This window comes from Catharus ustulatus, chromosome 1 (assembly GCF_009819885.2).
Source record: "Catharus ustulatus isolate bCatUst1 chromosome 1, bCatUst1.pri.v2, whole genome shotgun sequence".
NCBI classification, from domain to species: domain Eukaryota; kingdom Metazoa; phylum Chordata; class Aves; order Passeriformes; family Turdidae; genus Catharus; species Catharus ustulatus.
In genome coordinates, this window is record NC_046221.1 from 163,819,944 (window position 1) to 163,882,693 (window position 62,750).

At 50.7% G+C, this 62,750-nt stretch overlaps 3 protein-coding genes across 10 annotated transcripts in view; all 3 read right to left on the reverse strand.

Annotated features, from left to right (window-relative positions):
* Nucleotides 1-5,577, reverse strand: part of LOC117001500 (alanine aminotransferase 1-like) — a 14,128-nt gene extending 8,551 nt beyond the window's left edge. For all 5 annotated transcript variants that reach the window (XM_033069940.1, XM_033069923.1, XM_033069906.1 and 2 more), the window contains exons 1-5: nt 5,362-5,577; nt 4,357-4,465; nt 3,348-3,478; nt 2,096-2,339; nt 1,110-1,189 (exon numbers count right to left, since the gene is read on the reverse strand). In XM_033069940.1, the coding sequence (XP_032925831.1) occupies nt 1,110-1,189; nt 2,096-2,339; nt 3,348-3,478; nt 4,357-4,465; nt 5,362-5,535 (738 nt within the window). In that variant the 5' untranslated portion in view covers nt 5,536-5,577. The remainder of the gene's footprint in view (nt 1-1,109; nt 1,190-2,095; nt 2,340-3,347; nt 3,479-4,356; nt 4,466-5,361) is intronic.
* Nucleotides 5,578-11,352: 5,775 nt separating this feature from the next.
* Nucleotides 11,353-27,306, reverse strand: LOC117000399 (alanine aminotransferase 2-like). The gene is made up of 11 exons (XM_033067988.1): nt 26,958-27,306; nt 22,388-22,477; nt 22,189-22,297; nt 21,978-22,108; nt 20,310-20,553; nt 18,031-18,110; nt 17,806-17,942; nt 16,382-16,556; nt 14,741-14,896; nt 12,712-12,824; nt 11,353-11,600 (listed from the first exon to the last, which is right to left on the reverse strand). Exons 1-11 carry the CDS (start codon nt 27,138-27,140, stop codon nt 11,510-11,512), a joined length of 1,509 nt encoding a protein of 502 aa, XP_032923879.1. The 5' UTR covers nt 27,141-27,306; the 3' UTR covers nt 11,353-11,509.
* Nucleotides 27,307-34,794: 7,488 nt separating this feature from the next.
* PPP1R16A (protein phosphatase 1 regulatory subunit 16A) lies at nt 34,795-56,154 on the reverse strand. 4 transcript variants are annotated; one of them, XM_033067952.1, is made up of 12 exons: nt 56,050-56,154; nt 54,092-54,600; nt 51,529-51,599; nt 51,327-51,341; nt 46,725-46,870; nt 46,542-46,645; nt 45,030-45,154; nt 43,194-43,319; nt 42,032-42,107; nt 40,415-40,544; nt 36,797-36,947; nt 34,795-35,252 (listed from the first exon to the last, which is right to left on the reverse strand). In XM_033067952.1, the coding sequence occupies exons 2-12, from the start codon at nt 54,351-54,353 to the stop codon at nt 34,869-34,871; spliced, it is 1,590 nt and encodes a 529-aa protein (XP_032923843.1). In that variant the 5' UTR covers nt 54,354-54,600; nt 56,050-56,154; the 3' UTR covers nt 34,795-34,868. The 4 variants fall into 4 exon arrangements, with proteins under 4 accessions (XP_032923843.1, XP_032923851.1, XP_032923860.1 ...); XM_033067960.1 differs by lacking the exon at nt 51,327-51,341; XM_033067969.1 differs by lacking the exon at nt 43,194-43,319.
* Between the last annotated feature and the right edge of the window lie 6,596 nt (nt 56,155-62,750).

Here is a 62,750-nt window from a genome sequence, read left to right on the forward strand (position 1 = left end):
CAAAAATTAAAAAAAAATTAAAAAAATTCTTAAAAAATTACCCAAAATACAAAAAAAAATTCCCCCAAAAATTTCCAAAAAATCCCCACAGAATTCCCAGAAATTTCCCCAAAAATTAAAAAAAATTTTTAAAAATTTCCAAAAAATCCCCCCCAAAAAATTCCCAAAAAATTAAAAAAAATTCAAAAATATCCAAAAAAAACCTCAAGAAAAATTCCCTGAAAATTAAAAAAAATCCCCCCAAAATCCCCCAAAAAATCCACAAAGATCCCCAAAAATTCCCAAAAATTCCAAAAAGATCCCCCCAAAATTCCCATAAAATTCTCCAAAAATAAAAAAAAAGTTCCTAAAATATTCCCAAAAAATTCCCAAAAAATTTCCAAAAAATACCCCAAAAATTCCCAGAAAATTCCCCCAAAATTAAAAAAAATTCCCAAAAAATTTCCTAATAATCCCCAAAAATTCCCAGAAAAATAAAAAAAACCAAAAAAATTTCCCAGAAAATTCCCCAAAATTAAAAAAAAATCCCAAAAAAATTCCAAATAATCCCCAAAAATTCCCAGAAAATTCCAAAAAAATACCAAAAAATTTCCCAGAAAATTCCCCCAAAATAAAAATAATTTTAAAAAAAATTTCCAAAACATCCCCCAAAATTTCCAGAAAATTCCCCAAAAATCTCCAAAAAATCCCCCAAAAATTCAAAAAAATATTCCAAAAACATTCCCCGGAAATCCCCCAAAATTAAAAAAAAAAAAACCCAAAGAATTCTCAATAAAATTCCCAAAATTTCCAAGAATTTTTTTTTAAATTCAAAACAAAATCCAAAAATATTTTTAAAAATTCCCCCAAAATCGCCAAAAATTACAAAAAATTACAAAAAAAGTCTGGAAAAAATCCTGTAATGATTCCCAAAAAATTCCTCAAAATTAAAAAAAATTCCCCCCGAAAATTTCCAAAAAATTTTTAAAAATTCCAAAGACATTTCAAATAAAATCCCCCCCAAAAATCCCCAGAAAATCAAAAAGATTTTCCAAAAAATTGCAAAAAAATCTCCCGAAAAAATCTGAAAATATTCCCAAAAAATTCCCGAAATTCCCGAATCCTCCGACCTCGTCCGCGAGCAGCAGCAGCGACTCCTCGAACGCGACCTCGAGCAGCTCCTGCATCTGAGCCTGGCTTAAAACATGACCTAAAGGGGTTAGGTCGGGCTTAAAGTTAAACTGAGGCATGGGATGGGGTTAAGCTGAGCCTAAATGGAAACTGAGGATTTGTTTGAGGATCCCAAAGGGAAACTGAGGCATGGGGTGGGTTTAGGCTCAGGCTACAGTTAAACTGAGGCCCAGGGTGGGTTTAGGCTCAGGCTAAAGTTAAACTGAGGCATGGGGTCGGGTTAAGCTGAGCCTAAAGGGGAAACTGAGGATTTGTTTGAGGATCCCAAAGGGAAATTGAGGCACGGGATGGGTTTAGGCTCAGCCTATATTTAAGCCGAGCCCTGGGGTGGGTTTAGGATCAGGCTAAAGTTAAACTGAGGCACGGGGTGGGTTTAGGCTCATGCTAAAGTTAAACTGAAGCATGGGGTGGGGTTAAACTGAGCCTAAAGGGGAAACTGAGGCACAGGGTGGGTTTAGGTTCATGCTAAAGTTAAGCTGAGCCCTGGAGTGGGTTTAGGCTCAGGCTATTTAAACCAAGGCATGGGGTCGGGTTAAACTGAGCCTAAAGGGGAAACTGAGGCACGGGATGGGTTTGAGGATCCTAAAGGGGAAACTGAGGCACGGGGTGGGTTTAGGCTCAGGCTAAAGTTAAACTGAGGCATGGAGTGCGATTAAGATGAGCCTAAAGGGGAAACGGAGGCACGGGGTGGGTTTAGGCTCAGGCTAAAGTTAAGCTGAGCCCCGGGGTGAGTTTAGGCTCAGGCTATTTAAACCGAGGCATGGGGTGGGGTTAAGCTGAGCCTAAAGGGGAAACTGAGGCACGGGATGGGTTTGAGGATCCTAAAGGGAAACTGAGGCAAGCGGTGGGTTTAGGCTCAGCCTATATTTAAGCCGAGCCCCGGGGCGGGTTTAGGCTCGGCCCGTTAAGCCCAGCCCAGGCTCACCCGTGGGGTCGCCGGGGTTCAGCACCCACAGCACGCGGGGCTCGCAGCGGCTCCGGCTCTCCCGGATCCTCCGGCGCAGCTCCGGAACGTTCCAGGCCCAGCCCCGGGACTCGTCCAGCGGCACCGGCACCGGAACCGCCCCGGCCAGAACCGAGAGCTCCGAACAGCGAGCGGGGCCCGGAACCGGGACCAGAACCCCGGGGGGGAGAGACCGGGACGGGGACACGAACAGGGAGAGCAGGAACTGGGAACGGGATTGGGATTGGGAGTGGGAGTAGGGTTGGGAGTGGGAGTGGGATTGGGATATGGGATTGGGATTGGGATTGGGGTTGGATTGGGAATGGGATTGGGATTGGGAGTGGGATTGGGAGTGGGAATGGGAGTGGGGATGGGAGTGGGAGTGGGATTGGGAATGGGATTGGAAGTGGGATTAGGATTGGGAATGGGAATGGGATTGGGATTGGGATTGGGATTGGGATTGGGATTGGGATTGGGAATGGGATTGGGATTGGGAGTGGGATTGGGATTGGGATTGGGATTGGGAGTGGGAGTGGGATTGGGAATGGGATGGGAATGGGAATGGGAATGGGATGGGGATTGGGATGGGAATAGGATTGGGAATGAGATTGGAATGGGATTGGAAATGGGAGTGGGATTGGGAGTGGGATTGGGATTGGGTTGGGAATGGGATTGGGATTGGGATTGGGAGTGGGAGTGGGAGTGGGATTGGGATTGGGATTGGGAGTGGGATTGGGATTGGGATTGGGATTGGGATTGGGAATGGGATTGGGAGTGGGATTGGAATTGGGATTGGGAGTGGGATTGGGGAAATTCCCAGTTTGGTGTCAGAGATCACAAATCCTTTATCCCATATCCATATCCCATATTCCATTCCCAATCCCATATCCCATTCCCATATTCCATATCCCATTCCCATATCCCAATCCCAATCCCATATCCCATTCCCATATCCCAATCCCAATCCCATATCACATATTCCATTCCCAATCCCATATCACATATTCCATTCCCAATCCCATATCCCATTCCCATATTCCATATCCCATTCCCACATCCCATTCCCATATCCCATATCCCATATCCATATCCCATTCCCATACCCCACATCCCACATCCCATATCCCATTCCCATACCCCATATCCCACATCCCACATCCCATATCCCATATCCCAATCCCAATCCCATATCCCAATCCCAATCCCAATCCCAATCCCAAATCCCGTTCCTCACTGGGATCACCGTTGAGGTCCCGCTGCACAGGACGATGTTTTTGGGGTCGCAGGGGATCCCATCCCGGAATTCCAGGAAGCGGGAAATCTTGGTGGGGACCCCGTGGGATCGATGCTCGTGGTTGTATCCACCTGTGGGAACGGGATCGGCCCTGAATCCAATGGGATCAGCCCCAAATCCAGCAAGATCCCAAATCCAGCAGGATCCCAAATCCAGCACGATCCCAAATCCAAAGTTATCAATACCAAGTCCAATGGGATCGGCCCCAAACCCATCTGGATTGGCCCTAAATCCAATGGGATTGACCCCAAATCCCAAGGAATTGGTCCTGAATACAATGGGATCATCTCTGAATCCAACAGGACCCCAAATCCAGTGGGATCAGCCCCAAACCCAATGGGATCGATATTCCCACTGATATTCCTTGAATCTCCTTCCCTCCCCCAAAACCCCAAAATCTTTTGGGATCAATCCCACCAATATTCCCAGAATGCATTTCCTCCTCAGTGACCCCAAAGTTTTTTGGATTTTTTGGGGGATTTTTTGGGATTTTCCCACCGATATTCCCAGAATCCATTTCCCATCTCAATGACCCCAAAGATTTTGGGATTTTTTTTACGATTTTTTGTGGGATTTTTTTTATTTCCCCCCCCCAATATTCCCGGAATCCGTTTCCCTCTCCAGTGACCCCAAAGATTTTGGGATTTTTTGGGATTTTTTGGGGATTTTCCCACCGATATTTCGGAATCCATTTCCCTCCCCAGTGACCCCAGTGACCCCAAATCTTTTGGGATTTTTTTTGGATTTTTTTTTTATTTTCCCACCAATATTTCAGAATCCATTTCCCATTCCAATGACCCCAAAGTTTTGGGGATTTTTTTTGGGATTTTTTTTGGGGATTTGTTGTGGGATTTTTTTTGATTTTCCCACCAATATTTTGGAATCCATTTCCCTCCCCAGTGACCCCAAAACCCCCAAATCTTTTGGGATTTTTTTTTTATTTTCCCACCGATATTCCCGGCATCCATTTCCCGCAGGATCCTCCGGGCTCGGTCCCGCGCGGCCTCGGGCAGGGCCGGAGATTCCAAAAGTTCGGGAAAAGCGCAGGCGGCCAAAATCTGGGATTGGGGACACGGGTTGGGAATGGGGACAGGAGGGGACATTCCTGGTGTGACCTGGGTGGCACGAGGGGACAGAAGGTGACACGAGGGAACACGGGAGGACATTCCCGGTGATCCCCGGGTGACACGAAGGGACAGGAGGGGACAGGAGGGGACACAGTGGGGACAGGAGGGGACATTCCTGGTGATCCCTGCGGGACAGGAGGGGACAGGAGGGGACACAGTGGGGACAGGAGGGGACATTCCTGGTGATCCCTGCGGGACAGGAGGGGACAGGAGGGGACACAGTGGGGACAGGAGGGGACATTCCTGGTGATCCCTGCGGGACAGGAGGGGACAGGAGGGGACTTGGGGGGACATTCCCGGTGATCCCTGGGTGACACGAAGGGACAGGAGGGGACAGGAGGCGACATTGCCGGTGGGACCTGGGTGACAAGAGCGGACAGGAGGGGACACGGGGGGACAGGAGGGGACATTCCCGGTGATCCCGGAGAACACGAAGGGACAGGATGGGGACATTCCTGGTGGGACCTGGGTGACAGGAGCGGACAGGAGGGGACACAAAGTGACATTCCCAGTGATCCTTGAGGGACAGGAGGGGACAGGAGGGGACAGGAGGGGACACCAGGGGACATTCCCGGTGATCCCTGGGTGACACGAAGGGATAGGAGGGGACAGGAGGGGACATTCCCAGTGATCCCTGGGTGACACGAGGGGACAGGAGGGGACACAGGGGGACAATTCCGGAGGGACATGGGGGTCAGGAGGAGACAGCAGGTGACACGAGGGAACAGCAGGGGACAGCAGCGACATTCCCGGTGATCCCAGGGAGCACGAAGGGACAGCAGGTGACAGCAGGTGACAGCAGGTGACAGCAGCGACATTGCCGGTACCTGGCGCAGGAGGGGCAGCGGCTCCCGGCCCATGGCCTGAGCGTCGTCACCGCCGCACTCCAGGGGTGGCACGAACGGCGACACCGGCGGGGACACCGCGGGTGGCCCGGGTGACACCGGGGGTGGCACCGGGGGTGGCTCTGTCGCGGTCCCCGCTGTCCCTTGGGCCGCCATGGCGGTGACGGCGGCGGTGGCGCAGAGCCAGGGGGAGGTGACACGGAGGGGACAGGGACAGGACGGGAGGAACGGGGCGGGAATTTGGGGTCGGAAAAGGGAAAAAGGGGAATTGGGAATTGGGGTTGGGATTTGGGAAGCGGGAATGGGGACCCCAAACCCGATCCCGCTCTTTCCATCCCGCAGGTTCCCTTTAGGCTCGGTTTAAACACCTCCCGTGCCTCAGTTTCCCTGAGGAAATTCAATCCCAATCCCATTAATCCCAATAATCGAATTAATCCCATTAATCCAAATAATCCCAATCCCATTAATCCCAAATTCACTTTAATCCCATTAATCCCATTCCTATAATCCCATTAATCCCAATAATGGGATATTGGGATTTGGGGATTTTGGGATGTTGGGATTTTGGGATGTTGTATATTGGAGTTGGGTGCTGGATTTGGAATTGGTTGTTGGGATTTTGGGATTTGGGGATTTTGGGGTGTTGGATTTGGAGATATTGGGGTTTTGGGGTGTTGGGGCATTGGGGTTTTGGACTGCTGAGATTTTGGGATTTTGGGATGTTGGGTTGTTGGGATTTTTAGTGTTGATTCTTGGATTTTGGGATGTTAGTTGTTGGGATGTTGGGATTTGGGATGTTGGGATTTGGGGATGTTGAGTGCTGGAATTTTAGGGTGTTGGATTTTGGAATTGTGGGATGTTGGAATTTGGAGATTTTGGGATTTTGGGGTGTTGGGATTTAGGGATGTTGTGATGTTGTATATTGGAGTTGGGATGGGTTGTTGAGATTTTTCGATTTTGGAACATTTGGATTTTGGGGTGTTGAAATTGTTGGGGTTTTTGGTGTTGGGTCTTGGATTTTGTGATGTTAAATGTCAGGATGCTGGGATGTGGGAATTTTGGGATGTTGGGATTTAGGGATTTGGGGATGCTGTGTATCATAGTTGGGTGCTGGATTTGGGGTGGGGTTGTGGAGATTTCGGGTTATTGGGATTGTGGGATTTTGGGATGTTGAGTGCTGGAATTTTGGGGTGTTGGATTTGGGGATTTTGGTATATTGGGATTTTGGGAAGTTGTATATTGGAGTTGGGTTCTGGATTTGGAATGAGTTGTTGGGATTTTGGGGATTTTGGGGTGTTGAATTTTGGGACTTTGGGATATTGGATTTGGAGATATTGGGGTTTTGGGGTGTTGGGGTTTTGGGTGTTGAGTCTTGCATTTCAGGTTGTTAAATGTTGGGATGTTGGGATTTGGGATGTTGGGATTTGGGGATGTTGAGTGCTGGAATTTTGTGGTCTTGGATTTTGGAATTGTGGGATTTTGGAATTTGGAGATATTGGGATTTTGGGGTTTGAGTGTTGCAATTTTGGGATGTTGCGACGTTGTATAATGGAGTTGGGATAGGCTGTTGGGATTTTTTGGTTTTGGAACACTGGGATTTTGGGGTGTTGGGATTGTTGGGGTTTTTGGTGTTGGGTCTTGGATTTTGTGATGTTAAATGTCAGGATTTTGGGATGTCAGGATTTTGGGATGTTGGGATGTGGGATTTTGGGATTTAGGGATTTGGGGATGCTGTATATCAGCGTTGGGTGCTGGATTTGGGATGGGTTGTTGGGATTTGGGGATATTGGGATTCTGGGATTTGGGGATATTGAGTGCTGGAATTTTGGGGTGTTGGATTTTGGGATTTGGAGATATTGGGATTTGGGGATTTTGGAATTTAGGGATTTGGGGATGCTGTGTATCAGAGTTGGGTGCTGGATTTGGGATGGGTTGTTGGGATTTTGGGATTTTGGGATTCTGGGATTTTGAGATTTTGAGTGCTGGAATTTTGGGGTGTTGGGTTTTGGGATTTGGGGATTTTAGGATTTGGAGATATTGGGGTTTTGGGATATTGAGATTCTGGGATTTTAGGGTGTTGGGTTTTTGGGATTTAGGTATGCTGGGATTTTGGAATGTTGTGTTTTGGAGTTGGGTGCTGGATTTGGAATGGGTTGTTGGGATTTGGGATTCGGGGATTTTGGGGTGTTGAATTTTGGGATTTTGGAATTTGGAGATATTGGGGTTTTGGGGTGTTGGGATATTGGGGTTTTGGACTGCTGAGATTTTGGGATTTTGGAATGTTGGGTTGTTGGGATTTTTAGTGTTGATTCTTGGATTTCGGGATGTTAAATGTCGGGATGTTGGGATTTCAGGATGTTGGGATTTTGGGATGTTGAGTGCTGGAATTTTGGGGTGTTGGATTTTGGAATTGTGGGATGTTGGGATTTGGAGATATTGGGATTTTGGGGTGTTGGGATTTAGGGATGTTGTGATGTTGTATATTGGAGCTGGGATGGGTTGTTGGGATTTTTCGATTTTGGAACATTGGGATTTTGGGGTATTGGGATTGTTGGGGTTTTTGGTGTTGGGTCTTGGATTTTGTGATGTTAAATGTCAGGATTTTGGGATGTCAGGATTTCAGGATGTTGGGATGTGGGATTTTGGGATTTAGGGATTTGGGGATGCTGTGTATCAGCATTGGGTACTGGATTTGGGATGGGTTGTTAGGATATTTGGATTCTGGGATTTTGGGATGTTGAATGCTGGAATTTTGGGGTGTTGGATTTTGGGATTTGGGGATTTTGGGATTTGGAGATATTGGGATTTTGGGATGTTGGATTGTTGGGATTTGGGGATGTTGTACATTGAAGTTGGGTTCTGGATTTGGAATGGGTTGTTGGGATTTTGGGATTTGGGGATTTTGGGGTGTCAGATTTTGGGATTTTGGGATTTGGAGATATTGGGGTTTTGGGGTGTTGGGGTATTGAGATTTTGGACTGCTGAGATTTTGGGATTTTGGAATGTTGGGTTGTTGGGATTTCGGCTGTTGAGTCTTGCATTTTGGGATGTTAAATGTTGGGATGTTGGGATTTGGGATGTTGGGATTTGGGAATGTTGGGATGTTGTATATTGGAGTTGGGTTGGGTTGTTGGGATTTTTCAATTTTGGAACATTGGGATTTTGGGATTTTGGGGTGTTGGGATTGTTGGGATTTTTGGTGTTGGGTCTTGGATTTTGTGATGTTAAATGTCAGGATTTTGGGATACTGGGATTTTGGGATGTTGGGATGTGGGATGTTGGGATTTAGGGATTTGGGGATGCTGTGTGTCAGAGTTGGGTGTAAGGATTTGGGGTGGGATGTTGGGATTTTGGAGTATTGAGATTCTGGGATTTTGGGATGTTGAGTGCTGGAATTTTGGGGTGTTGGATTTTGGGATTTGGGGATTTTGGATTTGGATATATTGGGATTTTGGGGTGTTGGGTGTTGGGGTTTTGAACTGCTGAGATTTTGGGATTTTGGAATGTTGGGTTGTTGGGATTTTGGCTGTTGAGTCTTGCATTTTGGGATGCTAAATGTCGGGATGTTGGGATTTGGAGATATTGGGATTTTGGGATGTTGGGATTTTGGTATGTTGGGATGTTGTATGTTGGAGTTGGGATGGGTTGTTGGGATTTTTCAATTTTGGACCATGGGGATTTTGGGATTTTGGGATTGTTGGGATTTTTGGTGTTGGGTCTTGGATTTTGTGATGTTAAATGTCAGGATGTTGGGATATTGGGATTTTGGGATGTTGGGGTATTGGGATTCTGGGATTTGGGGATGCTGAGTGCTGGAATTTTGGGGTATTGGATTTTGGGATTTTAGGATGTTGGGATTTGGAGATATTGGGATTTTGGGGTGTTGGGATTTGGGGATTTTGGGATGTTGCGATGCTGTATATTGGAGCTGGGATGGGTTGTTGGGATTTTTCAATTTTGGAGCATTGGGATTTTGGGGCGTTGAGTGCTGGAATTTTGGGGTGTTGGATTTTTGGATTTTGGGATGTTGGGATTTGGAGATATTGGGTTTTTGGGGTGTTGGATGTTGGGGTATTGGGGTTTTGGATTGCTGAGATTTTGGGATTTTGGGATGTTGGGATGTTGGAATTTGGAGGTATTGGGATTTGGGATTTGGGGATTTGGGGATTTTGTGATGTTGTATATTGGAGTTGGGTTCTGGATTTGAAATGGGTTGTTGGGATTTTGGGATCTGGGGTTTTTGGGGTGTTGGATTGGGGGATTTTGGGATATTGGGATTTGTAGATATTTGGGTTTTGGGGTGTTGAGGTATTGGGGTGTTGGGGTTTTGACTGCTGAGATTTTGGGATGTTGGGTTGTTGAGTCTTGCATTTCGGGATGTTAAATGTTGGGATTTAGGGATTTCAGGATGTTGGGATTTGGGGATGTTGAGTGCTGGAATTTTGGGATGTTGGGTTTTGGAATTGTGGGTTGTTGGAATTTGGAGATATTGGGATTTTGGAGTGTTGGGTGTTGGGGGGTTGGGGTATTGGGATTTTGGACTGCTGAGATTTTGGGATTTGGGGATGCTGTATATCAGAGTTGAGAGCTGGATTTGGGATGGATTGTGGGGCTTTTGGGATTGTGGGATTTGAAGATTTGGGGATTTTGGGATGTTGAGTGGTGGAATTTTGGCGTGTTGGATGTTGGGATTTGGGGATTGTGGGATGTTGAAGATATTGGGATTTGGTTTTAGGATGTTGTATGTTGGAGTTGGGTGCTGGATTTGGAATGGGTTGTTGGGATTTGGGGATTTGGGGATTTGGGGGTGTTGGATTTTGGGATATTGGGATTTGGAGATATTGGGGTTTTGGTGTGTTGGGGTATTGGGATTTTGGATTGTTGAGATTTTGGGATTTTGGAATGTTGGGTTGTTGGGATTTTGGGTGTTGAGTTTGCATTTCAGGATGTTAAATGTTGGGATGTTGGGATATGGGATGTTGGGATTTTGGGATGTTTGATTTTGGATTTGTGGGATGTTGGAATCTGGAGATATTGGGATTTTGGGTTGTTGGGATTTTGGGATGTTGGGATTTTGGGATGTTGCGATGTTGTATGTTGGAGTTGGGATGGGTTGTTGGGATTTTTCAATTTTGGAACATTGGGATTTTGGGATTTTGGGGTGTTGGGATTGTTGGGATTTTTGGTGTTGGGTCTTGGATTTTGTGATGTTAAATGTCAGGATTTGGAGATATTGGGATTTTGGGACGTTGGGATGTGGGATGTTGGGATTTAGGGATTTGGGAATGCTGTGTATCAGAGTTGGGTGTAAGGATTTGGGGTGGGATGTTGGGATTTTGGGATATTGGGATTTTGGGATGTTGAGTGCTGGAATTTTGGGGTGTTGGATTTTGGGATTTTGGGATGTTGGGATTTGGAGATATTGGGATTTGGGAATTTTGGTATGTTGGGATTTTGGGATGTTGTATATTGGAGTTGGGTGCTGGATTTGGAATGGCTTGTTGGGATTTTGGGATATGGGCATTTTGGTGTGCTGGATTTTGGGATTTTGGACTGCTGAGATTTTGAGATGTTTGGATTTGGGATTTTTGGTGTTGATTCTTGGATTTTGGGGTGTTAAATGTTGGGATGTTGTGATGTGGGATTTTGGGATTGTGGGATTTTGGGATGTTGTATATTGGAGGTGGGTGCTGGATTTGGGATAGATTGTTAGGATTTTGGGATATTGGGATATTGGGATTTTGGGGATTTGGGGATTTTGGATTTTTGTTTGTGGGATGTTGGAATTTTGGGGTGCTGGGATGTCGGGATTTTGAGATTTTCCCGATGTTATGTATCGGAGTTGGGTGCTGGTTTTGGGATGTTGGGATCCCAAAATTCCTGAGGGTTGGAGGATCTGGAATTCCCAAAATCCCCCTCCAGATTCCCTCCAATCCCATAAAATTCCCAAAAAAACAAAAACCCGACCCCATCCACCGCTGGTCACTGTCCTTTATTTGGGGACACCTCCCTGAGGATGGGGGGACCTGCCCCAGAATTCCCAAAAAAAAAAAAGTCCTGGATACCCTGGAATGGGGAGGTGACACTGGGGGAGGGGGGGGTGGTGACATTAATTAGCGCCGCGCCCTCGTTAAGAGAATTCCTTGACGAACTTGGTGTAGAAGGTGCTGAGCTTTTCCAGAAGGATCTTCAGCTTCTCCGTGGGTGGCAGGATCGTCATCCTGGGGCGGGGAAAAATTCCCAAATATTCCCAAATATTCACGGGATTTAAAAAAAAATAACAAATTTGCCCCATTGGGAGGAGAAAGGGCCTTGCAGGAAATCCCAAATTTATGGCAAAGAAAGATCGTGGGGATTTGGGAATTTGGGAATTTGGGAATTGGGGATTTGGGGATTTGGGAATTTGGGAATTTGGGGATTTGGGGATCCCAGGAATTTGGGGATTAGGGAATTTGAGGATTTGGGGATTTGGGCATTTGGGGATTTGGGGATTTGGGGTTTTGGGGATCTGGGAATTTGGGTTTTGGAGATTTGGGGATTTGGGGACAGGAAATTTGGGATGGGATCTCCCAAGAACAGAGAATTTGAGGTGGGGGATCCCAAACCCAGGGAATTTGGGAATTTGCAAATTTGGGAATTTGGGAATTTGGGGGTTTGGGAATTGGGGGATTTTGGAATTTGGGGTTTCGGGATTTGGGGATTTGGGAGTTTGGGAATTTGGGGATCCCAGGAATTTGGGAATTTGGGGATTAGGGGATTTGGGGATTTGGGAATCTGGGGATTTGGGAATTTGGGAATCTGGGGATCCCAGGAATTTGGGGATTTGGGGATTTGGGAGTTTGGGAATTTGGGAATTTGGGGATTTGGGAATCTGAGGATTTGGGAATTTGGGGATTTGGAGATTTGGGAATTCGGGGATTTGGGAATTTGGGAGTTTGGGGATTTGGGAATTTGAGAATTTGGGAATTTGGGGATTTGGGAGTTTGGGAATTTGGGGGTTTGGGGTTGGAGATCCCAGGAATTTGGGGATTCGGGAGTTTGGGAATTTGGGGATTTGGGAATCTGGGAATTTGGGAGTCTGGGAATTCGGGTATTTCGGAATTTGGGTATTTGGGAATTTGAGAATTTGGGAATTTGGGGATCCCAGGAATTTGGGGATTGTGGGATTTGGGAGTTTGGGAATCTGGGAATCTGGGAATTTGGGGATTTGGGAATTTGGGACTTTGGGGATCCCAGGAATTTGGGGATTAGGGGATTTGGTAATTTGGGGATTTGGGAGTTTGGGAGTTTGGGAATCTGGGACTTTGTGGATGTGGGTTTTTGGGAGCCCACCGGAAGTGGAAGGTTCCCTCCTTCTGGCCGAAGCCGCTGCCCGGCACCACGCAGATCCCGGTCTCCTCCAGCAGCCGCATGCAGAAGAACATGTCCGGGGCCTGCTTCTTCTCCTGGGGTGGGAACAGGGTCGGGAAATGGGAACGGGATCCCAGGGGGGACAGGGATCGGCCCTCACAGCCCAGCCTGGCTCCAGTCCAAACCAGTCCGGCTCCAGTCCAAACCAGTCTGGGTTTCCAGTTTGGATCCGGCCCAAAACAGTTTGGATTCTGTGCATTCCCAGTTTGAATCCCCCCATTCCCAGTTTAGATCCCATCCAATCCCAGTTTGGATGCAGTCCAAACCAGTTTGGATCCAGTGCATTCCCAATTTGGATCCGGTCCAAACCAGTTTGGTCCCATCCATTCCAGTTTGAATCTCATCCATCCCAGTTTGGATCCCGCCATTCCCAGTTTGGATCCCAGTATTCCCAGTTTGAATCCCAGTGTTCCCAGTACCTTGGCCACCGCCAGGGCCCGCACTGGGAGGTCAATGCTCCCTGTTTGGATCCCATCCATCTCAGTTTGGATTCCCCTATTCCCAGTTCAGACCCCTGTGTTCCCAGTTTGACTCCCAGTGTTCCCAGTACCTTTGCAGCTGCCAGGACCCACACCAGGGGGTCGATGCTCCCAGTTCAGATCCCATCCATCCCAGTTTGGATCCCCCATTCCCAGTTTGGATCCCCCCATTCCCAGTTTGGCTCCCAGTGTTCCCAGTTCAGATCCCAGTGTTTCCAGTTCAGACCCCAGTGTTCCCAGTACCTTGGTGGCTGCCAGGGCCCACACCAGGATGTTGATGATTCCAGTTTGGATCCCATCCATCCCAGTTTGGATCCCCCCATTCCCAGTTCAGATCTCATCCATTCCCAGTTTGGATCCCCCCATTGCCAGTTTGGATCCCCCCATTCCCAGTTCAGATCCCAGTGTTTCCAGTTCAGACCCCGGTGTTCCCAGTTTGGATTCCCCCATTCCCAGTTTGGCTCCCAGTGTTCCCAGTTCAGACCCCAGTGTTCCCAGTTTGGCTCCCAGTGTTCCCAGTACCTTGACTGTGGCCAGGGTCCACACCGGGATGTTGATGATCCCAGTTTGGATCCCCTCATTCCCATTTTGGGTCCCCCCATTCCCAGTTTGGCTCCCAGTGCTCCCAGTTCATGTCCCAGTGTTCCCAGTTTGGCTCCCAGTGTTCCCAGTTTGGCTCCCAGTGTTCCCAGTAACTTGGCTGTGGCCAGGGCGTGTGCCAGGACATCGATGCTTCCAGTTCAGATCCCCCCATTCCCAGTTTGGATCCCCCCATTCCCAGTATGGTTCCCAGTGTTCCCTGTTTGGCTCCCAGTGTTCCCAGTTCATATCCCAGTGTTCCCAGTTTGGCTCCCAGTGTTCCCAGTACCTTGACTGTGGCCAGGGTCCACGCCGGGATATTGATGATCCCAGTTTGGATCCCCTCATTCCCATTTTGGGTCCCCCCATTCCCAGTTTGGCTCCCAGTGCTCCCAGTTCATATCCCAGTGTTCCCAGTTTGGCTCCCAGTGTTCCCAGTTCAGATCCCAGTGTTCCCAGTAACTTGGCTGTGGCCAGGGCGTGTGCCAGGACATCGATGCTTCCAGTTCAGATCCCCCCATTCCCAGTTTGGATCCCCCCATTCCCAGTATGGTTCCCAGTGTTCCCTGTTTGGCTCCCAGTGTTCCCAGTTCATATCCCAGTGTTTCCAGTTCAGACCCCAGTGTTCCCAGTTCAGATCCCAGTGTTCCCAGTACCTTGGCCGCGGCCAGGGCCCACACCAGGATGTTGATGATCCCAGTTCAGATCCCATCCATCCCAGTTCAGATCCCATCCATTCCCAGTTTGGCTCCAAGTGCTCCCAGTTCATATCCCAGTGCTCCCAGTTCAGACCCCAGTGTTCCCAGTTTGGCTCCCAGTGTTCCCAGTTCATATCCCAGTGCTCCCAGTTTGGCTCCCAGTGCTCCCAGTTTGGCTCCCAGTGCTCCCAGTACCTTGGCGGCCGCCAGGGCCTTTGGCGGGAGCTCGATGCGGGGGAAGGAGTACATGGCGCCCTGCACGGGGTTGCAGTGGATCCCGGGCGTCTGGTTGAAAATCTCCTGCGTCAGCCGCGCCTTCTCCGCCAGCGCGCCCAGCACGGCCTCCTTCTCCTGAGGGATGGGTGGGGATTGTGATCCAGGGCATCCCAGTTCATCCCAGTCCATCCCAGTCCATCCCAGTTCATCTCATCCCATCCCATTCCATTCCACCAGGGCACCCAGCACGGCCTCCTTCTCCTGAGGGATGGGTGGGGATTGTGATCCGGGGCATCCCAGCTCATCCCAGTCCATCCCAGTCCATCCCAGTTCATCCCAGTCCATCCCAGTCCATCCCAGTCCATCCCAGTCCATCCCAGTCCATCCCAGTCCATCCCAGTCCATCCCAGTTCATCCCAGCTCATCCCAGTCCATCCCAGTTCATCCCAGTTCATCTCGTCCCATCCCATTCCGCCAGGGCACCCAGCACGGCCTCCTTCTCCTGAGGGATGGGTGGGGATTGTGATCCGGGGCATCCCAGCTCATCCCAGCTCATCCCAGTCCATCCCAGTCCATCCCAGTCCATCCCAGTTCATCCCAGTCCATCCCAGTCCATCCCAGTTCATCCCAGTCCATCCCAGCTCATCCCAATCCATCCCAGTCCATCCCAGTCAATTCCAGTTCATCCCAGCTCATCCCAGTTCATCCCAGTTCATCTCATCCCATCCCATTCCATTCCACCAGGGCACCCAGCACAGCTTCCTTCTCCTGAGGGATGGGATGGGATGGAGATTGTGATGCAGGGCATCCCAGCTCATCCCAATCCATCCCAGTTCATCCCAGTTCATCCCAGTCCATCCCAGTTCATCCCAGTTCATCCCAGCTCATCCCATCCCCAATCCCATCCCACCAGCGCGCCCATCCCCAGTGGGATGGGGATTGTGTTCCAGGGCATCCCAGTTCATCCCAGTTCATCCCATTTTCCCATTATCCCATCATCCCATTATCCCGTTATCCCATTATCCCATTATCCCAATGATCCCATTGATCCCAATCATACAGCCTGGAATCTCTCATAGGACGGCTCTCCGGGCTTGGGCGGGTCCATGACCATGGATCCCATTATCCCATTGATCCCACCCCAATCCCATTGATCCCAATTCCCTTATTCCAATCCCAATCACATGGATCCTATCCCCATCCCATTGATCCCAATCCCATTGATCCCAAACCAAATCCCATTGATCCCAATGATTCTAATCCCGTTATCCCACTGATCCCAATGATCCCATTGATCCCAATCCTACAGCCTGGAATCTCTCATAGGACGGCTCTCCGGGCTTGGGCGGGTCCATGACCATTGATCCCAATGATCCCAATCCTATCGATCCCCATCCCAATGATCCCAATCCCATTGATCCCAATGATCCTGATCCCAATCCCAATCTCATTTATCCTCATCCCATTGATCCCAATCCTACAACCTGGAATCTATCATAGGAAAGCTCTCTGGGCTTGGGTGGGTCCATGGCCATGGATCCCGTTGTCTCATTGATCCAAATCCCATTGATCCCAAACTCAATGATCCCAATCCCATTATCCCATTGATCCCAATCCTACAGCCTGGAATCTCTCGTAGGACGGCTCTCCGGGCTTGGGCGGGTCCATGACGGTGTCCAGGATGAGCTGTCCGAGCACGGGCGGGCACAGGCGCACGGACACGAGCTTGGCCAGCTGGGCCTTCACCTCGGGGTTCATGTTCACCACCTCCACGTAGCCGCCCCGCAGGCCGCACCTGCCCAGCAACCCCAGCGTCGGCACCCGCGGGATCCAGGGTGGGACCCCGGGGAGGGATACAGGGATGGGATCCACGGGTGGGACCCCGGGGAGGGATACAGGGATGGGATCCCGGGATGGGATCCAGGGATGGGAACTCATGGATGGAGGTTTGGGATGGGATCCATGGATGGGATTTGTGGATGGAACTCATGGATGGGATCCATGGATGGGAAGGAACCCAGGGATGGAGGTTTGAGATAGGATCCACGGATGGGATCCTGGGGTGGGATCCAGGGATGGGATCCGTGGGTGGCAACCATGGATGGGATCCATGGATGGAACTCATGGATGGAGGTTTGGGATGGGACCCATGGATGGGATCCTAGGGTGGGATCCAGGGATGGGATCCGTGGGTGGGAACTCAAGGATGGGATCCATGGATGGGAACTCATGGGTAGATGTTTGGGATGGGATCCATGGATGGGAACTCATGGATAGATGTTTGGGATGGGATCCATGGATGGGAACTCATGGATAGATGTTTGGGATGGGAATCCATGGATGGGATTTGTGGATGGAACTCATGGATGGGATCCATGGATGAGAGTTTGGGATGGGAATCCATGGATGGGAATCTATGGATGGGATCCATGGATGGGGGTTTGGGATGGGATCCATGAATGGGGGTTTGGGATGGGATCCATGGATGAATTCATGGATGGGATCCATGGATGGGAGTTTGGGATGGGAATCCATGGATGGGAATCTATGGAGAAGGATCCATGGATGGATTCATGGATGGGAACCCACAGATGGGAGTTTGGGATGGGAATCCATGGATGGGAACCTATGGAGAACGACCAATGGGTGGGATACATGGATGGGAGATGTAGATGGGATCCATGGATGGATTCATGGATTGGGATTTGGGATGCGATCCAAGGATGGGGATTTGGGATGGGATCCATGGATGGGGCTCTGGGATGCGAATCCATGGATAGGACATGGCAATCATGGAATCTCAACATCCCAGTCCAGGAGATCCATGGGGTGGTGCCACCTCCATCCCCAACCCATGACATCCATGGCATCCATGACGCCAATCCATGACATCCATGACAATCCACCACCCCAATCCCACCCCAAGAACATCCATGGGCTGGTGACATCTCCATCCCACACCCTCCCCATCCCATCCCATCCCATCCCATCCCGAGACCCCACGGCACCCGGGCGGCCCCGATTCCGCAATTCCCAGGACTCACTCTCCCATGAATCCCTTGGAGATGGAGTGGAACGAGGCCAACTCCACCTCGGCCGAGTAGGGCGGCCCCATCTCCATCAGCACCTTCTTGAAGGAGTGGAAGGCCGAGCCCTCGGCGTAGATGTTGTCCTGGTACACCTGGGGAGGACATCCCAGGATGTCACCCGGAATTCCGGACTTTTCCCGGGAATGGGGACCCCCCCAGGTCACCTCTGACCCCACCCACCTCGTCGGCCATGAGGAAAAGCCGCTCCTCGTAGGCGAACTTGATGACGTCCTCGATGCACTCGCGGCTCTGCACCTGGCCTGGGGACACCGACGGGGGACGTGGGGACACCAACGGGCACCCAGCTGGGATCCCAGCCCAGTTTTGGGGTCCCAGTTCAGTCTTGGGGTCCAAATCCAGTCATGGGGTCCAGTCCTGAGTTTCCATTCCAGGGTTCATTTCCCAGTTGGTTTCCCAGAGTTCCCCGTTGAGTCTTGGGGTCCCAAACTCAGTCTATGGATCCCAGACCAGTTTTGGGGTCCCAGTCCAGTTTTGGGGTCCCAGCCCAGTTTTGGAGTCCCAGTCCAGCCCCAGGATCCCAATCCTGAGTTCCCAGTCCAGTCTTGGAGTCTCAGCCCAGCCCAGAGGTCCCAGTTCAATCTTGGGGTCCCCATCCCAGTCTATGGATCCCAGTCCAGTTTTGGGGTCCCAGTCCAGTCTTAGGGTCCCAATTCAGTCTTGGGGTCCCAGTCCTGAGTTTCCAGTCCAATGTTGGTTTCCCAATCCAGCCCAAAGTTCCCAGTTCAGTCATGGGGTCCCAGACCAGTCTTAGGGTCCCAACCCTCAAGTCCCAGTCCAGCCCAGGAGTCCAAGTCCAGTCTTGGGGTCCCAGAGTTCCCAGTCCAGTTTTAGGGTCTCAGTCCAGCCCAGAGCTCCCAGTCCAGTTTTGGGGTCCCAGAGTCCCCAGTCCAGTTTTGGAGTCCCAGTTCAGTCTTGGGGTCCCCATCCCAGTCTATGGGTTCCAGCGCAGTTTTGGGTTCCCAGTCCACCCTGTGATCTCACCCCATGGATCTCATCCCACAGATCCCATCCCAGAGATCCCACCCCACAGACCCCACCCCATGATCCCATCTCACCTCATGGATCCCATCCCACTCCACAGATCCCCCCGATAGATCTCATCCCATGGATCCCATCCTCATGGATCCCACCCCATAGATCCCATCCCATGGATCCCATCCCACCCCATGGATCTCATCCTATCCAATGGATCCCACCCCATAGATCCCATCCCATGGATCCCATCCTCATGGATCCCACGCCATAGATCCCATCCTCATGGATCCCATCCCACCTCATGGATCCCATCCCACTCCACAGATCCCCCCTGATAGATCTCATCCCATGGATCCCATCCTCCTGGATCCCATTCCACCCCATGGATCCCATCCCACCCCATGGATCCCATCCCATGGATCCCATCCCACCCCATGGATTCCATCCCATCCCATAGATCCCATCCTCATGGATCCCACCCCATCCTCATGGATCCCACCCCACCCCATAGATCCCATCCTCATGGATCCCATCCCCATAGATCCCATCCCATGACTCCCATCCCACAGATCCCCACAGACCCCATCCCATGGATCCCACCCCACCCCATGGATCTCATCCCACCCCATGGATCCTACCCCACCCCATGGATCCCATCCCACTCCATAGATCCCATCCCATGGATTCCATCCCATAGATCCCACCCCATGGATCCCATCCTCATGGATCCCATCCCATCCCATAGATCTCATCCTATCAAATTAATCCCATCCCATGGATCCCATCCCACCCCCTGGATCCCACCCCACCCCACGGATCCCCCCATGGATCCCATCCTCATGGACCCCATCCCACCTCATGGATCCCATCCCACCCCATGGATCCCCTGGCCATGGATCCCATAGATCCCATCCCACGGATCCCATCCCACGGATCCCATCCCACTCCATGGATCTCATCCCACTCCATGGATCCCATCCCATCCTCATGGCTGCCATCCTCATGGATCCCATCCCACGGATCCTATCCCACCCCCTGGATCCCACCCCACCCCATGGATCCCACCCCATGGAACCCATCCCATGGACCCCACCTCATGGATCCCATCTCATGGATCCCATCCCACTCCATGGATCCCATCCCACTCCATGGATCCCATCCCACCCCATGGATCTCATCCTATCCAATGGATCCCATCCCATGGATTCCATCCCACTCCATGGATCCCATCCCATGGATCCCATCCCATGGATCCCACCCCATAGATCCCATCCTCATGGATCCCATCCCATGGATCCCACCCCATAGATCCCATCCTCATGGATCCCATCCCATGGATCCCACCCCATAGATCCCATCCTCATGGATCCCATCCTCATGGCTCCCATCCCATGGATCCCACCCCATCCCATAGATCCCACCCCACGGATCCCACCCCAGGGACCGGTGCCCGTGCCCATTACCGGTGGGGTTGCCGGGGTTGATGATGCAGAGCACGCGGGGGCAGCAGCGCTGGCGGCCCTCGGCCAGCGCCCGCCGCAGCTCGGCCACGTCCAGCGCCCAGCAGCGCTCCTCGGCCAGGTAATAATTGACCTGCACGGCCTCCAGCTCGGCCAGCGCCGCCGAGTACAGCGGGTACTGCGGGATCGGGATCAGCACCCCCGTGCGCTGAGAGCCCTCCCCGGACACCAGCAGCTTCAGGATGTTCTGGGGACACGGAGGGCACGGTCAGGGGACAGCATGGGGGGACAGCGAGGGGGATAATCAGGGGACAGCATGTGGACATCATGGGGACAGTGTGCGGACAGTGCGGGGACAGTCAGAGGACAGTATGGGGACAGTCAGGGGATAATCAGGGGACAGTCAGGGGACAGCGAGGGGGATAATCAGGGGACAGAGTGGGGACAGTATGGTGAGAGTCAGGGGACAGTCAGGGGACAGTCAGGGGACAATCAGTGGACAGCGAGGCGACAGTGTGGGGACAGCGTGGGGACAGCGAGGGGACAGCGAGGGGACAGAGTGGGGACAGTCAGGGGACAGCGTGGGGACAGTCAGGGGACAGTGTGGGGATAATCAGGGGACAGTCAGGGGATAATTGGGGGGACAGTCAGGGGACAACATGGGGACAGTCAGGGGATAATCAGGAGACAGAGAGGGCACAGTCAGGGGACAGCGTGGGGACAGTCAGAGGATAACCAGGGGACAGTTCAAGGGACAATCAGGGGACAGAGTGGGAACAGTCAGGGGACAATATGGGGACAGCCAGGGGACAGTCAGGGGATAATCAGGGGACAGAGTGGGGACAGTCAGAGGACAATCGGGACAGTTCATGGGACAATCAGAGGACAGCGTGGGGACAGGGGACAATCGGGATAATCGGGGGACAATCAGGGGACAGCGAGGGGTGGGGATTGGGAGATGGTGGGGACATGGTGGGGACAGTGAGGGGACAGCGAGGGGACAGCAAGGGGACAGTGAGTGGCAGGGGATTGTGGGGACAATGAGGGGACAGGTTGTGTGGGCATCAGGACACCATGGGGACATCATGGGGACATCATGGGACAGTGAGGACAATGTGGGGACAGTGAGGACAACGAGGGGACAGTGAGGGGACAACACAGTGCCACCATCACCACGGCAACCCCCTGGCCTTGGTGACAACGTGGGAGTTGGCACTGTCCCCAAACCGAGAGCTGGCATTGTCCCCAAAGTAGAGCTGGCACTGTCCCTAAGGAGGGACTGGCATTGTCCCCAAAGCAGAGCTGGCATTGTCCCCAAGGAAGGAGTTGGCATTGTCCCCAAGGAGGGAGATGGCACTGTCCACAAAACGGAGCTGGCATTGTCCCCAAAGTAGAGTTGGCACTGTCCCCAAGGAGGGATTGGCATTGTCCCCAAGGAAGGACCTGGCACTGTCCCCAAGGAAGGACCTGGCACTGTCCCCAACGAGGCGTGGGGACACCAAGGCCGCGCCACCTCCCCCCCAGGAGCGGCGCCAGCAGCGTCACAAAGGTCCCTTTGTCCCCGGCCACCGTGGGAACGGCCGGGGGGTGGCACCGCGCCCGGGCTGGGGGTGGCGGCGGCCGATGCCACCCGTGTCACCGATGCCACCGGTGTCACCGATGTCGCCGTACCACGATGGCATCGCTGGCGCCCGTGGACAGGAAGATGTCATCGGCGGTGGCGGGGACGCCGTCGCGGCGCTCGATGTAACGCGCCACGTTCTCCCGAACCATCTGCACGCCCGGGCTGGCGCTGTACGCCCCTGCCAGGGTGGGGACAGCACCGGTGTCAGTGCCACCACCCCCCCAGGTGACAGCGAGGCTCGGGGGGGGTGACACCGACCCACGCTGTGGCCGCCACAAGCGCTCAGCAGGCGCTGCGCTCGCTCCTTGGCGTCGCTGGGGATGGACTCGTCCTTCATCAGCTCCGGGCACAGGCAGAGCGCTGTCACCTGCGGGGACACGAGGGGACAGCGAGGTGACAGCGCCGGGGAGGGTGGCGGGGGGGTGGGGACAGCCCCGCCGTGTCCCCAGGGCCGTACCTGGCGCAGGAAGGTGATGGGCTGCTGGCCCATGGCGTGCGCGTCACCGATGTTGGCCTTGATCACCTCGGTGAAGGGTTTGGGGAGGCCCTGAGGGGACACGGGGACAGCGTGGGGACAGGGACAGGGACACGGGGACAGCGTGGGGACAGGGACAGGGACACAGGGGACAGCGTGGGGACAGGGACAGCCACAGTGACAGGGACAGTGATGGGGACACAGGGGACAGCGTGGGGACAGGGACAGGGACAGGGATGGGGACAGAGGGGACAGTGTGGGGACAGGGACACGGACAGGGATGGGGACAGGGATGGGGACAGGGATGGGGATGGGGACAAGGGACATCGAAGGGACAGGGCAGAAACTGGGACAAGGGCAGGGACAGGGAGGGACAGGGACACGGACAAGGGACAGGGATGGGGACAAGGGACAAGGGATAAGGGATAAGGGACAGGGACAGGGACGGGGACAGGGAGGGGACAGGGATGGGGACAGGGGACAAGAATGGGGACAAGGGACAGGAAAAAGGACAAGGGGACAGGAATGGGGACAGGGATGGGGACGAGGGGACAGGGAGAGGACAAGGGCAGGGACAGGGACAAGGATAGGGGACAGGGACAAGGGACAGGGATGGGGACAGGGGACAAGAATGGGGACAAGGAACAGGAATAGGGACAAGGGGACAGGAATGGGGACAGGGATGGAGACAGGGAGAGGGACGGGGACAGGGACAATAAAGAGACAGGGACAGAGATGGGGACAGGGATAAGGGACAGGACAGGGACAGGGACTGGGATGGGGACAAGGGACAGCAATAGGAACAAGGGACAGGAATGGGGACAGGGACAGGGCAGAAATTGGGACAAGAGCAGGGATGGGGACAGGGACAAGGGACAGGGATGGAAACAGGAGGACAAGAATAGGGACAAGGAACAGGAATAGGGACAAGGGGACAGGAATGGGGACAAGGGACAGGGATGAGGACACGGACAAGGGACAGGGATGGGGACAAGGGACAAGGGACAAGGGATAAGGGACAGGGGACATTGAAGGGACAGGGACAGGGGACAGGGGACAAGAATGGAGACAAGGAACAGGAATAGGGACAAGGGGACAGGAATGGGGACAGGGATGGGGACGAGGGACAGGGAGAGGACAAGGGCAGGGACAGGGACAAGGATAGGGGACAGGGACAAGGGACAGGGATGGGGACAAGCGACATTGGAGGGATGGGGACAGGGACAGGGCAGAAATTGGGACAAGAGCAGGAATGGGGACAGGGACAATAAAGAGACAGGGACAGAGATGGGCACAGGGATAGGGGACAGGGACAGGGATAGGGGACAGGGACAGGGATAAGGGACAGGGACAAGGACAGGGGACAGGGACGGGGGACAGAGACGGGGAAAAGGGACTGGGATGGGGGCAGGGATAGGGATAGGGATAGGGAGGGGACAGGGATGGGGACAGGGACACGGACAAGGATAGGGGACAGGGAACAGGAACAGGGACAAGGGACAGGGATGGGGACAAGGGACAAGGGATAAGGGACAAGGACAGGCACAGGGACGGGGACAGGAATAGCGGACAGGGATGGGGACAAGGAACAGGAATAGGGACAAGGGGACAGGGATAGGGGACAGTGACAGGGACAGGGGACAATAAAGAGACAGGGAAAGAGATGGGGACAGGGATAAGGGACAGGGACAGGGACAGGGACAAGGGCAGAGACAGGGATGGGGACAGGGACAGGGATAAGGGACAGGGATGGAGACAAGGGACAAGAATGGGGACAAGGAACAGGAATAGGGACAAAGGACAGTGAAGGGACAGGGACACGGACAGGGACAGGGATAGGGGACAGGGGACAAGAATGGGACAAGGAACAGGGACAGGGACAAGAGGACAGGGATAGGGGACAGGGATGGGGACAGCGACAGGGATGGGGACAAAGGGAAAACAAGGACAGGGACAGGGGACAGGAATGGGGACAGGGACAGGGCAGAAATTGGGACAAGAGCAGGGATGGGGACAGGGACAGGGACAAGGGACAGGAATAGGGACAAGGGGACAGGATGGGGACAAGGGACAAGGACAGGCACAGGGATGGCAGGGGCAGGAATAGGGGACAGGGACAAGGGGACAGGAACGGGGACAGAAATGGGGACGGGGGACAGGGACAAGGGGACAGGGATAAGGGACAGGAATAAGGACAAGGGGATGGGGACAGGGACAGGGACAGCTCAGGGATCTTTGGGTGACTGTGGGGACCTTGGGGACATTGGGGACATTGGGGACATCGGTGACACGGCCCCCGCCAGCCAGGGCGGCCCCGCTGTCCCCTCCCCCCGCTCGGGCCGCGCTTTGGCCACCTCGGGCGGACTTTGGTCACCTGGGGTGGCACCGCCCCGCCGTGTCACCTGCGTCACCCGGCCTCACCCCTGTCACCTCCTGTCACCTCCTGTCACCGCTGTCCCCAAAAACAGGAGCGGGGACAGAGGGGACCCGGATTTTGGGACCATTTTTGGGGTGTCCTGAGGGGTAAAATCCCTTTTTTTTGGGAAAAAAATTTCATTTTTGGGGTAATAAAATCCCTTTTTTGGAAAAAAATTTCATTTTTGGGGTAATAAAATCCCTTTTTTGGAAAAAAATTTCATTTTTGGGGTAATAAAATTCCTTTTTTGGGAAATAAAATCCCTTTTTTGGGGTAATAAAATCCCTTTTGGGGGTAAAATCCTTTTTTGGGGGAGGTAAAATTTTTTTTTGGTAAAAAAAATCCTTTTTCGGGTAAAAAATTCCCTTTATGGGGTAAAAAATCCCTTTTTTGGGGGGTAAAAATCCATTTTTGGGGGGTAAAAAAATTTCCTTTTTGGGGTAAAATTCTTTTTTTTTAAGGGAGATAAAATCTATTTTTTGGGGAGCAAAATATATTTTTTCGGGGGAAAAATCTCTTTTTGGGATAAACCACTTTTTTGGGGAAAAAAAATAATTTTTGGGGGGGAAAAATCTATTTTTGGGGAATAATCTCCTTTTTTTGGGATTAAAAATCATTTTTTGGGGAATAAAATCCCATTTTTGAGGGAGCAAAAAAACATTTTTGGGGGTTTTTTCCCGGTTTTTGGGGGGGTTTATCCCGATTTTAGTGGGGTTATCCCGGTTTTGGGGGGGTTATCCCGGTTTTAATGGGGTTATCCCGGTTTTTGTGGGGTTATCCCGGTTTTAATGGGGTTATCCCGGTTTTAATGGGGTTATCCCGGTTTTTGTGGGGTTATCCCGGTTTTAGTGGGGTTATCCCGGTTTAAATGGGATTATCCCGGTTTAAATGGGATTATCCCGGTTTTAGTGGGGTTATCCCGGTTTTAGTGGGGTTATCCCGGTTTTAATGGGGTTATCCCGGTTTTAGTGGGGTTATCCCGGTTTTGAGGGGGTTTATCCTGGTTCCAGGTGGGTTATCCCGGTTCAGGACCGGGTTTTCCCGGTTCCCGTGGGCTATTCCCGGTTCGGGATCGCATTTCCCGGTTCAGGGTCGGATTATCCCAGACCGGGCCAGAATGTCCCGGTTCGGGGGAAGCTGTTCCTCGCCCGGGACAGAATGTCCCGGTTCGGGATCACAATCCCCCCATCCGGGACAGAATGTCCCGGCTCCCGCGGGCTGTTCCCGGTTCAGGGTCAGGTTATCCCGCTCCGGGACAACTTGTCCCGGTTCCCAGGTGCTATTGCCACTTCAGGGCCGAGTTTTCCTGGTCCGGGACAAGTTGTCCCGGTTCCCAGGTGCCATTCCCGGTTCGGGATCGCTTTTCCCGGTTCAGGACCGAGTTTTCCCGGTCCAGCACTGACTGTCCCGGTTCCGGGGGGCTTTTCCCGGTTCAGAACCGAGTTTTCCCGGTCCGATCCGTGCTGTCCCCGCTTCCCTGCCCTTTTCCCACTTCCACCCGGTTTCTCCCGGTCCAGGACAAGTTGTCCCGGTTCCCAGCTCCCATTCCCGGTCCGAAATCCCTTTTCCCGGTTCAGAACCGAGTTTTCCCAGCTCCCAGCTGCCACTCCCGGTTCGGGATTTCTTTTCCTGGTTCACGACCGAGTTTTCCCGGTCCGGGACAAGTTGTCCCGGTTCCCGAGGGCTGTTCCCGATTCGGGTTTTCCCGGTTCACGATCGAGTTTTCCCGGTCCAGGACAACTTGTCCCGGTTCCCAGCTCCTTTTCCCGATTCCCAGCTGCCATTCCCGATCCGAAATCCCTTTTCCCGGTCCAGGACAACTTGTCCCGGTTCCCAGCTGCCATTCCCGGTTCAGGACCGAATTTTCCCGGTCCAGCACTGACTGTCCCGGTTCCGGGAGGTCTGGCACTGACTGTCCCGGTTCCGGGAGGTCTGGCACTGAATGTCCCGGTTCCGGGGGGCTTTTCCCGGTCCAGGACAACTTGTCCCGGTTCCCAGCTGCCATTCCCGGTTCAGAACCGAGTTGTCCCGGTTCCCAGCTCCCATTCCCATCCAAAATCCCACCCCACCCCCCTCTCCGTTTCTCCCGTTCCCACCCGGGATACACACAATCATTTTTCCCCTTTCCCCCGTTACCTTCTTCAACTCCTGCTCGATCTCCAGCGCCCGGGTGACGATGGGGCCGCGCACCGCGTACTCCACGCGGCGGATCGCGGGGTTCATGGATTCGGGAGTCAACACCCGAGCCCTCCGAGCCCCCCCGGCCGCCGCCGCCGCCGCCGCCGCCGCCGCCATCGCCAGGAGCCTGCGGGGCCACATCCCCGGCGCGGGGGCACCGCGATTATCGCGACAGCGCCGACCCCGCCCCGCCGGGTTAAAGGAGGGTCGGTTCTGTCCCCACGTACCGCCCCGAGTCCCCGCTCGCACGTTCGGGTACCGGAGGGGAACGGGGGAGTAACGGGTGAGGGGGGAACGGTAACGGGCGGGGGGGAACGGGTAACGGGGGGGGAGGGCGCGTGGGGACAGCGGGGACAGCGGGGACAGCGGGGACAGAGGGGGCGGGGTGGCACCACGGGGGCAAAAGGCAGCGGGGATAGAGAGGGGGGTGACACCGAGACAGGGAAAGGGGTGACACTGGGGGTAAAACGCACCGAGGACAGCGAGGACAGAGACGGGGGTGGCACCGGGACGCGGGAAAGGGGTGGCACCGGGGGCAAAAGGCAGCGGGGATGGGACGGCAGGGACAGCGGGGACAGCGGGGACAGGGGTGGCACAGGGACACTGGGAAAGGGGTGGCACCGGGGACAGAGACGGGGGTGGCACCGGGGACAGGGAAAGGGGTGGTACCGGGGACAGGGGTGGCACCGGGGGCAAAAGGCAGAGGGGACAGCGGGGATAGAGAGGGGGGTGGCACTGGGGGCAAAAGGCACCGGGGATGGGATACTGGGGACAGCAGGGATAGGGGTGACACCGGGACACTGGGAAAGGGGTGGCACCGGGGACAGAGGTGGCACCGGGGACAGGGGTGGTACCGGGGGCAAAAGGCAGCGGGGACAGCGAGGACAGAGACGGGGGTGGCACCGGGACACGGGAAAGGGGTGGCACTGGGGGTAAAAGGCACCGAGGATGGGACGGCAGGGACAGCGGGGACAGCGGGGACAGGGGTGGCACCGGGACACTGGGAAAGGGGTGGCACCGGGGACAGGGACAGTGGTGGCACTGGGGGCAAAAAGCACCGAGGATGGGACGGCAGGGACAGGGGTGGCACAGGGACACTGGGAAAGGGGTGGCACCGGGGGCAGGGACAGGGGTGGCACTGGGGATGAGACAGCGGGGACAGCGGGGACAGAGGGGACAGGGGTGACACCGGGACACCGGGAAGGGTGGCACCGGGGACAGGGGTGGCACCGGGGGCAAAAGGCACCCGGGGCAGCGGGGATAGAGAGGGGAGTGGCACCGGGACACCGGGAAAGGGGTGGCACCGGGGACAGCGGGAAAGGGGGGGACACTGGGAAGGGGGTGGCACCGGGGACAGGGGTGGTACCGGGGGCAAAAGGCAGTGGGGACAGCGAGGACAGAGACGGGGGTGGCACCGGGACACCGGGAAAGGGGTGGCACCGGGGGCAGGGACAGGGGTGGCACCGGGGGCAAAAGGCACCGAGGATGGGACGGCAGGGACAGGAGTGGCACCGGGGACAGGGAAAGGGGTGGCACTTGGGGCAAAAAGCACCGGGGGCGAAAGGCACCGGGGATGAGACAGCGGGGACAGCGGGGACAGAGGGGACAGAGGGGACAGGGGTGACACCGGGACACCGGGAAAGGGGTGGCACCGGGGGCAAAAGGCACCGGGGACAGCGGGGACAGGGAAAGGAGTGGCACAGGCACACCGGGAAAGGGGTGGCACTAGGGACAGGGGGGACAGGGGTGGCACTGCGGGCAAAAAGCACAGGGGACAGCGGGAAAAGGGGGGACAAATGACACCGGGGGGACACAGGGAATGGGACAGCGGAGATAGGGACAGGAGTGGCACCGGGAAAGGAGGGGACAAACAACACCGGGAATGGGACACTGGGAAAGGGGGGGACAAACGACACCGGGAATGGGACACTGGGAAAGGGGGGGACAAACGACACCGGGAATGGGACACGGGGGACGGAACAGCGAGGACAGGGGTGACATCGGGACACGGGAAAGAGGTGGCACCGGGGATGGGACACCAGGAAAGGGGGGGACAAATCACACCGGGAATGGGACACCGGGAATGGGACACTGGGGACAGCGGGATCAGCGACAGGGGTGGCACCGGGACACCGGGAAAGGGGATGACACCGGGACAGGGGACACTGGGACAGGGGACACCGGGAAAGGGGGTGACACTGGCACTGGGACAAACCGGGACCACTGGGGACCGGTGACAACAGGCACTGGGGAAGGGGGTGACACCGGGACAGGGGACACCGGGAATGGGGATGGCACCTGGATAGGGGACAGGCCGCGACACCGGACACGAGGGTGGCACCGGGCAGTGGGGGGGGTGGTGGCCTTGGGGACAACGGGCACCGGACACAACGGACACCGGGCAGGGGGTGGCACCGGGACCTTGTCACCCCCCGGGGTGGGGACAGGCGACACGGGAGGGGTTCAGGGGACAGGGGGATGTGGGGATTGGGGACCACAGACCCGCCCTCCTACCCAAAATGTCCCCAAAATGTCCCCAAATGTCCCCAAATCTCCGCTCACATGGCCCCCCCAAGCGGCGCCAACCGCCCCGCCCGCGCTGGCCACGCCCCGCGGGTGTCAATCAACGCCGCGGCCACGCCCACTCGCAGCTGATTGGCTGAGGGCGGAGGGGCGTGGTCGGAATGAACCAAATAGGGCGGGGGGGTTGGGACACCCCCAAACTGGGGGCTCGGTGGATTCTCCCATTTAGGGAACGCATTGGGGGCTCCAAAAATCCCCAAAAAATCCCAAATCCTCATTGGGGGACCCCAAAAATCTCCCCCAAAAATCCCAAATCCTCACTGGGGGACCCCAAAATCTCCCCCAAAAATCCCAAACCCAAATTGGGGGACCCCCAAAATCCCCCCCAAAATCCCAAACCCTCTTTGGGGGGCCCCAAAAATCCCAAATCTTCATTTGGGGGTCCCCAAAAATCCCCCATAGACCCCAATTTTCATGTAGGGACCCCAAAAATCCACCCCAAAATCCCCAAATCCGCATTTGGGGACCCCAAAAATTCCCCATAGGGTTCCCTATGGAGCCTCCCTCATTTAAATCCCATTTCCACTCTTTTAGGATCCCCCCAATCCCATTTTCCCCCTAAATTCTTCATTTAGGATCCCCTAAATCCCATTTAAAATCCCCCAAATCCCATTTCCCCCCTTTTAGGATCCCAAATCCCATTTAGGATCCCCCGAATCCCATTTAAAATCCCCTAAATCCCATTTTTCCCCCTTTTAGGACCCCAAAAATCCCATTTAAAAATCCCCTAAATCCCATTTCCCCCCTAAATTCCGTGTTTAGGATCCCCCAATTCCTTTTAGGATCCCCCCAGTCCCATTTAGGATCCCCCAAATCCCATTTAAAATCCCCTAAATCCCATTTTTCCCCCTTTTAGGATCCCCCAAATCCCATTTAAAAATCCCCCAAATCCCATTTTCCCCTCAAATTCCTTTTAGGATCCCCTAAACCCCATTTAGGATCCCCAATCCCTTTTAGGATCCCCAAACCCCATTTAGGATCCCCCAAACCCCTTTTAGGATCCCCAAACCCTTTTAGGATCCCCCAAATCCGTTTTAGAATCCCCTAAATCCCATTTTCCCCCTAAATTCCCAGTTTAGGATCCCCCAAATCCCTTTTAGGATCCCTTAAATCCCTTTTAGGATCCCCCAAATCCCATTTTCCCCTTTTACGATCCCCTAAATCCCATTTCTCCCCTTTTAGGATCCCCAACCCCTTTTAGGATCGCCCTAAATTCCAGTTTAGGATCCCCCAAATCCCATTTAGGATCCCCCAAATCCCATTTCCACCCTAAATTCCCAGTTTAGGATCCCCCAAATCCCATTTAAAAATCCCCCAAATCCCATTTTCCCCTCAAATTCCTTTTAGGATCCCCTAAACCCCATTTAGGATCCCCTAAACCCCATTTAGGATCCCCTAAATCCCATTTAGGATCCCCTAAATTCCATTTTCCCCTTTTAGGATCCCCCAAACCCCATTTAGGATCCCCTAAATTCCCCTTTAGGATCCCCAAACCCCATTTAGGATCCCTCAAACCCCATTTAGGATCCCCCAATCCCTTTTAGGATCCCCCAAATCCCAAATCCCCCCATTTAGGATCCCCTAAAACCCTTTTAGGATCCCCCAAATCTCATTTAAAAATCCCCCAAATCCCATTTTCCCCCCAAATTCCTTTTAGGATCCCCTAAATCCCATTTAAAATCCCCTAAATCCCATTTCCCCTATTTAGGATCCCCCAAATTCATTTTAGGATCCCCCCCAAATTCCATTTTCCCCCATTTAGGATCCCCCCAAACCCCTTTTAGGATCCCCCCAAACCCCAGTTTAGGATCCCCCAATCCCTTTTAGGATCCCCCCAAACCCCAGTTTAGGATCCCCCAATCCCTTTTAGGATCCCCCAAACCCATTTAGGATCCCCCAAATCCCATTTTCCCCCTAAATCCCATTTAGGATCCCCCAAATCCCATTTCCCTTCTTTTAGGTTCCCCAAATCCCATTTAAAAACCCCTTAAATCCCATTTCCCCCTTTTAGGATCCCCCAAATCCCATTTCCCCCCTAAATTCCCAGTTTAGGATCCCCAAAATCCCTTTTAAAATCCCCCAAATCCCATTTCCCCCCTAAATTCTTCATTTAGGATCCCCTAAATCCCATTTAAAATCCCCCAAATCCCATTTTCCCCCTTTTAGGATCCCAAATCCCATTTAGGATCCCCCAAATCCCATTTAAAATCCCCTAAATCCCATTTCCCCCATTTAGGATTCCTCCAATCCCATTTAGGATCCCCCAATCCCTTTTAGGATCCCCCAAATCCCATTTTTCCCCCTTTTAGGATCCCCCAAATCCCTTTTAGGACCCCAAAAATCCCATTTAAAAATCCCCTAAATCCCATTTCCCCCCTAAATTCCATGTTTAGGATCCCCCAATTCCTTTTAGGATCCCCCCAGTCCCATTTAGGATCCCCCAAACCCCATTTAGGATCCCCTAAACCCCTTTTAGGATCCCCCCCAAATCCATTTTAGGATCCCCTAAATCCCATTTGCCCCCTAAATTCCCAGTTTAGGATCCCCTAAATCCCTTTTAAGATCCCCAATCCCTTTTAGGATCCCCCTAAATCCCATTTTTCCCCTTTTAGGATCCCCCCAATCCCATTTAAAATCCCCTAAATCCCATTTTTCCCCCTTTTAGGATCCCCTAAATCCCATTTGCCCCTTTTAGGATCCCCCAAACCCCATTTAGGATCCCCCAAACCCCTTTTAGGATCCCCTAAATCCCATTTTTCCCCTTTTAGGATCCCCCAAACCCCATTTAGGATCCCATTTTCCCCTTTTAGGATCCCCTAAATTCCCCCACTTAGGATCCCCCAAATCCCATTTTCCCCCTAAATTCCCAGTTTAGGATCCCCTAAATCCCTTTTAGGATCCCCCAATCCCATTTAGGATCCCCAACCCCTTTTAGGATCCCATTTTCCCCTTCTAGGATCCCCCAAACCCCATTTAGGATCCCCCAAACCCCATTTAGGATCCCCCAAACCCCTTTTAGGATCCCCCAAATCCCATTTTCCCCTTTTAGGATCCCCACCCCTTTTAGGATCGCCCTTCCCGCCCCACGCTGTTTTTTTAGGACCTCCCCCCTCCCTTATCACCCCTTTCCAGCACCCCAAAAAAAACCCCAAAAAAACCCCAAAAAAAAACCCCAAACCGGCCCCGCCCCTTCCCTTGGGGTCCCTTTTGGGGTTTTTTTTTTGGGGTTTTTTTGGGGTGACCCCAAAGCGAGCTCTGACCTTTCCCCGCAGCTGCGGCTCCCGAAATAGAAACGGGACCGGGGGAGGGGAAGGATTTGGGATTTTGGGGGGGCCCCGCCCCCATAAAGGGCCACCCCAAAATAAAAAAAACAACAACGAACCCAAAAAGGTTTTAGGGCAGGATTTGGGATTTTGGGGTTTTGTCCTAAAGGGGGTTTGGGGAAGGGAAACCTAAAAAGGTTTCGGTGGGGTTTGGGGGGTTCTGAAATCCTAAATGTGGATTTGGGGGATACTAAAATCCTAAATGTGGGTTTGGGGGATCCTAAAATCCCAAATGTGGGTTTGGGGGATCCTAAAATCCTAAATGTGGATTTAGGGAGTCCTAAAATCTCAAATGAGGATTTAGGGAATCCCAAAACCCCAAATATGGATTTAGGGGATCCCAAAATCCTAAATGTGAGATTTAAGGGATCCCAAAATCCTAAATGTGGATTTAGGGGATCCCAAAAGTTCCCTGTGTGGATTTGGGGGATCCTAAAACTTTTCTGTGGGATTTGAGGATCCCAAAATCCCAAATACGGATTTAGGGGATCCCAAAAGCCTAAATGTGGATTTAGGGGATCCTAAAACTTTTCTATGGGATTTAGGGAGTCCTAAAATCCCAAATGTGGATTTAGGGGATCCCAAAATCCTAAATGTGGATTTGGGGGATCCCAAAATACCAAATGAGGATTTAGGGAATTCCAAAATCCTAAATATGGATTTAAGGGTTCCTAAAATCCTAAATATGGATTTGGGGAATCCTAAAATCCCAAATGAGGATTTGGGGGATCCTAAAATCCTAAATGTGGATTTGGGGGTTCTGAAATCCCAAATATGGATTTAGGAAGGTCTAAGATCCTAAATGAGGTTTAAGGGGATCCCAAAACTTTTCTATGGGATTTAGGGGGTCCTAAAATCCTAAATGTGAGATTCAAGGGATCCTAAATTTGGATTTGGGGGATCTCAAAATCCCAAATGAGGATTTAGAGGATCCCAAAATCCCAAATATGGATTTAGGGGATCCCAAAACTTTTCTGTGGGATTTGAGGATCCCAAAATCCCAAATGTGGATTTGGGGGTTCCTAAAATCCCAAATGTGAGATTCAAGGGATCCTAAAATCCTAAATTTGGATTTGAGGGTTCTCAAAATCCTAAATGAGGATTTAGAGGCTCCTAAAACTCCAAATATGGATTTAGGGGATCCCAAAATCCCAAATGTGGATTTAGGGGATCTCAAAATCCTAAATGAGGATTTAGAGGTTCCTAAAATCCCAAATGAGGATTTAGGGGATCCCAAAACTTTTCTGTGGGATTTGAGGATCCCAAAATCCCAAATGTGGATTTAGGGGTTCCTAAAATCCTAAATGTGGATTTAGGGGATCCCAAAACTTTTCTGTGGGATTTGAGGATCAAAAAATCCCAAATGCGAATTTAGGGGATCCTAAAGTCCCAAATGAGGATTTAGGGAATCCCAAAACCCCAAATATGGATTTAGGGGGTCCCAAAATCCTAAATGTGAGATTTAAAGGATCCTAAAATCCTAAATGTGGATTTAGGGGATCCCAAAAGTTCCCTGTGTGGATTTGGGGGATCCTAAAACTTTTCTGTGGGATTTAGAGACTCCTAAAATCCCAAATACAGATTTAGGGGGTCCCAAAATCCCAAATGAGGATTTAGGGATTTCCAAAACCCCAAACACGGATTTAGGGCACCCCAAACCCCAAATCCCAATCCTGGACCCCCCAAATCCCCTTTTTTAACCCCCCCACCCCTTTCACGACCCCAAAAACTTTTGGGATTCACCCCAAACCCTTTCCCCCATAAAAACCCCAAATCAACCACACCAAAACTGCTGCAAAAAAAAACCCCGATTATTTTTTTTTTCTTTTTTTTTTTTTTTGGGGACACAAAAAGTGACAAATCCTCAAAGGGGGGGGGGAGGTGGAGGTGACAACGACCCCAAAAAAAAAAAAAAAATTTAAATTTGGGGCGACCCCATAAATTTTTGGGGTTTTTTTTGGGGTCACATGAGGCGGCAGCAGCGCTGCTTGTCGGGGGGGGGATCGTCCAGAGGGGCCGTGAGGCGCAGCAGGGGCGGGTCCCCGATGTCCCCAGGGGTGTCCCCGATGTCCCCAGGGGTGTCCCCGATGTCCCCAGGGGTGTCCCCGGGGGTGTCCCCGCTGTCCCCGAGGTGTTTTTGGGGTTTTTTTTTGGGGTCGCCGCTCTGGGTTTTGGCGGCGGCGCGGAGGCGTTTGAGGTCGGCCAGGGTGTGGGGTTGGGTTTTGTCACCCTGAGGGGACGTTGGGGACATCGTTGGGGACATTGTTGGGGACATTGGGGACAGCGCGGAGCCGTTGGGGTGAGGGGACAGCGAGGGCGGGTCCGGGGATGGCGCCGGGGAGGGGACCTGAGGGGACAAAAAAAAATGGGGACAATCAGGGTGATGGCACCGGGGTCACCTCACGGTGTCACCCTGTCCCCAATGTCCCCAATGTCCCCAATGTCCTCAATGTTCCCAAAGTCCCTTCAATGTCTCCAATGTCCCCAATGTCCTCAAAGTCCAACATTGTCCCCAATGTCCCTCACCCCGATGCCACCCCCATTGTCCCCCATCACCACATTGTCCCCAATGTCCCCAACGTCTCCAATGTCCCCAGTGACCCTTCTGTCCCCAATGTCCATGAGTGTCCCCAATGTCCCCAACACTCCCACTGTCCCCAATGTCTCCAATGTCCCCAGTGTCCCCAGTGTCCCCAGTGTCCCCAGTGGTGTCCCTGACCCTGGGGCCTCCAATGTCCCCAGTGTCCATGAGTGTCCCCAGTGACCCCAAAGTCCCCAACACTCCCACTGTCACCAATGTCTCCAATGTCCTCAATGTCCCCAAATGTCCCCAGTGGTGTCCCTGATCCCAGTGTCCCCACTGTCCCAATGTCCCCAATGTCCCCAACGTCTCCAATGTCCCCAATGACCCCTCTGTCCCCAATGTCCATGAAAGTCCCCAGTGTCCCCAGTGTCCCCAACACCCCCAGTGTCCCCAATGTCTCCAATGTCCCCAGTGGTGTCCCTGACTCCGGTGTCCCCAATGTCCCCTGAGTGTCCCCAGTGTCCCCTGAGTGTCCCCAATGTCTCCAACGCCCCCAATGTCCCCAGTGTCCCCACTGTCCCCTATGTCCCCAATGTCCCTCATCCCCCCAATCTCCATGAGTGTCCCTAGTGTCTCCAGAAGTGTCCCCAGTGTCCCCAGTGGTGTCCCTGACCCCTGTGTCCCTGGCGTCCCCAGTGTTCCCAATGTCCCCAATGTCCCCAGTGTCCCCAGCAGTGTCCCTGACCCCAATGTCCCCACTGTTCCAATGTCCCCAATGTCCCCGATCCCCGCAATGTCCATGAGTGTCCCCAATGTCCCCAATGTCTCCAATGTCCCCAACGTCCCCGATCCCCCCAATGTCCATGAGTGTCCCCAATGTCCCCAATGTCTCCAATGTCCCCAACGTCCCCGATCCCCCCAATGTCCATGAGTGTCCCCAATGTCCCCAACACCCCCAATGTCTCCAATGTCCCCAGTGTCCCCAGCAGTGTCCCTACCCTGGTGTCCCCAATGTCCTCGGTGTCCCTAGTGGTGTCCCTGACTCCGGTGTCCCCACTGTTCCAATGTCCCCAATGTCCCCACTGTCCCCAATGTCCCCTGAGAGTCCCCTGAGTGTCCCTACCCCAGTGTCCCCGCTGTCCCCAGCAGTGTCCCTGACCCTGGTGTCCCCCTGTCCTCGTCTTGGCTGTCTCTGTCCCCAGTGTCCCCTATGTCCCCAGTGTCCACGGCAGTGTCCCTGACCCCAGCAGTGTCCCCAGTGTCCCCAGCAGTGTCCCCAATGTCCCCAGCAGTGTCCCCACCCCGGTGTCCCCGCTGTGTTGGTGGCTCTCTGCTGTCCCCATTGGTGTCCCCATTGGTGTCCCCACCCCGGTGTCCCCGCCGTGCTGGTGGCTCTCCGCTGTCCCCTCGTCCTCGCTGTCCCTGCGTCCCCCTCGCTGCCACACGATGGCCTCGCGCCGCTGCTCGCGCCGGTACAGGCTGGAGCGCTCCGACACGCTGGCACGGCGCACCACCTTCCTGCAACCCATTAATTAATTAATGAGTTAATTAATTATTGGGGTTATTAATTATTGGGGTTAATTACTGGGAATTATTAATGGGATTTGGGTTATGGGATTATGGGGTTTGGGAAGTTACAGGATTTCCAACATGCTAGCCCTGAGCAAAACCTTCCTGTAATTAATTAGTTAATGAGTTAATTAATTAATGGGGTTAATTAATTAATGGGGTTATTAATGGGAATTAATGGGAATTATTAATGGGAATTATTAATGAGAATTATTAACAGGAATTAATGGAGTTATGGGATTATGGGAGTTACAGGATTTCCGACACGTTGGCCTTGAGCAAAACCTTCCTGCCGATTAATTAATATTATTAATTAATTAATTAGGTTAATTAATGGGAATTAATAATGGGAATTAATTAGGATTATTAATGGAAATTATTATTGGGAATTATTAATGGGAATTGGGGTTTATGGGATTATGGGGTTTGGGGAGTTACAGGATTTCTGACACGTTGGCCCTGTGCACCACCTTCCTGCCAATTAATGAGATTATTAATGGGATTAATTAATAGGAATTAATGGGATTAATTAATGGGAATTATTAATGGGAATTATCAGGAATTCAGGATTATGGGATTATCAGGAATTTGGGATTTATGGGTTTATGGGATTATGGGGGTTATGGGAGTTACAGGATTTCCGACACGTTGGCCCTGAGCAAAACTTTCCTGCCAATTAACAGGGTTAATTAACAGCATTAATTAATGGGAATTAATGGGAATTATTAATGGGAATTAATGGGAATTAACAGGAATTCAGGGTTATGGGATTACCAGGAATTTGGGATTTATGGGATTTATGGGATTATGGGGTTTGGGAGTTACAGGATTTCCGACACGCTGGCCCTGAGCAAAACCTTCCTGTAATTAATTAATTAATGGGGTTAATTAATTAATGGGGTTAATTAATGGGAATTATTAATGGGAATTAATAGGAATTATTAATGGGAATTATTAATGGAAATTGGGATTCATGGGGTTATGGGGTTTGGGAGTTACAGGATTTCCGACACGCTGGCCCTGAGCAAAACCTTCCTGCAATCAATTCATTAATTAATGAGTTAATTAATTAACGGGGTTAATTAATGAGGTTAATTAATGGGGTTATTAATGGGAATTAATGGGAATTATTAATGGGAATTTGGGTTATGGGGTTATGGGATTATGGGGTGTGGGGAGTTACAGGATTTCCGACATGCTGGCCCGGTGCACCACCTTCCTGTAATTCATTAATTAATGGGGTTAATTAATTAATTGAGTTAATTAATGGGGTTATTAATGGGAATTAATGGGAATTATTAATGGGAATTGGGATTATGGGATTATGGGGTTTGGGGAGTTACAGGATTTCCGACACGCTGGCCCTGCACAAAACCTTCCTGTAATTCATTAATTAGTGAGTTAATTAATTAATGTGGTTAATTAATTAATGAGGTTAATTAATGGGAATTATTAATGGAAATTAATGGGAATTATTAATGGGAATTTGGGATTATGGGATTATGGGGTTTGGGGAGTTACAGGATTTCCAACACGCTGGCCCTGCGCACCACCTTCCTGTCAATTCATTAACAGCACTAATTAATTAATGGGGTTAATTAATGGAAATCATTAACGGGAATTAATGGGAATGAACAGGAATTCAGGGTTATGGGATTACCAGGAATTTGGGATTTATGGGGTTATGGGGTTTGGGGAGTTACAGGATTTCCAACACGCTGGCCTGGTGCACCACCTTCCTGCCAATTAACAGGGTAATTAATGGCCTTAATTAACTGGAATTAATGGGAATTAAGGGGAATTAAGGGGAATTAAAAGGAATTTGGGATTATGGGGTTACCAGGAATTTGGGATTTATGGGATTATGAAATTTGGGGAGTTAGAGGATTTCTGACACGCTGGCCCTGAGCAAAACCTTCATGGCAATTAATGGGGTTGTTAACGGGATTAATTAATGGAGATTAATGGGAATTATTTGGATTATTTAGATTATGGGATTATGAGATTTATTGGGATTTATTGGGATTTACTGGAAATTATTGGGATTAATGGATTATTAGATTATGGGGTTATGGGATTATTGGATTATGGGATTTGTTTGGATTATTGGATTATGGGAATTATTGAGGTTTGGATTATTTGGATTATTTGGATTATGGGATTTATTTGGATTATGGGATTATGGGATTTATCGGGATTTATTGGGATTTATTGGGATTTATTGGGATTACTGGATTATGGGGTTATGGGAATCATCAACAATTTGGGAATATGGGATTACAGGGGTTATGGGAATTGTGGGAATTACTGGGGGCCATGGGGACCCTCACCCCAAAAACCCTCCCAGTGTCACCAGGGCCATGGGGACAGTCACCCAGTGCCACCAGTGCCACTCTGACGTCACCCAGTGACACCCAGTGTCCCCGTGTCCCCTCCCACTGTCCCCCTGTCCCTCCCAGTGTCCCTCCCGTGTCCCCTCCCAGTGCCACCATGTCCCTCCCAGTGTCCCATCCCAGTGTTTCCCTGACCCTCCCAGCGTCCCCTTCCAGTGTCCCCCTGCCCTTCCCAGTGTCCCCTCCTAGTGTCCCCACCCAGTGTCCCCCTGACCCTCCCAGAGTCCCCCAGTCCCTCCCAGTGTCCCAGTGTCCCTCCTGGTGTCCCTCTTGTGTCCCCCGCCAGTGTCACCCTGCCCTTCCCAGCGTCCCTATGTCCCCTCCCAGTGTCCCCCTGTCCCTCTCAGTGCCACTGTGTCCCCTCCCAATATCCCCACCAGTGTCCCTCCCAGTGTCCCAGTGTCCCCTCCCAGTGGCCCCCAGTGTCACCCTGCCCCTCCCAGTGTCCCTCCCTGTGTCCTTCCCAGTGTCCCTCCCATGTCCCCTCCCAGTGTCCTCATGTCCCCTCCCAGTGCCCCCAGTGTCCCCTTCCAGTATCCCCTGTCCCTCCCAGTGCCCCCCAGTGTCCCCCTGTCCCTCCCAGTGCCACTGTGTCCCCTCCCAGTACCACCATGTCCCTCCCAGTGTCCCCCTGTCCCTCCCTGTGTCCCCTCCCAGTGCCACTATGTCCCCTCCCATGTCCCAGTGTCCCCTCTCAGTGCCCCCCAGTGTCACCCTGACCCTCCCAGTGTCCCCTCCCAGTGTCCTTCCCGTGTCCCCATGCCCCCTCCCAGTGTCCCAGTGTCCCTCCCAGTGTCCCCTCCCAGTGTCCCAGTGTCCCCTCCTGGTGTCCCCGTGTCCCCCCCAGTGCCTTCCAGTGTCCCCCTGTCTCTCCCACTGTCCCCTCTCAGTGTCCCCTGTCCCTCCCCGTGTCCCCTCCCAGTGTCCCAGTGTCCCCTCCCAATATCCCCACCGTGTCCCTCCCGTGTCCCCATGTCCCCTCGCTGTGTCCCCTCCCAGTGTCCCCGCAGTGTCCCCGCTGACCCGCGGCTGCCGGCGCTGGACGTCCGTCGGTGCAGCGGCGATTTCTGCCGCTCCTGGGACCTGAGCACGGCCGCGCGCTTGGAGCGGAGCTCCAGGAGCTTGGCGCGCACGTCCTCGTCACCGCACACGTCTGGGGACAGGGGATGGCATCAATGTCACCAAATGTCACCCAAATGTCACCGAAATGTCACTGAAATGTCATTGAAATGTCACCGAAATGTCACTGAAATGTCATTGAAATGTCATTGAAATGTCATTGAAATGTCACCGAAATGTCATTGAAATGTCATTGAAATGTCACTGAAATGTCATTGAAATGTCACCGAAATGTCACTGAAATGTCACTGAAATGTCATTGAAATGTCATTGAAATGTCACTGAAATGTCATTGAAATGTCACCCAAATGTCACTGAAATGTCATTGAAATGTCACCGAAATGTCACTGAAATGTCACCGAAATGTCATTGAAATGTCACTGAAATGTCATTGAAATGTCACTGAAATGTCACTGAAATGTCACTGAAATGTCACTGAAATGTCACTGAAATGTCATTGAAATGTCATTGAAATGTCACTGAAATGTCACTGAAATGTCACTGAAATGTCATTGAAATGTCATTGAAATGTCACCGAAATGTCACCGAAATGTCATTGAAATGTCACCGAAATGTCACCGAAATGTCACCGAAATGTCACCGAAATGTCACCGAAATGTCATTGAAATGTCATTGAAATGTCATTGAAATGTCACCGAAATGTCACCGAAATGTCACCGAAATGTCATTGAAATGTCACTGAAATGTCACTGAAATGTCACTGAAATGTCACTGAAATGTCACTGAAATGTCATTGAAATGTCATTGAAATGTCACCGAAATGTCACCGAAATGTCACTGAAATGTCATTGAAATGTCACTGAAATGTCACTGAAATGTCACCGAAATGTCACCGAAATGTCACCGAAATGTCACTGAAATGTCATTGAAATGTCACTGAAATGTCATTGAAATGTCACCGAAATGTCACTGAAATGTCATTGAAATGTCATTGAAATGTCATTGAAATGTCACTGAAATGTCACTGAAATGTCACCGAAATGTCCCTGAAATGTCATTGAAATGTCACTGAAATGTCATTGAAATGTCACCGAAATGTCATTGAAATGTCACTGAAATGTCACTGAAATGTCACTGAAATGTCATTGAAATGTCACTGAAATGTCATTGAAATGTCACTGAAATGTCATTGAAATGTCACCGAAATGTCACTGAAATGTCACTGAAATGTCACTGAAATGTCACTGAAATGTCATTGAAATGTCACTGAAATGTCACTGAAATGTCACTGAAATGTCATTGAAATGTCATTGAAATGTCACTGAAATGTCACTGAAATGTCACTGAAATGTCACCGAAATGTCACTGAAATGTCATTGAAATGTCACCGAAATGTCACTGAAATGTCACCGAAATGTCATTGAAATGTCACCGAAATGTCACTGAAATGTCATTGAAATGTCATTGAAATGTCACTGAAATGTCACCACAATGTCCCCACAATGTCCCCACAGTGTCCCCACAGTGTCCCCACGATGTCCCCCCTGTCCCCAGGCTCACCCAGGGGTGTCTCATCCAGCAGGGATTTGGCTCCCAGGTCGGCGCCGTGAGCGACCAAGAGCTCGACCAGAGGGACCTGGGGGGAGAAAGGGACACCAATGTCACCAGTGTCCCCAGTGTCCCCAGTGTCACCAGTGTGGTGTCACACCTGTCCCCAGTGTCCCCAGTGTCCCCAGTGTGGTGTCACACCTGTCCCCAGTGTCCCCAATGTCCCCAGTTTGGTGTCACACCTGTCCCCAGTGTCCCCAGTGTCCCCAGTCTGGTGTCACACCTGTCCCCAGTGTCCCCAGTCTGGTGTCACACCTGTCCCCAGTGTCCCCAGTGTGGTGTCACACCTGTCCCCAGTGTCCCCATTTGGTGTCACACCTGTCCCCAGTGTCCCCAGTCTGGTGTCACACCTGTCCCCAGTGTCCCCAGTTTGGTGTCACACCTGTCCCCAGTGTCCCCAGTGTGGTGTCACACCTGTCCCCAGTGTCCCCATTTGGTGTCACACCTGTCCCCAGTGTCCCCACGTCCCCATTTGGTGTCCCCATGTCCCCAATCAATGTCCCACCTGTGCCCAGTGTCCCCATGTCCCAAATCAATGTCACACCTGCCCCCATTTGGTGTCCCCATGTCCCCCATCTCCCCAATCAGTGTCACACTGTCCCCATGTCCCCATTCAGTGTCACACCTGTCCCCATGTCCCCAGTGTCCCCAATGTCCCCAATGCGTGTCCCACCTGTCCCCAGCAGGCGGCGGCGTGCAGCGGCTCCCAGCCGTCGCGGTCGCGGCTGTCCCCATGTCCCCATTTGGTGTCCCCATGTCCCCAGTCAGTGTCCCCAATGTCCCCACGTCCCCAGTCAGTGTCCCACCTGTCCCCAGCAGGCGGCGGCGTGCAGCGGCTCCCAGCCGTCGCGGTCGCGGCGGTCGTGGCTGTCCCCATGTCCCCATGTCCCCATGTCCCATTTGGTGTCTCCATGTCCCATTTGGTGTCCCCATGTCCCCATGTCCCGAGCAGTGTCCCACCTGTCCCCAGCAGGCGGCGGCGTGCAGCGGCTCCCAGCCGTCACGGTCACGGCGGTCGTGGCTGTCCCCATGTCCCCGTGCCCCATGTCCCCATTTGGTGTCCCCATGTCCCCAGTCAGTGTCCCCATGTCCCCATGTCCCCACAATGTCCCACCTGTCCCCAGCAGGCGGCGGCGTGCAGCGGCTCCCAGCCGTCGCGGTCGCGGCGGTCGTGGCGCGCTCGGTGCTCCAGCAGCAGCTCGGCCGCCTCCTGGAAGCCGTGGGCGGCGGCCACGTGCAGCTGGGGGGACAGGGGAGGGGACACTGCTGGGGACACCGCTGGGGACAGCGCTGGGGACAGTGGTGGCACCTCGGTGGCGTCAGGGGAATGGGGGTGGGGTTGGTTTGGGGATGGTTGAGGAGTGGGGTGGGGTAGTGCCACCACTGGGGACATTCAGCAGTGCCACCGGTGCCACCAGGGTGTGGGGACACTCATCAGTGTCACCAGGGCCATGGGGACATTCACCAGTGTCACCCTGACCCTCCCAGTGACCCCCAATGTCACGCTGACCATCCCAGTGTCACCAGGGCCATGGGGACATTCACCAGTGCCACCAGTGTCACCAGGGCCATGGGGACACTCACCCAGTGTCACCAGTGCCACCCTGACCATCCCAGTGCCACCACTGTCACCAGGGCCATCCCAGCGTCACCAGGGCCATGGGGACAGTAACCAGTGCCACCAGTGTCACCAGGGTGTGGGGACAATCACCCAGTGTCACCAGTGTCACCCTGATCCTTCCCAGTGTCACCAGTGTCACCTCAATCCCCTCCCAGTGTCTCCCAGTGTCACCCTGACCATGCCAGTGTCCCCCAGTGTCACCAGGGCCATCACAGTGCCACCAGGGCCATGGGGACACTCACCCAGTGTCACCAGTGTCACCCTGACCCTCCCAGCGTCACCAATGTCACCATGGACATGGGGACACTCACCAGTGTCACCAGTGTCACCCTGATCCTTCTCAGTGACCCCCAATGTCACCAGGGCCATGGGGATAATCACCCAGTGTCACCAGTGTCACCAGGGCCATGGGGACATTCACCCAGTGTCACCAGTGTCACCTCAATCCCCTCCCAGTGACCCCCAGTGTCACCCTGACCATCCCAGTGCCACCAGGGCCATCCCAGTGTCACCAGGGCCATAGGGACACTAACCAGTGCCACCAGTGTCACCAGGGTGTGGGGACACTCACCCAGTGCCACCAGTGTCACCCTGATCCTTCTCAGTGTCACCAGTCCCACCAGGGCCATGAGGACACTCAGTCAGTGCCACCAGTGCCACCAGGGTGATGGGGACACTCATCAGTGTCACCAGGGCTATGGGGACAATCACCCAGTGCCACCAGTGTCACCCTGATCATTCCCAGTGCCACCAGTGTCACCAGGGTCACCTCAAACCCCTCCCAGTGCCACCAGTGTCACCAGGGCCATCACAGTGTCACCAGGGCCATGGGGACACTCACCCAGTGCCACTGGTGTCACCAGGGCTATGGGGACATTCAGCAGTGCCACCAGTGTCACCCTAACCATCCCAGTGTCACCAGGGTCATGGGACATTCAGCCAGTGTCACCAGTGTCACCAGGGTGTGGGGACACTCACCAGTGCCACCACTGTCACCAGGGCCATCCCAGTGCCACCAGGGCCATGAGGACACTCAGTCAGTGTCACCAGTGCCACCCTGACCCTCCCAGTGTCACCAGTGTCACCAGGGCCATGGGGACACTCAGCCAGTGTCACCAGTGTCACCCTGATCCTCCCAGTGTCACCAGGGCGTGGGGACATTCACCCAGTGCCACCAGTGCCACCCTGACCCTCCCAGTGTCACCAGTGCCACCTCAATCCCCTCCCAGTCCCTCCCAGTGCCACCCCAACCCAAACCCCTCCCCACCCCCACTGTCCCCAAGTGCCACCCCTGTTGTCCCCACTGTCCCCAAGCGCCACCCCACGCACCAGGGTGGCCCCGTGCCCCCCGGGCAGGTCGAGGTCGGCGCCGTCGCGGATCCGATCGCGAATCTCCCGGATCATGGAACGTTCCGGGGCCGCCCGCGCCTCCTCGATGCGCTCCTGGGTGATGCCTGGCAGTTCAGGGGTTAATTAATGGGGTAATTAATGGGGTTCATTAAGTAATGGGGATTATTAGTGGGAATTTGGGGTAATGGGAATAAAAGGAATTTGGGATTTATGGGATTTATGGGATTTATGGGATTATGGGGTTTGGGGAGTTACAGGGATTTTGGTTTGTGCACCAATTTCCTGCCAATTAATGGGATTATTAATGGGATTAATTAATGGGATTAATGGGAATTAATGGGAATTTGGGGTTATGGGGTTACCAGGAATTTGGGATTTATGGGATTTATGGGATTATGGGATTATGGGGATTTGGGAGTTACAGGATTTCTGACACGCTGGGCCTGAGCAAAACCTTCCTGGCAATTAACAGGATCAATAATGGGATTAATTAACAGAAATTAATGAGAATTAATGGGAATGAATGGGAATTAATGGGAATTTGGGATTATGGGGTTACCAGGAATTTGGGATTTATTAATGGGATTAATTAAGAGGAATTAATGGGAATTTGGGATTTGGGATTATGGGGATTTTCTGGATTATGAGAATTATGGGATTTAGGGAGAATTTGGGATTTAGGGCGATTCCAAGGATTTCCTGCATTAAGGGAATTTGGGATTTTGGAGGATTCCAGGAAGTTTCTGGATTATGGGAATTATGGGATTTTTGGGAGGGGTTCCAGGAATTTTCTGGATTAAGGGATTTATGGGATTTTTGGGGAATTTGGGATGTGAGGGATTCCAGGAATTTTCTGGATTTATGGGGAAATTGTGATTTTTGGGAGGGGTTCCAGGAATTTTCTGGATTATGAGAATTATGGGATTTTCGGGGAATTAAGGATTTGTGGGTGATTCCAGGGATTTTCTGGTTTATGAGACTTATGGGATTTGGGGGGAATTTGGGATTTGTGGGGGATTCCAGGGATTTTCTTTATTATGAGAATTATAGGATTTTTGGGAAAATTGGGATTTTGGGGGATTCCAGGGTTTTTCTGCATTATGGGAATTATGGGATTTTTGGGAGGGGTTCCAGGGATTGTCTGGATTATCGGAATTATGGGATTTTTGGGGAATTCAGGATTTTGGGGGGAATTCCAGGGATTTTCTGCATTATGGTAATTTGGAATTTTGGAGAGTTCCAGGGATGTTCTGGATTATGGGAATTATGGGATTTTGGGTAAATTTGGGATTTTTGGGGGGATTCCAGGAATTTTCTGGATTATGGCAATGATGGGATTTTTGGGAGGGGTTCCAGAGATTTTCTGTATTACGAAAATTACGGGATTTTTGGGGAAATCTGGACTTTGGAGAGATTCCAGGGATGTTCTGCATTATGGGAATGATGGGAATTTGGTATTTTTGTGGGAATCCCAGGGATTTCCTGTCCCACCTTGCCCGGCCATGGCGCTCTCCAGGCAGTCCAGCGTGGCCTCGTCCTCGCACAGGTCGTACGGCATGTTCCCGTCCGAGTTCAGCGCCAGCAGGTCCGCGCCCCTGCCCCGCCAAACAAACAACCAATCAATCAATCAATCAATCAATCAGCTAATGAATGAGTTAATTGATGAGTTCTCACCGCTGCACGAGGAGCTGCACCAGCGCCAGGTGGCCGCAGGTGGCGGCGGCGTGCAGCGGCGTCCAGAGCTCGGCGTCGCGCGCGTTGGCGTCGGCGCCCGACTCCAGCAGCAGCCGCACCAGCGGCAGGGAATCGTCGATGCAGCACTGGGAACAGCGGGAATGGTGGGAATGGTGGTGGGAATGGTGGGAATGGTGGTGGGGATTATGGGAATAATGGGGATTATGGGATTGGGGATAATGGGAATGATGGGAGTAATGGGAATAGTGAGAATGGTCGTGTTGGGAATAATGGCAATAATGGGATTGGGAATAATGGGAATGGTGGGAATAATGGTGGGAATGGTGGGATTGGGAATGGGATTGGGATTGGGGATAACGGGAATGATGGGAATAATGGGACTGAAAATGTTGGGAATGGTGGGGTCGGGAATGGGATTGGGATTGGGGATAATGGGAGTGATGGGAATGGGAATGGGATTGGTAATGGAAATGGGATTGGGATTGGGATTGGGAATGGGAATGGGAAATGGAAATGGGATTGGGATTGGGAATGGGAATGGGAATGGGGATAATGGGAATGGTGGGAATGGAAATAGGATTGGGATTAACATTGGGAATAATGGGAATGGTGGGAATTGGAATGGGATTGGGATTGGTATTGGGGATAATGGGAATGGTGTGAATGGGGATAGGAATGGGATTGGGAATGATGGGAATGGTGGGAGTGGGATTGGGAATAATGGGAATAGTGGTAATGGGAATGGAAATGGGATTGGAAATAATAGGAATAATTGGAAAGGGATTGGGAATAATGGGAATGATGGGAATAATGGGAATAATGGGATTGGGGATAATGGGAGTGGTGGGAATGGGAATGGGAATGGGAATGGGATTGGGATGGGAATGGGAATGGGATTGGGAATGGGATTGGGGGTAATGGGAATGATGGGAGTAATGGGAATGGTGGGAATGGTGGGGTTGGGAATAATGGGAATAATGGGATTGGGAATAATGGGAATTATGGGAATGATGGGATTGGGAATGGGATTGGGGATAATGGGAATTATGGGAATGATGAGAATGATGGGATTGAAAATGGGAATAATGGGGATGGTGGGATTGGGAGTGGGAATAATGGGAATAATGGGAATAAATGGATTGGGAATAATGGGAATGATGGGAGTAAGGAGAACAATGGACATAATGGGAATAATGACAATGGGAATGATGGGAATGCTGGGATTGGGAATGCTGGGAATCATGGGGTTGGGAATGATTGGAATAATGGGGATTATGGGATTGAGAACATTTGGAATGTTGGGTTTGGGAATGGGATTTCAGGGTCCAGGAGCAGCCACACCAGTGGCAGGGAATTGTTGATGCAGCACTGGGAATAGTGGTGGGAATGGGAATAATGGGAATAGGATTGAGATTGGGGATAATGGGAATGGTGGGAATGGGAATAGGATTGGGATTGGGAATGATGGAAATAATGGGATTGGGGATAATGGGAATGATGGGAATAATGGGATTGGGATTGGGATTGGGAATGCGGAATGGGATTGGAAATGGGATTGGGATGAGATTGGGAATGGGATTGGGGATAATGAGAATGATGGGAGTAATGGGAATGGTGGGAATGGGATTGGGATTGGGAATAACGGGAATGATGGGAATAATGGGATTGGGAATGGGAATGATGGGAATGATGGGAATAATGGGATTGCGAATAATGGGAATAATGGGAATGGTGGGAATGGTGTGATTGGGAATAATGGGAATAATGGAAATGGGAGTAATAGGAATAATGGGAATAATGGGATTGGAAATGGGAATAATGGGAATGGTGGGAATAATGGGAATAATGGGAATAATGGGAATAATGGGAATGGGAGTAAGGGGAATAATGGAAATAATGGGATTGGGGATAATGGCAATAATGGGAATGATGGGAATGATGGGATTGCGAATAATGGGAATAATGGGATTGGGAATGTGATGGGAATGGGAATAATTGTAATAATGGGACAGGGAATGGGATGGGAATGGTGGGAATACTGGGAATACTGGGAATAATGGGAATGGTGGCAATGGAAATTATAGGAGTGGTGGGAATGAAGGGAATAATGGATAAGAATACTGGGAATAATGGGAATGGTGGGAATAATGGCAATGGAAATTATGGGAGTGATGGGAATGAAGGGAATTATTGGGATAATGGGAATAAAGGGATTGGGAATAATGGGAATGATGGGAGTAACGGGATTGGGGTGGAAACATGGGAATGATGGGAATGGAAATTATGGGAGTGATGGGAATGATGCGAAAATGGGGATAATGGGAATAATGGGAACAATGGGATTGGCAATGTGATGGGAAGAGGAATAAATGTAATAATGGAAATAATGGGAATAATTGAAATAATGGGAGTAATGGGAATAATGGGAATGCAGTGGGAATGATGAATATGGTGGGAATACTGGGAATAATGGGAATGGTGGGAATGATGGGGTTGTGAATTAATGGAATAATGGGAATTGTAGGAATAATGGGAATTATGGGAATAATGGCATTGAGAAGATTGGGAATGGTGGGGTTGGGAATGGGATTTCAGGGTGCAGGAGCAGCCGGAGCAGGGGCAGGGAGTTGTTGATGCAGCTCTGGGAATAATGGGAATGGGCATAATGGGAACGGGATTGGAATAATGGGAATTATAGGAATAATGGGATTATGGGATTGAGAACATTGGGAATGGTGGGAATGGGATTGGGATTGGGATTGGGACTGGGATGGGAATGGGATTGGGGGTAATGGGAATGATGGGAGTAATGGGAAGGGTGGGGTTGGGAATAATGGGAATAACGGGAATGATGGCAATAATGGGAATAATGGGATTGGGAATGGGAATAATGGGAATGATGGGAATGATGGGATTGGGAATAACGGGAATAATGGGACTGGGAAAGGGGTGGGAATGATGGGAATGGTGGGAATACTGGGAATAATGGGAATGGTGGGAATAATGGCAATTATGGGAGTGATGGGAATGAAGGGAATAATGGGGATAATGGGAACAATGGGATTGGTAATAATGGGAATGATGGGAGTAATGGAAGTAATGGTAATAATGGGATTGGGGTGGAAACACGGGAATGAAACAAGGGATTGGGAATGTTTGGGATAATGGGAATTATGGGAATAATGGGATTGAGAACACTGGGAATGGTGGGGTTGGTGGGGTTGTGAATGGGATTGATAGGAATAATGGGATTGGGAATAACAGGATTGAGAATAACTGGAATAAAGGGAATAATGGGAATAATGGGAGTAAGGAGAACAATGGACATAATGGGAATAATCACAATGGGAATAATGGGATTGGGAATGGGGGTGGGAATGATACTAATTGTGAGAATGCTGGGAATAATGGAAATGGTGGGAATGATGGGCTTGGGAATGATTGGAATAATAGGGATTATGGGATTGAGAACATTGGGAATGGTGGGATTGGGAATGGTGATAATGGGGATAATGGGATTGGGAATAATGGGAATCATGGGAATCATGGGAATCATGGGAATCATGGGATTGGGAATGGGAGTAATGGGAATAATGGGAACAATGGCAATGGAAATTATGGGAGTGATGGGAATGATGGGAATAATGGAAATAATGGGAATAATGGGATTGGGAAAAATGGGAAAAATGGGAATAATGGGAGTAATGGCAATAATGAAATTATGGGAATAATGGGATTGGGAATGGGAGTAATGGGAACACCAGGAATAATGGGAATAATGGGGTTTGGGATTTGGAATAACAGGATTGGGGTGGGATGGATTCATGGTGTTGGGATGTTGGAATTTAATGGGATGGGAAGGATGCGGGAACTGGGATCACCGGGATTTGGGATCACAATTTAATGGGATGGAAAGGGCCTGGATTTGGGATCACTGGGATTTGGGATCACCAGATAATTGGGACAGGACAAACCTGGAATTGGGATCTCTGGGAATTGGGATCACCAGGTAATGGGATGGGAAGGGACTGGATTTGGGATCATCGGGATCTGGGATCACCAATTAATGGGATGGGAAGGACGTGGAGATGGGATATTGGGATTTGGGATCGATGGGTGGAAATGGAATGGAAAAGACCCGGAATTACCACTTGGTTAATGGGATGGGCCTGGATTTGGGATCTCTGGGATCGCTGGGATCTCTGGGATAATCAGTTAACGGGGTGGGGAGGGCCTGGATTTGGGATCACTGGCATTTGGGATCTCTGGGATTTGGGATCACTGGGATCTGGGATCACCAATTAATGGGATGGGAAGAACCTGGATTTGCAGTCTCTGGGATCTGGGATCTCTGGGATTTGGGATCACTGGGATCTGAGATCTCTGGGATTTGGGATTGCCAATTAATGGGATGGGAAGGGCCTGGATTTGGGATTTCTGGGATCTCTGGGATTTGGGATCTCTGGGATCTGGGATCACTGGGATTTGGGATCTCTGGGATTTGGGATCACTGGGATCTGGGATTTCTGGGATTTGGGATCACTGGGATTTGGGATCACCAATTAATGGGATGGGAAGGGCCTGGATTTGGGATCTCTGGGAATTGGGATCACCAGGTAATGGGATCACTGGGATTTGGGATCACTGATATTTGGGATCTCTGGGATTTGGGATCTCTGGGATCTGGGATCTCTGGGATCACCGGGGTCTGGAATAATCTCTGGATAAGCCCATGGGATAGAAGGGAGGGGGAGGTCGGGGAATTCCGGAACGCCGGGAGTACCTGGTGCAGCGCCGTCAGCCCGTCCTCGTTGCACAGGTCGGGGCTGATCCCGCTCTCCAGGAACTGCCGCACTGCGGAGGGACGGGAACGGCTCTGGGAACTCCGGGAGGGGAATTCCGGCATTGGGAATTGTGGGATTGGGAATTCCGGGATTGGGAATTCCAGGATTGGGAATTCCGGGATTGGGAATTGTGGGATTGGAATTCCAGGATTGGGAGTTCTTGCATTGGGAATTGTGGGATTGGAATTCCGGGATTGGGAATTCAGGAATTGGGAATTCCGGGATTGGGAACTGTGGGATCAGGAATTCCGGCATTGGGAATTCTGGGATTGGGAATTCCAGAGGAACAGGAACAGCAGTGGGAATTCTGGGACCGGGAATTCTGGGATTGGGAATTCCAGGATTGGGAGTTCTGGGATTGGGAATTCCAGTATTGGGAATTCCGGGATTGGGAATTGTGGGACTGGAATTCCAGGATTGGAAGTTCTCACATTGGGAATTGCGGGTTTGGGAATTGCAGGATTGGGAATTCTGGGATTGGGAATTCCAGGATTGGGAATTGTGGGATCAGGAATTCCGGCATTGGGAATTCCAAGATTGGGAATTCCAGGATGGGGAATTCTGGCATTGGGAATTCCAGAGGAACGGGAACAGCACTGGGAATTCTGGGACCGGGAATTCTGGGATTGGGAATTCCGGGATCGGGAATTGTGGGATCAGGAATTCCAGGATTGGGAGTTCTTGCATTGGGAATTGTAGGATTGCAAATTCCGAGATTGGGAATTCTGGCATTAGGAATTCCGGGATGGGAATTCCAAGATTGGGAATTCCAGGATGGGGAATTCTGGGATTGGGAATTCCAGAGGAACGGGAACGGCATTGGGAATTATGGGATTGGGAATTATGGGATTGGGAATTCCTGGGAATTCCAACATGGGAATTCTGGGACTGGGAATTCTGGGATGGGGAATTCCAGAGGAATGGGAATGGCTCTGGGAATTCCAGGATCGGGAGTTTCAGGATCGGGAATTCCAGGATCAGGAATTCCGGACGAATGGCAATGGGATTGGGAATTCTGGCATTGGGAATTCCAGGAGTGGGAATTCCAGATTGGGAATTCTGGGATGGGAATTATGGGATCGGGAATTCCAGAGGAATGGGAACAGCATTGGGAATTCTGGGATGGGAATTATGGGATCGGGAATTCCAGAGGAATGGGAACAGCATTGGGAATTCTGGGATCGGGAATTCTGGGATTGGAATTCCAGGATTGGGAGTTCTTGCATTGGGAATTGTGGCATTGGGAATTCCAGGATTCGGAATTGTGGGATTGGGAATTCCGAGATCGAGAATTGTGGGATCGGGAATTCTGGGATTGGAAATTCCAGGATTGGGAATTCCAGAGGAACAGCAACAGCATTGGAAATTCCAGAATGGGGAATTCCGGGATTGGGAATTCCAGAATGGGAATTCCAGGATGGGAATTCTGGATTGGGAATTCCAGAGGAATGGGAATTCCAGGATGGGAATTGCAGGCGGTGCCACTGGGAATGCCAACAGAAGTGCGGAGCATTCCCATGGAACCACGAGTGGAAGCACCAGGGATCCCAATGGATCCATGGAACATCCCAGTGGTGCTTCCAGGGATCCCAACGGGAATTCCAAGGATCTCAACGGGGATTCCAAGGATTCTTCTGGAATTCCCAAGCATGCTGATGGAAGTACCAGGAATACAAGTGGCAATTCCAAGGATCCCAATGGGAATACCAGGAATCGCAATGGTTAATCCAAAGATTCCCATGGAACTACCAGCAATCCAAATGGATCCATGGCAATTCCAAGGATCCCAATGGCAATTCCAGAGATTCCAATGGATCCAAGGCGCATCCTGATGGGAATTCCCAGAATTCCAATGGAACTACCAAGGATTCCAATGGCAATTCCAAGGATTCCAATGGCATTCCCAAGGATCCCAATGGCAATTCCAAGGATTTCAATGGCATTCCCAAGGATTCCAATGGCAATTCCAAGGATTCCAATGGGCATTCCCAAGGATCTCAATGGAAATTCCAAGGATTCCAATGGCATTCCCAAGAATTCCAATGGCAATTCCAAGGATTTCAATGGCATTCCCAAGGATTCCATTGGCAAGTCCAAGGATTCCAATGGCAATTCCAAGGATTCCAATGGCATTCCCAAGGATTCCAACGGCATTCCCAAGGATTCCAATGGCATTCCCAAGGATTCCAACGGCATTCCCAAGGATTCCAATGGCATTCCCAAGGATTCCAATGGCAATTCCCAAAAAATTCCAATGGCATTCCCAAGGATTCCAATGGCAATTCCAAGAATTCCAATGACAATCCCAAGGATTCCAATGGCAATCCCAAGAATTCCATTGGCAATTCCAAGGATTCCAATGGCAATTCCAAGGATCCCAACAGCACCACGACCATCCCAACACCACTTCCAAGAATTCCAACACCAAGGATCCCAACCTGGACATCCCAAACATCCTGCCCCCATTTCCCAAAGAAACCCCTCAGGAATTCCCGCCCCCACCTTCCTCGGCGTCGTGCCGCGCGGCCGCTTCCAGGAGCCGGACGCTGGCCGGGAACGTCACGCGCTTCCCGTGGCTGCCGCTCTTCCTCCTCCTCCTCTTCCTCTCCCCTCCCCCCTTCGGAATTCCCGGGATCTCCTTCTCCGCCTGCGCCCATTTCTTCAGCTGCTGGGCCCGGCGTTTCTGGGCGTGCCGGAGCCGTTCCGGGGTGCTGAGCCGGGAAACCGCCGGCATCTCGGCCAGCAGCTCCTGGTGTTCCGCCATCTCCCGGGATTCCCACGGAAAATCTCGGGGATGAGGGCCGGGAGTCGCGGCATCACCCCCTCCAAGCACCAGCAGGGAGGGTTTATCCCTCTATCCTGAGGGTTTTCCCGAAATTTTGGGGTGGTTGGGGTTTGGGAAGCATCTCCCTCTTTTTTCCACGGAGGATTTCCGTTTTTTCCCGCTCAATTTTCCGCCCTCTGGAAAAGGTTCCAGGGCATCCAGCAGAGAAAATCCCGTGGGATGAATCCTGTGAAGGGGAAAACAATGGATTGTAAAATCCAGGGAGAGGCTCGCGCCCAACCCGGTTTTCCCGGTTTTCCTAATCCGGGATTGACCTGGAATCCAACAAAAAAAAAACCAAAAAAAAATTGGAATTTTAATTTTTGTTGTTGTTTTTTTTTTAGGAAATGGAACAGCAGGAAAGGAGAATTCTGGGTGTGGAACAGGAAAAAAAAAAAAAAAAAAAAAAAAATCCGGGAGCGCCTCCGCCCCCACGGGCAGGGCCGGGCAGGACCGGGCGGATTCCGGAGGATTCCGGCGGAGCCAGATTCCCAAACCTCTTTTCCCTCCCTGCTCTGGGCAAAGTCCAGCCAGGGAAAGAGAAAAAAAAAAAATAAAAAATTTCCTTAATCCCAAGGTTAAATCCCTTCGGAACGCGAAATCCACAGAGAGGGGGGGGGGCTGGAAAATGGGGCCAAATCCTGGGAATTCCCATGGGAAAACAGAGCTGGAATTCCCAAAAACTTTTAAAAAAAATCCAAAATAGTCACAAAATCCCTCGGAATAACCCCAAAAATTCTTCAAAACAGCCCCAAAATTCCGGGAGTTGACCCAGCCAGGAGTTGAGGATCCGGGAATTTGTTGCCGGATCAGGAGCCGGGAATTTGCCACCGGATCCCGGCCAAATTTCCCTTTCAAATTTTTTTTTCTTTCCAAAACCCAACTCCTGATCTTTTATTCATCGGGATTTACGTCAGGCCCGGAGGCTCCGGGACGTTCCGGGAGGGATTTGGTGTCACCGAGGCCACCCCGATGTCCCCAAGGTGTCCCCAAGTGCCTGAATTTGTCCCCAAGGTCCTCCCTGAGTCCCTGAATTTGTCCCCAACACCCCCCCTGAGGGCACCCCCCTGTCCCCAAGGTGTCCCCAAGTCGCTGAATTGTCACCAAGACCCCCCGAGGTGACACCAATGTCCCCAAGGTCCCCCCTGAAGGCACCCTCATGTCCCCAAGGTGTCCCCAAGTCCCTGACCTTGTCCCCAAAGTCTCCCCAAGTCCCCAAACTTGTCCCCGAGACCTTCCCCGTGTCCCCACGATCCCCCCAACTCCCCGAACTTGTCCCCAAGCCCCTCCCAGGTGTCCCCCGTGTCCCCAGCACTCCCCACCCCTCCTCCCTGTCCCCCCATGTCCCCAAACCTCAGCCCCCCGCTGTCCCCAAACCACCCCACACCCCAGAACCTGTCCCCACCCCCTGTCCCCAATCCCCTCCTCACCCCAAACCCACCCCCAAACCCCCCCTTGTCCCCAAAGTCCCCTCACGATTCTCGCCCTGTCCCCAAGCCCCCCTCAGGCCGCCCCTCACGTCACCGCCATTTTGCCCGGCCCCCTCCAGCGCCCCCTTCACCGCCTTCCCTTCACCCCCAGGTCCCTCCGCGGGGTCCCCGCGCTGCCGCCACGCCCCGTTCCCGGTCGCTGTCACCTCGCTGTCCCCTCCTTGTCCCCTCCTCGTCCCCTCCTTGTCCCCGCTGCGGCCTCGGGCCCTGCTCGCCGCGGCCGCCGCTGCCCGAGGCGGGGCCGTCGCCATGGCAACGGCGGCACTTCCGGTGACGCCGGAAGTGAGTGCGCGGCAAACCGGAAGTTCAGGGCGGTGCCGCCACGCTCAAGATGGCGGGCGGGGCGTGGCGCCCCCTAGCGGAAGGAGGGCGGGTTGGGAGGGGGTATCCCCAAAATTTGGATATTTGGGGTATTTTGGGTATTTTTGGGTATTTTTGGTGTAGTTTGGGGTGTTTGGGGGTATTTTGGTGTATTTGGAGTGTATTTTGAGATATTTTGGGTGTATTTTGCGTTATTTTGGGGATTTTGGGGATATTTGAGGTGGATTTTGGGGTGAATTTTTTGGGGTATTTTGAGATATTTTGGGGTTGTTTTGGAGATACTTGAGTTGCAATTTTGGGGTGTATTTTTGGGGTATTTTGGGGATATTTTTGGGGTGCTTGAAGTGTATTTTAGGGTATTTTTGGGGTATTTTGAGATATTTTGGGGTGTATTTGATGTGCATTTTGGGGTGTATTTTTGGGGATATTTTGAGATATTTTGGGTTTACTTGGGGGGTAACTGAGTTGAATTTTGGGTGCATTTTGAGATATTTTGGGAGGTATTTTGGGTGCATTTTGGGTGCATTTTGAGGTATTTTGGGTGTGCTTTGGGGATATTTTGAGACATTCCTGGGGGTATTCTGGGTGTATTTTTTGTGATTTTTTTTTTAATTTGAGATTTATTTTGGGTGTATTTTTGGGGATATTTTGAGATATTTTGGGTGTATTTGGGGGATATTTTGATTGCATTTTGGATGTGGTTTAGGGGGTATTTTGGGGTGTATTTTGGGGTATTTTGGGTGTATTTTGAGGGTATTTTGGGGTTGTTCCGAAGGCATTTTGGGGCTGTTTCCAGGATATTTTGGGGGATCTTCTGACCCTCAGGGAATGAACGGGACCCCCCCTCAGCGTTCGGCTCCGGTTCGGGGGAGTTCGGGTCGGGTCAGTTCGGGTCCCTTCGGCTCCGCTCGGGTCAGTTCGGGTCCACTGGGGTCAGTTCGGGTCCCTTCGGCTCCGCCCGGGTCAGTTCGGGTTCACTGAGGTCAGTTCGGGTCCCTTCGGCTCCGCCCGGGTCAGTTCGGGTTCACTGGGGTCAGTTCGGGTCCACTCGGCTCCGCTCGGGTCAGTTCGGGTTCACTGGGGTCAGTTCGGGTCCCTTCGGCTCCGCTCGGGTCAGTTCGGGTTCACTGAGGTCAGTTCGGGTCCCTTCGGCTCCTCTCGGGTCTGTTCGGGTTCACCGGGGTCAGTTCGGGTCCCTTCGGCTCCTCTCGGGTCTGTTCGGGTTCGCTGGGGTCAGTTCGGGTCCCTTCGGCCCCTCTCGGGTCAGTTCGGGTTCACTGGGGTCAGTTCGGGTCAGTTCGGGTCCCTTCGGCTCCGCCCGGGTCAGTTCGGGTTCACTGAGGTCAGTTCGGGTCCCTTCGGCTCCGCTCAGGTCAGTTCGGCCCCGCCCCCGTCAGTTCGGGTCCCTTCGGCTCCGCTCGGGTCTGTTCGGCCCCGCCCCCGTCAGTTCGGGTCCCTTCGGCTCCGCTCGGCCTCACTCGGGTCTCTCCGGCTCAGGTTCGGCTTTGCCCGCTCCCAGTTCGGTCCCAGTCGCTCCCAGTCTCTCCCAGTTTGGCCCCACCAGTGCCGCCAGTGCTCCCAGTATCCCCATCCCAGTATCCAGCGCTCCCAGTACTCCCAGTATCCCCCTCCCAGTGCTCCCAGTAAACCCCTTAAACTCATCCCAGTAACTCCCAGTAAATCCCAGTTCATTCCCAGTAACTCCCAGTAAATCCCAGTTCACTCCCAGTAAATCCCAGTAGCTCCCAGCGTTCCCAGTAACTCCCAGTAAATCCCAGTTCATTCCCAGTAACTCCCAGTTCATTCCCAGTTCACTCCCAGTTCATTCCCAGTAACTCCCAGTGACTCCCAGTGACTCCCAGTAAATCCCAGTTTGCTCCCAGTATCCCAACATTTTCCTTAAAAACCCCAAAATTTCACCTTTGACCCAAAATCTTCCAATTTTGGTTAAAAAAAAAAAAAATCTCAAATTTTCAGTAAAAAAAAAAATCAAATTTTGGTTCAAAAATCCCAAAACCTCAAATTTTCAAAACCCCTGATTTTGGTAAAAAAAATGAAATTTAAAATTTCGAGCTTAAAAAAAAAATTAAAAATTAAAAAATTAAAAATAAATTAAAAATAAAAAATAAAGAAATCAAAATAAAAAATAAAATAAAGAAATTAAAATAAAATAAAAACAAAAAATAAAAATAAAAGTAAAAAGCTAAAAAAATATTTTTTTTTAAATTCAAAACCCCCCAAACCTGAAATTTTAGGTTCAAAAAACCTGAGTTTGGTTTTAAAATAATAAAATAAAATTTTGGGTTAAAACCATCCAATTTTGGTTTAAAATCCACCCAAATCTTTAAATCTTGTTTAAAAAAAAAAATCAAATTTTGAGGTTAAAAAAAATCTGATTTGGAAGAAAAAGTGAATTTCTCCAATTTTGGTAAAAAAAAGCAAAAAATCCAAATTTTGGGTGAAAAAACCCAATTTTGGTTAAAAATCCATCAGAATATTTAAATATGAAGTTTTAAACCCTAAAACCTCCAAATTTGGGTTAAAAAATCAAATCAAATTTCTTAAATTTTGGTAAAATCAAAAGAAAATAAAAAACAAATTTTGGTTAAAAAAACCAATTTTGGTTAAAAATCCATCAAAATCTTCCAATTTTGGTTAAAACAAACAAAACCTAAAAAAAAAATCCCTCAATTATTGAGATTAAAAATGGAATTTTGGTTAAAACCAGAAAATCACCAAACCCAGAATTTATTAAAAAATAAAATTTAGTTTAAAAAAAAATCCATTTAAAAAAAAAATTCAATTTTGCTTCAAAAAACCTCAAACTCCTCAAATTTTAGCTAAAAAAAAAAATGAAAAATGCAAATTTTGGGATCAATTCATCAAATTTTGGAAAAAAATTGAAATATTCAAATTTTGGTCTTTTAAAAAAAATCAAATTTTAGTGAACAAACTCAAATTTGGGGTTAAAAACCTGAATTTTGGTTTTAAAATCAATTCCCTGAAATTTGAGCACCAAAACCACAAAAATTCGAATTTTTGGGTTGAAACCATCACATTTTAGTGAAATCACTCAAAACCTTAAAATTTTAATAAAATAAAATAAAATAAAATGAAATGAAATAAAATAAAATAAAATAAAATAAAATAAAATAAAATAAAATAAAATAAAATAAAATAAATCAATTTTTAGGTTCAAAAAATCCAATTTTGGCAAAAAACCTTCTATTAAAAAACCCAACAGATTCAAAATTTTGGGTTCAAAAAATCCAATTTTGGTTAAAAAAATCACAAAGTCACAGATTTTGGTTAAAACCATCCAAGAACCCCAAATTTTGGGTTGAAAACATCAAAATTTTGGTTCAAAACATCACAAAAACCTCAATTTTGGGCTGAAACCACCCCAAAAATCTCCAATTTTGGGTCAAAACCGCCCCAAGAATCTCAAATTTTGCCAAAATCTCCCCAATTTTTTGGTCAAAACCGCCCCAAATCCTCAACTTTTGGTCAAAACCCTCAAATTTTGCTCAAAACCATCCCAACAACATCAAATTTTCATCAAAACCACCCAAAAATCCTTCAAATTTTGGACAATTCCCTCAAATTTTGGTCAAATCCATCCCCAAATCCTCAAATTTTGGTGAAAACCGCCCCAAATTTCTCAAATTTTGGCCAAATCCCTCCAATTTTGGTCAAAACTGCCCCTAATCCATCAAATTTTGGTCAAAACCATCCCAAGAACATCAAATTTTGGTCAAAACCGCCCCAAAAATCTTAAATTTTGTCCAAACTCAAAAAAAAAATTGGTCTAAACCTCCCCAAATCGATCAAATTTTGGTCAAAATTCTCCAATTTTGGTCAAAATCAACCCAAATTCCTCAAACTTCGACCAAACGCAGCAAATTTGGGTCAAAATCGGCAAATTTTGGTCAAAATCATCCCAAGAACCTCAAAATTTCCTCAAAACCTCCCCCAAAAATTCAAATTTTTGGATTAACCCCCCTCAATTTTCACCGAAATTTGGCGAAACCTCCCCAACAAAACTCCCCCAAAAAATTGGAAAACTCCCCCAAATTTTTATTCTCTAATAAAACGAGCGGCGGCCGCGCCGCCGACGCGCCCTCTCCCCCCAAAATCCAAAATCCACCCCCAAAACCTCCCCAAAATCCTCCCGGGACGCCGCCGGATTCGCCGAATTTCCGTCGTTTCCGGGATTTCTCTTCCGTCGTTTTCGGCGTTTCCGAGGTTTCGCCGTCGCTCTCCCGTCGGGTTTTGGGGGTTTGGGGTCGGGTTGGGGCGGGGGCCGGGGCGGTTCCGGGTGGGGTCAGGACATTTGGGGTGGGTTTGGAGCAAATTTGGGTGGTTTGGGGCAATTTTTCCATGTTTTCGCCCATTTTTGGTGGTTTCAAACCAATTTTTTATGGTTTTGATCAATTTTTTTATGGTTTCAAGACATTTCTGTTGGGTTTGGAAGAATTTTTTTGGGTTTTCAAACAAATCTTGGTGGTTTAAAACCAATTTTTGGTGATTTTGAACAATTTTTTGATGGTTTCAAGACCGTTCCGTTGAGTTTTGACCAATTTTGGTTGGCTTAAACCAATTTTTGTTGGTTTGAAATCTTCTCCATTGGGTTTACACCAAATTTTGAAATTTTGAAACTTTTTCTCATGGTTTCAAACCAACTTTTGATGGTTTCAAAGAAATTTCTGAAGGTTCCACCAATTTTTCGTTGGTTTCACCCATTTTTGGTGGTTTTAAGCCAATTTTTGGTGGTTTTGGCCAATTTTTGATGGTTTCAAGACATTTCCGTTGGGTTTACAAGAATTTTTTGGGGTTTTCAAACAAATCTTGGTGGTTTCAAACCAATTTTTTGTGGTTTTGCCAATTTTTTTGATGGTTTCACGCCATTTTTGATGGTTTCAAGACCCTTCCGTTGGGTTTTGACCAATTTCGGTTGGTTTAAACCAATTTTTGTTGGTTTGAAATCTTCTCCGTTGGGTTTACACCAAATTTTGACATTTTGAAACATTTTCTCATGGTTTCAAACCAATTTTTGATGGTTTCAAAAAAATTTTTGAAGGTTCCACCAGTTTTACCATGGTTTCACCCATTTTTGGTGGTTTCAAAACAATTTTTGGCGGGTTTGGCCAATTTTTGATGGTTTCAAGACATTTCCGATGGGTTTGGAAAAATTTTTTGGGGTTTTCCAACAAATCTTGGTGGTTTCAAACCAATTTTTTGTGGTTTTGCCAATTTTTTTTACGGTTTCAACCCAATTTTTGATGGTTTCAAGGCCTTTCCGTTGGGTTTTGACCAATTTTGGTTGGTTTGAACCAATTTTTGTTGGTTTCAAGACTTTTCAGTTAGGTTTATACCAAATTTTGGCATTTTGAAACATTTTCTCATCATTTCAAACCAACTTTTGATGGTTTCAAAGAAATTTCTGAAGGTTCCACCAATTTTTCATTGGTTTCACCCATTTTTGGTGTTTTCAAACCAATTTTTGGTGGTTTTGGCCATTTTTTGATGGTTTCAAGACGTTTCCGTTGGGTTTACACCAAATTTTGGCATTTCCAGGCCATTTTCTCATGGTTTCAAACCAATTTTTTATGGTTTCAAAGAAATCTTGAAGGTTCCACCAATTTTTCATTGGTTTCACCCATTTTTGGTGGTTTCAAGCCAATTTTTGGCAGTTTTGGTCAATTTTTGATGGTTTCAAGACATTTCTGTTGTGTTTGGAAGAATTTTTGGGGGTTTCAAACAAATCTTGGTGGTTTCAAACCAATTTTTTGTGGTTTTGCCAATTTTTTTTATGGTTTCAAGACAATTTTTGATACTTTCAAGGCCTTTCCGTTGGGTTTTGACCAATTTTGGTTGGTTTAAACCAATTTTTGTTGGTTTGAAGTCTTCTCTGTTGGGTTTACACCAAATTTTGGCATTTCCAGGCCATTTTCTCATGGTTTCAAACCAACTTTTCATGGTTTCAAAGAAATCTTGAAGGTTCCACCAATTTTTCGTTGGTTTCACCCATTTTTGATGGTTTCAAACCAATTTTTGGTGGTTTTGACCAATTTTTTGATGATTTCAAGACCTTTCCGATGGGTTTGGAAGAATTTTTTTGGGGTTTTCAAACAAATCTTGGTGGTTTCAAACCAATTTTTGGTGGTTTCACCAATTTTTGATGGTTTCAAAGCCTTTCCGTTGGGTTTTGACCAATTTTGGTTGGTTTAAACCAATTTTTGTTGGTTTGAAATCTTCTCTGTTGGGTTTACACCAAATTTTGGCATTTACAAACAATTTCTGGTGATTTCAAAACAATTTTTTTTGATGGTTTCATCCATTTTTTGTGGTTTCAAACCAATTTTTGGCGGTTTTGGCCATTTTTTGATGGTTTCAAGACATTTCTGTTGGGTTTACACCAAATTTTGGCATTTTCAGGCCTTTTTTGATGGTTTCAAACCAATTTTTGATGGTTTCACCAATTTTTGATGGTTTTGCCAATTTTTGATGGTTTCAAGGCCTTTCC

Bases quoted from the DNA above. Each gene is read 5' to 3' on its own strand.
- LOC117000399 (XM_033067988.1), bottom strand. From the start codon at position 27,140: ATGTGGCCCCGCAGGCTCCTGGCGATGGCGGCGGCGGCGGCGGCGGCG. The intron at 22,109-22,188 runs GTCGGTGTCACC...CCACCCTGGCAG, and splicing joins TTGTGGCGGCCACAGCGTGG to GGGCGTACAGCGCCAGCCCG. The intron at 18,111-20,309 runs GTAATGGGCACG...CGGTGTCCCCAG, and splicing joins CAACCCCGGCAACCCCACCG to GCCAGGTGCAGAGCCGCGAG.
- PPP1R16A (XM_033067952.1), bottom strand. From the start codon at position 54,353: ATGGCGGAACACCAGGAGCTGCTGGCCGAGATGCCGGCGGTTTCCCGG. The intron at 46,646-46,724 runs GTGAGAACTCAT...TTGGCGGGGCAG, and splicing joins GTGCAGCTCCTCGTGCAGCG to GGGCGCGGACCTGCTGGCGC. The intron at 43,320-45,029 runs GTGCGTGGGGTG...CTGTCCCCCCAG, and splicing joins GGGGGCACGGGGCCACCCTG to CTGCACGTGGCCGCCGCCCA.